The 72,089-nt window shown below is 35.5% G+C and overlaps 2 protein-coding genes across 4 annotated transcripts in view; one reads left to right on the top strand and one right to left on the bottom strand.

Annotated features, from left to right (window-relative positions):
• LOC133797986 (glutamate receptor 2.7-like) overlaps window positions 1-12,206 on the bottom strand; it is a 25,423-nt gene extending 13,217 nt beyond the window's left edge. For both annotated transcript variants that reach the window (XM_062236140.1, XM_062236139.1), the window contains exon 1: window positions 11,818-12,206. In XM_062236140.1, coding sequence (XP_062092124.1) covers window positions 11,818-12,136 — 319 coding nt within the window. In that variant the 5' untranslated portion in view covers window positions 12,137-12,206. The remainder of the gene's footprint in view (window positions 1-11,817) is intronic.
• A 37,552-nt stretch (window positions 12,207-49,758) lies between these two features.
• LOC133797985 (glutamate receptor 2.7-like) lies at window positions 49,759-54,646 on the top strand. Of its 2 annotated transcripts, none has more exons than XM_062236138.1 (5): window positions 49,759-50,242; window positions 51,025-52,364; window positions 52,478-52,790; window positions 53,409-53,714; window positions 53,928-54,246. In XM_062236138.1, the coding sequence occupies exons 1-5, from the start codon at window positions 49,918-49,920 to the stop codon at window positions 54,002-54,004; spliced, it is 2,361 nt and encodes a 786-aa protein (XP_062092122.1). In that variant the 5' UTR covers window positions 49,759-49,917; the 3' UTR covers window positions 54,005-54,246. The 2 variants fall into 2 exon arrangements, with proteins under 2 accessions (XP_062092122.1, XP_062092121.1); XM_062236137.1 differs by having other exon boundaries at window positions 49,778-50,242; window positions 53,409-53,824; window positions 53,928-54,646.
• The last annotated feature ends 17,443 nt before the right edge of the window (window positions 54,647-72,089 follow it).

Below are 72,089 nucleotides of genomic sequence, written 5' to 3'. Positions count from 1 at the left end.
TTTCCACCAAATTTTGGAGAAGTCTAAATAATTTACGGTGCCTAAATCGAGTTTAAACAGTTTTCCATGCATATAAAAAAATCAGGCACGCGTACGACTGACTATTTGAACTCTAATTTTTGCACGGTAAATTAATCATAATCTTTCAAAAATTGGCAAGATGTCTCTTATAACTATAATGTACGTCATCATAAAAAAAATAAGTTATAATTTCTCTAAATGTCGAAAATAGATTATGCTCCTACAATAGGGGCAAAAGTGAAACTCCTATCTCAAAAAATTCATGTATATATGGGTGAGTACTCAATTGTTAGGTCTAATATTTACCCATAATTGATAGTTACATTAATTTTAGTCATTAGATCATTATTAAATGGTTGTGATTAATTTAGTATAATTAACTTAAAATATTGAATGAATATCCTATAACTTGATAATAATTTAATTATATATTATTTATTTAAAATATATTGTTTCCTTACAAAACATTAATTAAGATTTGTTTTATTTTAAAAATAAATTTAATTATAATCACTAATTAGTAAAAAAAATTAATCAAAATATTGTTAGTGCACACAATATATAATCACTCTATCCCCATAGTCAGTGCAACACTATTTTTATTTATTTTTTGGTTTTATCTCTATTAATTAGCAAGTATTTTGAGGACCCAGCTGTTTTGTAGAGCTTCTTTCTGGTTTCATTTAATGAAATTATAACATATAATGTCATACGTATACAAAGAATGAAGAAAAACTATATATCAAATATATTAGAAATATAACATTTAAAAAAAAAAGGTAAATAAATATGGGGCTGGACGTTCTTGTGTGATGTAGAAATGAAAAAAAAAAAAATCAATTGCTACCATGTGCTATGCATGTATATATTTGGAAGAGTATGTAAAGATGAATTTTATAAAATTCATCCATTTGTGATTGCTGAACATCTAGGTCAGGCGCGACTCAACGTTTCTGACGGCTTAAGCGATAAAAATAAAATGAGGCTTTTTTAAAAAAAAAAATTTTAAATAATAAATTACAATACAAACTTGAATAATTTTTTTTACATGAATATCCAAATGCTTGAAGAAAGATGCAATGTAAGAGAATTTGATCCTTAAAAAATAAAAGTGAAAAAAATATAATGTAAGATATGAAAATTATAATAGATATATATATATTTATGCAAATATTGAGAATATATTAATAATATAGTAAATTTAAGTTTATAAATTAAACAATGATATAATTTTAAAGTGTTAATATGACATAACTATTATTAGTTTATATTAACAAAAAATTTTAACAATTGAGTATGATTTGTTTTGAAGAAAATATCTAATCACTAGTTTGCATTGGAAATGAAAAAATTAACTTTTTTTTTTTATAAAAAAGATAATCATTATCTAACTCTTTTTTTTAAATGTACACTCTCCCCATTAATATTAAAAAAATAGTATATTTTTTAACTAACAAAATTTTAAAATATATTAATATAAATATAGGAAAAAAAAGAGTCCTTAAATATTAATTGGGGGCCTAAGGCAATGACCTCATGAGGCCGACCCATCTAGGTGGCTGGATGATAGGCACATGAGATGTTTATGTCGTTTTGGGCTTTGGCCATATATATTTTTTAGGGAAATCTAAAAAAATGCACTAAAAGTTAAAAAAAATCTGAAAAATACGGTACATTACAAAAATACGGAATTTTTAGATAAAAACACAGAATGGCAAAATTGTAAATACGGAGTGGCAAAATCATAAATAAAAGCTCTAAAATACATTTTTTTGTGAACAACGTTTACAAACTAGTAAATACCTATTACAAACTTATAAATATCTGTTACGTGTTTGTAAATAATATTTACAAAATCCGTTATATAATTGTAGATTTTTTTTTGTTTTTTTGTAGATAAAACTTATAAACAAATTTGTAACTAAATTTTTTATTTTTGTAACAATAGTTTACAAATCTAGTTTTACAACTAAGAAAGATATTTTTGTAACTAATATTTACGAAAATATTTTATAGTTAAGAAATCATAAACAAAATATATATAAAAATATTATATTTTTCTATATTATTACAATATTGTACCAAAAAAATTACATGAATCATCATATTTATGCTATACAACTTAAAAATACAAATTTAAGATATTCATTATTTATAAAACACTTTATTGAATGTAGTGGTGAAATACAATATTTTTTTTAAACAAGTTTTACATTTTTGTAACAACAATTTACAAAACTAATTTCACAACTAAAAAGTTTATTTTTGTAACTCACATTTACATAATTATTTATAAATTTATTTAACATGATTATTACAAAGATTTACAAAACTAATTTTTTAACTTTAAATATATTTTTGTAACAAAACTTGAAGCTTGAATTATATTATGATTTTGGTTTTACATTGAGTGTTGAGACTTGACTAGCTATGATTTAAAAAATATATATAATATTTTTATAAAAAATAATAATATTGTGATTATTTTTAACTGTATATTGTAACATATAGTTATTAATATTAATTTTAATTAACAACATATTGTAACTTGTATAAATATTTATTTTAATATTAATAAATATATTCTTTTTAAATAAAAATAAATTAATCTACTTTATTGAATATAGTAGCTATCACTTTTATTATTATATTATTTGTTAAGTTTGAATTTTAATTAAAAATGGACACAAAAAGACAAAATAAAAATTAAGAATATTATATATTTATATATACATATATACTAATATTCAAATATTGAAAATCAATAAAAATCCTTTATATTCAATTATTATATTTAATATAAATAATTTAATTCTATCACAATATAAAAATATATATAATAAAAAATTTATAGTTGATTGAAAAACGTAGCACTGTTTACATATAAACCAACCGTATTTTAGTAATTATTTTAGATTACTGTATAGATCAAACTTTTTTTTAAATTACCGTACTATTTGTAATTTTCCCTATTTTTTAAAACATTACATTTACAAACAGATACAAACATGTTATGTTTTGTTCAGGTGATCATCAATGACAACACAATTTTTACATTTTTAGGAACGTAGCATTGGACAACTCTAAATCGATCGGAGAGACTAGTATACAACCACAAGAGAACAACAAGTACAACCCAAACATAAAACATATAAGACATATTATAATATTTACAAATCAATGGAAAGTAGCATTTAAAAATGCATTTATATTTGATATCTTTTCATATTTATGCCTTTTTATTAGGTAGTTTTACAAAAGTGTAGGCATTTAATTTTTCCACATTTTTATGATTTTTTTCACTTAGAAATTGATGTTTACTAGATTTTCTTTCCTATATATAGATTTTTTTTTAAAGAAATTATGCTATATTTCTAATGATAGAACTTTTTTTTGTTTTTTTTTTATTTTGAGGGTAATTTTTTGTTCATTTTTTCATAATTTTTCTTGCTTTTTTTTTTTCATACAGTTTTCTTTTTTATTTTTCTTTCTGTTTTTTCTGCCATCTTCTATCTACTTATTATTTTCTCCTTCAAAATTTTTACATATATTTTAATATTACATGATTATTTTATTATTTCTTTTTTGTTATTATACCTTTTTGTGAAAATAACACCTAATACCCAATTTAAGTTAACCTCTTTAATTTTTACCCACATTTTAAAACTCTTAGATTAATACCCAAAATATTATCGACTCTACCCATTATACCCCTTCTATTTCACAATTTCTTCTCCTCACACACATATCGTCTTCTCTCCACTACAGTTTATTTAAATGGGGAAGTAAATGACACGACAGAGGCAAAGATTTAGATTTTTACATTGGACTTCTAGTAGTATTTTAAGGGTAATATGATAAATGTGCTTAAAAAAGTGGGTAATATTCAACTAAATATTATTAGTAGCTATTTTTAGTTAACTAATCATAAAACTGGGTATTTTTCAAGTTATCCCTACTTTTTTTTTTATAGTTTTTTCTATTATATGTAAAAAAAATTCAAATCAATTTCTTTTGTTTTTGTTTTACATTGTTTCCTTCTTTTTTTTTCTTTCTTTCAGATTATGTTTTTTTTTAAAATTTTTTTTATGTTAGGTTAAGTAACTAGTTATTCTAAAAATTACCTTTCACATTTTGATATCTAATTTTCTTCTTTCTTTCTAAATCTGGAAGTTCTCATTAGAGTAACTTGTTATTATCTAAGGGCGAACTAGTTACCAATATTATAAGTAACCAGTTACCTAAGGATAATTTGTTACTATTTTATGGGGTAATCAGTTACCTATATTATAAGTAATTAGTTACGATTAGAATAACGTGTTACCATCTTAGGGGTAACAATTACTTATATTATGGTAACTGGTTGCCACATACAAATTTAGCCTTATATATCCTAACCAAATAGCTAGATTACATCTCACTAACTTATGCAATTGGTTAGACTCAACTAACCTATCGATGCACCAAATAGCATATTCAACTCGGTTGTTTCTACTCCTACGCATTAAAACAAGAAAAGAAAAGATGAAGGAATAAAAGAAAAAGAAAAAAAAGGAGAAAAGAAAATAATAAAAAAATAAGATACATAACCTAGACCTTGAAAAAAAATGTCCAGTACAAAATAGTAAAAAAATGTTCTAAAAAAATTAAGTAAACTAAAAATTTAGAGAAAAAATAAGTACGATAAAAAAAAGAAAGAGGAAGAAAGAAAAATGAAAAAAAAAATGATTCTTAAAAAATTATGAAAAAAGAATACTTATATATAAAATTTTGTCAATATGACCAAACTGTCAGCAGTTATATATAATTTGTAGCTCGTATGATTGAGAGTAATTTGATTAAATTAGTTAAATTTTATTAATTAAATTTGAGTTTAGGGTACCAAATATGTACAATTTTAAAATACAGGGTACTAAATGTGTACGATTTTAAAATGCAGGTACCAAATATGTACGATTTCAAAATACAGAGTACCAAATAAACATTATTTGTAAACACATGGTACCAAGATAATACTTTGCAAAAACACAGGGTACCAAATGTTTTCTTACCCTTACTATATCACTTATTTATAATATAGAGCACAATTTTGAAATGGCTGCTGATCAAGAAAATATTAACTTTTCATTGTAATTTGGTTTTGAGTTTTCTTCATGAACATAAAAATTATTCATGCAGTAACGAAAAAAAATTAAATTTGTATTTTTCCTCTACATTCAAAGGATAAAAGATTTCTCTGTTTCACTTTGTTTAATTTAAAAATAAATAATTAACACAATATATCAATTATTGTTATACAGGACAAACATCCCTATAGACCAGTGTCTTTTGCAAAGAGTTGTCATATGCCCTCTATTTTTTACATTTTGTCCACTTACCCCATTATTTGCAAAAGTGAATATGATTTACCCCATTTCTCATTTTTACCCATGGCCGAACAAAGTTTTCATTTACCCCATTTCTCATTTTTTCCAATGGCCAAACAAAGTTTTCCTACTTCATTTTTTAAATAATAATTAGAAAGATAACTTTATATATATATATATATATATATATTACTCTTTATTTATACCATACTTAAAAAACTACCATTCCAACTTTCTATTTTACCTATTTTTAATTAGCTATATATAAGCATATATTTTATAAATTGATATATCATAGGCATATATTAAATTTTTGTAATAACCGAGTTATTATTCTATTTTCTAGAATTATTTATGTTTAGCTACTTTTGATATGGATATGAGATGATTGCTTAAGTATAGTATTTTTCTAAGTTATGATTTATTAAGGTATTAATTTAAGGCCCTGAATAAGTTTGGACTTTATTAGTGAAAATAAAAGTCTATTATGTAAGACAATAAAAGTATAGTAAACATGTCACACATGTTAGAATAAATTAAATAGGATTTAAATTGGTGATCAAAATAGACAAAACCCTAGCTATGCACGTGTACAATGATTTGAGAGGCAAAATTGGATTTTTTAAATAAACCCTAAGCTAGCCATGAGTCATAGAGAGTAAATGGGAGAGATTTAAGCTAAGTTGGAACAATTTAGGTGTAACGTCCCAAATTTGTTAATAAGGTTTAGTGCCTTCATTAGGGTGCTGGGAGGACATTATTGGAATCTATGTGATACTATGTGATGTTATTGAATAATTATGTGACTATGTGAATTATATGAGTTATATTATAATATGTCTGACTACGCATTTTAAGTATATTAAATGTGCTTAAATGCCTGCTTTTGTTAAAAATTGGCATATTTGTAATTTTGACCCGCTAATGGTATATCTGTAATTATATGTGCTTTGTGAGTGAGACCACATTATTATGTGGATATATTTGTGTGGCACGAGATGATCCTAGTATGAAATTTTGCGAAAAATTCATGCCGGAGATTAACACTCGGCTCGGGATGAGCTTAGGGGTATTTTAGTAATTTGGTGAATTATCGGGGGTCTTGGAGTATAAGTTATAACTAAGGGAAAATATTGGTGTTTGGAAGATTAGTGAGATTAATTGAGAATCTTAAGTGAAATTTGAGGTTTAGAGGCAAAGTGGTGTCAAATTACCTTTTCCCCCTTGGGAGCCTAAAGGAAAGATTTTTAAGGTAGGGGCATTATGGTCTTTTGCCAAGGGAAAAACTCAAACTTAGCCAAAGTCTGAGGCAAGTCTCTCACTCACGTTCTCTCCCCCTTGCTCTGTCTCTCTCTCTCTTTCACTCTTCCTTTGCTCCAAGAGATAACCTTGAAAACTTGTGGGGGTTTCTAAGTTTAGAGGTGGCTTTTGAGGAAATTGGAGGCTTGCTATTGCAGAGTAGAAGCTGCTAAGCTAGAGAATTCAGTTGGGGGATTCGTTTCCCTGAGAGATAAAAATTCTAAACCTGAAGTTTTTGGGTTATTTTTGATGTCCTTGATCAATTCTAGTTATTTGAGGTTTCTAGGGGATTATGGGTGGTGTTGTGGTGTGTTTAAGTTGTTAGAGGTGATGTTATGGTTGAAAACTGCTTGGATTATGTTTTGGGATCGTTTTTTTAGTTTTGGGTCGATTTGTGATTTCTAGAATCGCTGAAATTTTTGGGTTCGCGGGGTTGTACCGTGACGCTGTTCTTGGAGCGCCGCAACCCGCATGAACTCAGAGGCACTGGGGTTCCTTTGAACCGCCTTGGCGCCGCGACGCTTGGTAGGTTATGCCGCGACGCGTGTCCCGTGCCTTTGTGGTTTGGGGCTCTCTGACTAGAGGTGCGTCGTGGCCTTTCAGGGGCAGGCAACGACTCTAATTGGGGAAAGTGGCCAAATGATGTTTTGAGTTGCGGGGACTCAAACCTAAGGGCTCGAGAAGGATTCTACTACCTGTTTTAGTAGAATTCGAGGTCTTGGAGGCTAGGACTCAATCTTGAAGCTCTTAATTGGTTTAATTCTTGATAGATATTCTTTAATAGGTTTTAACTAGGGGTACTGCAAGGGTCAAGAGGAAATGATCGTGCTCGTTGTCGTTTTACCCTATCACTCAGGACTTTAGGTAAGAAAACTGACACTTGCACCGAGTGTAGGGTGTGCACCCCCATTATAGGGCATGGGAATGACCGTGTCATGAATATGTTTATGGTTAAATGTCTGCTTTGTTTAAATTCATGCTGTTATAACTGTTTGTACTGAACACTCGACCAGGAGGCTGTTATCAGTATCACATGCGTAATGTAAGCCGCAGTAGCGGGGTCATAACGCTAATGTGATATCCTCCATAGTAGCGGGGCCATTGTGACGATGTGACATCCATCTACTCGGCATGAGTCATATATGTTTTGGAAAATCTACGTGAACCAATTGTGATTATAGAGTATGCAATACATGTTAATGTTTATCTGAATATCTTTATGATTTGTTTGAGTTTTCTTGTTGAGCCTTGGCTCACGGGTGCTTCGTGGTGCAGGTAAGGGCAAAGGAAAGCTGGACCAGCCATGAGTTGGAGAGCTATAGGGGCGGCATGTACATACTTAGCCTGCTAGGCCGCCATGGTCGAGATATTTTAAGGAGCAGGAGTCATTAGTTTAAAATTTGCTGCTTAGGTCTGCTAAATCTATAATTTTGCTAACTTGTATTTTATTTAGAAACTTTTGGGAACCTTTGTAACTATTCAACCCTTTTTTAATGAAAAGTTGAACTTATCGACCAAAAACTTTTAATACCTAAACTATCGTTAAACCTTAACTACACCTTTAAGTCAAAATGACTCGCTTAACGGGTTAAGCACTATTTTTAACACACGATGTAATGGTCTTGACTATTCAAAGCGTTACATTAGGTTTGAATTCCTAGACTTTAGTATGTAGGCTCTATGGAGAGAAATTTGAATGGATTTAAACACTTGAACTTATGATAAATAATAGGCTAGGTGGCGTGTAAGGAAGGAGTAAACAATACTAAGTGGACTTGACTTGGTCTTGAACACTAAAGATGGGTGTGTGGCATCATGGGAGGAAATGAAGAATTTGGTTACACAAAGCAAGGGGTGGTCGACGCATAGGGTAAGGAAAAGGCTTTGAAAAGTCTTCAAAATTTGAATAAAGGTTAAGAAAAATGGGGAGAGCATCAAGGTGGAGAGGTTGAGCTTGGAGCCTATAAATAGAGCCTTACCTCAATTCTCTCATCAACTCTTCTTGCCCGAGACACACACTACGCTAAGCCTTCACCATATTTTCAAACCCTAGCTCTTGTCCCATTCTCTTCCAAATCTGAAACACACATCTTTGCAAACACATTTCAACATTGAAACCCTAGTTTCACAAAATTTGAAACCCTAAGGCTCCTTGTGGCTGAAACTCTAGTGTATTCAAGACATTCGAGAGATAGCATTATTCTTTGAGGTTGCGTGATTCATTCATAGTCCGGGCTAGGTTAAGGTATGATTTATTAAGGTGTAGAGTTTGATTTAAGATATATATGCTAGTTTAGACCCTAATGCTAGTTTATGAATTTTATGATTTAAGGGACACTTTGAGTGTGTTGTTCTAAAGATTTTAAGGATCTTAGCGCAATCATTATCATCTCTTATCTTCACTTTCAAGGTAAGAAAATTAGGAAGGTATTTACGTTAGAATATATAAGTATGATATGTATGGCATGGTATATGTATGGCGTGATATATGTATGGCTAATGTTGCAGGAACATAAGGGTAATGTAAGTAAGGTAATGTGACTCTGGTTTGCCTATTACAGTTATCTCTACCATCATAAACTGTTTATTTCGTTATTATATATGTGAGGATATCCTTAGCTTTTTGGGGTCACTTTTTGGATTAAGTTTTGATACAGGTTTATGTATGTTTTTGCATGGTTATGTTTAAAATGTATTTGTATGTTATATAAGACTTATTAAGTAACTTTTGTATGTATTTCTTTATTAGGCCTAGAAGCTCACTCCTTATGTTTTTATCTGCATAGATCAAATCAGGTAGAGCCTTATACTGATGAGTTACAAGTTGATTCCATCCAGCGATGTGTGTATCAGTGAGGATCATATAGCCAATGGTGGTGTAAGGGCAAACACAATTTTAGTTTGTTTATTTTAATAAAGAGACTAATAAATTTTGTTGTATTTTTCATTACTTTACGCATTAAAGATTTTAAAGTGCGTTTTATTTTGACTAGGTACTCTATTGCATTGTTTTAAATAAAATGAGCAACATTTATTGTTATTTATCAACACTTGAATTTATTATGTGAATTTTATTGAGTAAATGGGGGCGTAACAATTCTTCTAAATTAATGTATATAAGTATATATATATTAGTTAAAAAATTACGTACATGTGAGTAATGTTTTTTAATTAATATAAGTTTATTACTGTAACATGTGTATAACTAATAAACATTATACATTATAAATTAGTTTAGAAGAAAAATTAATATTTATTAATTTATATATTTCTTCTATAAGTATATATTATATTTTTATTCTAAATTAATACATTCGCTCCATATAAAAATCATGTATTTAACGATTTTTCTTGGTTTTAACGATTTCTTGTTAATTTTAATAAAAAATTCTAAATATTTAACGGAATGTACTTTTAAAGATAATTAAACATAAATATTTATTAGTTATATTAATATAAATTCAACTATTATAAAATATCATTATTATAATAATATTTAATACACACTAGATATCTAATAATTATATTAATATAAATTTAAATGTTATAAAATATTATTATTATAATAATAATATACAATACAACTAGATATTTAATAATTATATTAATATAAATTCAAATGTTATAAAATATTATTATTATAATAATATAATATATAATCCTAATTTTTATAAAATTTTGGTATAATAAATATTTAGTAATTATATTAATAAAATTTAAATATAATAAAGTATCATTATTATTATAATATTTAATACAAAACTAGATATTTAAATTTAAATGTTATAAAATATCGTTATTATAATAATATATAATACATAATCTTAATTTTTATTAAGTTTTTTATCATTTATATTTAAAAAAACATGTTCTTTTTTTGTTACTTAATCTAACTTATATAAATATATATTCATATTAAATAGCAACAAATATTATAAATATGTTATATATAAGTATCATATGTGTACAAATAGTATGACTGTTTAACTCCTTAATGAATTAGAATAATAACATTTCTCTTATTTCAAGAATAACAAGTTTATTATCTAATTATTGATGTGTGATTTGAATAATATCATGAATGTTTTGTACTTTAAATATGGTAGTTTGTGATCTAAAATATTATCATATTATTTTTTTCTTATAAAAAACCATAAACAATGATTTGGTTTAGTTTTTATTTTAATATGTTTTTATCATTCTTGTATATACAATATTATTTAATTATTTAAAATTTATATGACAATTATAAAAACTTAATAAAAAATTATTAAATATTTTAAATAAAATTAGACAAATATACATTTTAAGTTGCTTGCACCTAGTATATATAATAGCACATATTTATATTAGTGAGTTTATCATTTTAACATGTGTGAATAATTTTTTTTTTATAAATGGGTGAGTAAATTTTTTACTTAATATAAGTTTATTATTTGAGGATGTGTGAGAATTTTTTTTTTAATATATATATATACAAACTCACATATATATATTAATTAGAAGAAAAAATATAATATAGGATTATAATAAGGAAATTTGCAGCAAAATCTCTTATTTTTTTTAGGGTTGGTGACACTTACGCCCCAATAAATTTTTTTGATAGCAACATACTCTTTCATCAATGTTTTGTTGGAGTCGGTAGATTTGGCCGTTAAGTACTAGCAAAGACATACATTATTTGCGGTAAATTTCCTTATTCTTTAAAATTTTGGTAGCGAAACTTCCTCACTTAAAATTTAATTAACTAAAAAAAATAAAAAAAATTATAATTAAAATCTTATTGATTAATTTTATAATTAAATTTAAAAATTGATTTAAAAATAAATTAAATATCTTAACAATTACTTTTATAATGATTAAAATTTTAACTAGATTGATAATTATACAAATAAGAGTAATATTAATATAAATAGATGTCTTTTTAATTATTAAGAAAAATAAAGTGAGAACTTTGATTGGCCATAAACAAAAAAATAAGAAATGGGATAAATGATATTTACTTTTAGGGAAGAAGATAAAATGCAAAACAAAAGAGACACATGACAACTCTGCAAAAGGCAAGGGCTATCATAGAGAAAATTAAGAAACAAACAATTAGAAGTGATTACATATACATAAGGAAAGGTACCTGTAGCCGCAGCTCCAATCTCATCATTGTTGGAGTCTCTCGTATGAATAAGGAGCCTTGTTCTGTAATCAGCATGAGAAGCATAGAACTCCGAAACAGCCATATCGATGCTTCTCAATCCCATTTTCCCAAGCCAGCTCTCATAGTCAACAACCACGCCCACTTTTACACCTAATTTTCTTCCATTATTTTCCTCTGCAATCGTCGACTTTATGACCAAACAGACCACCAAGAGTATTACTATTAGCAGAGACTGATCAGATGACATAAACACCTTACTATTATTCATCACACCTTTCTTCATAAAATTAATAAACATTTCTCTTATAACTAATGGCTATTATATATATATATATATATATATATCTAAATGTATGTAGAACGAGATCAATCGGGGTATATTATACAGGAAGAAATTTCAGTAGAACTAAATGACCCAAGTGGCTGAGACTATTGACTAAATAATATAATACAAGGTGTACTGTGTCGAATCTCTTGCAGTTCTCTCTGTTCCTGGTTTCAAGTGGTCGTCAAACTTACACGTGGCAGCTATATATGTTTTCCTGGTTAAGTGGGTATGTATGTATGTATAAACGTAGAGAAGGGGGTTGAAAGAATAATTATTGGACAGGTCACAATGACCAAAAGTAGATGGTACGTAGTCTCCAGATTGACTATTGACTATTGACTGCATAATAAAGCAGTGTACCGTAACATATTTCTAGTCTCTTTGAAATGTTTTTTGCACACAAACTAATTATGTTGTAAACTGTTCTCTACCATGCAAGACTGAATCAACATCTATGTTCAATTTCAGGAAACCACTTATAACTATGGTAATTAACATAGTACAGGTATTTAGGTTGCTGAATTGGCACTGAAAAATCACCGATCGAGTAACTCAAACTAATTGTTTAGGTATTTAAATTTGCCCTAGTTTGTTTGGTTTTTATATTTTTATTTTTGGGGAAATACTATATATTTTGGTCATTGTATTTTTCAGAATACGAGATCGTGTTTTGTTAAAAGATAATTTGAACATTGTATTTTACAAAATGAATCACTGAATTGCATAGACAAAATCGGGTTTAGAGTTCTATTTTAACCATTTTACAAAACATAAAGTCCAAAAAGTAATTTGTCAAAGCACAGTGTCCAAACAAGTAATGAAAAAAATACAAGGTCCAAAAAAGTATAAACTCATTTAAAAATAATTTGTTTTCTAATTTCAGACTATAGTTTCTAATGTCAGTGTTGCTGAAGAAACATATTAAATTTTATCGAACCGTAGGCTAAGTTTTTTAAGCTTTTTTTGTTTTTAGGATTAAAAAAGTCATTTTGGAGGTACTTAGGTAAAAAATAAAAAATCATTTTTCAATTGAAAATATATTTTCAGAGAAGATAATGTCATAACTTCTTATAAAAACATTTTTGAGTAGCGATTTTTAAATTAGAATAATTTTTCATTACTCCTACTTTACTCATAATTTTTTTTATTGATATTAATACTCTGAAAAAAAATCAGTGAAAAAAAAATTATATAATTATTATCTAAACAAAATAAATAAGCCAAAATTTTTAATTATCTTACATTTTTATAAGCAAAAAGTAGAAGATTTGTCAAATGGGCCCTAATAACTTTGTGGATTGATATAATTGTCAATAGGTATAGTACACTTTTTTTTTTTTTAAACAAGTATATTATAAATTGCAAATACATAAGAATACAAAGTGAAAACAACAATTTTCATATATTAAAAGAGTCTATAAGTTATAATATTAAGCCAAAGGTGCATTTAATTTGTTTTTCTTATTCTCATCTCTCTTTCACCATCCAATCTTCCTAATACCATACCAACCAAAACCTTATTTCCTTCCTCATTCCCTCAATGAGTCATTTATCATCCAAAGTTCTTACGCTTCTAAATTCTTGATCTTGAATATATCGAAGTCGCATTTAATCAGTCCCATCGACAGGGCAAGAGAAAAGAAAGAAAAAGTTGAAAGTCATAGAAAATATACAAGGAATTTGAAAAGTCTTCCTTAATAAAAATCAAACAGTCTCTCAATTAGGATTACTTACGGGCAAAGTTTTCTTTTGTCAAAATATAATAGGACAGGAGGAAAGAAGACAGGAAATCTAACTAGAGTATCCAGAATATTCATTCCCACTGTGTAATTTGGCCTTTTCTTGGAGATTTTTTTTTTTTTTTTTTTAAATGTACTAAAACATTTTTTTTTTCTTTCATTTGGCACCAATTGTTCAAGTCCGACTTTTGACCAGTTATCCATCATATATGTTGATCATATTTTGATACTTTCACTACTAAAGAACAAATTTTGGATATTTTAGCCACACATTTCTTTTATATATTTTTTTGAAGACAAAAATAAGTTTTATGATTTAATAATTATTTTTAATACATTTTTATTTTTTTTCTTTGAATCAAAATAGATTTCTAATATATTTTTTCATTTTAAAAATATTTTTAATTATTTGTTATGTTTTAAATATGCTACGAAAAATAAACAAACAATAAATATAATCATGTTTTGAACCCCAAATTTATATTGCAACCACCCTTATTGAATGTCACGTTTTGAGCGTAATCAAACATCATTTATTTTTATTTTGGCTTCTCCATTTTTCAAATCCTATAGTAATTTTAAAATCAAAATATAAAAAACTATATGTTAATTTATTTTAAAAATGAAAAAAATATATTAGAAATCTATTTTAATTAAAATAAAAATAACTATGTATTAAAAGTAAAAATTAAATCCTAAAACTTATTTTTGTCTTCTAAAAAATAAATAAGAGAATTTTGCACCTAATGTTATATTATTTTATATAATATAATGTATAGATTAAATAATGTGACAAATGTGTTTGTCTCATATTGTAACATAATATTGAGAGTTACAAATAAAATAGACAAGTGTGTATCTAACTTTGTAAGATGCTTTTGAGGGTTACATATCTTACAAAATAAGTAACTATTTTGTAACTCCCAAAAGATCACCAAAATAATATGTAGATTTAGACTTATTACGCATTTCTAAAATTGGATTTCATAAGCCATAATGTGATATGACTATTGAAGATATGATTTTAATTTCCATTAGGTGTATGAATGTTATAAAATCAATTGGGAAAGGTTTGGGACGTTTTTGTGAAAATGTGCAAAATTGGGAGGTTACAAAACACTCCAGGCAGTGGCCTAGAGTATCCCAGGCTGCGACCTGGGGTGTCTCATTTTGCTCTTTGCTCTTTGCTCAAATTAAATTTTTTGAACAGCTAAAGTAACTCCAAAATCTTTATTTTAATTCCATAAATACCTAATTAAATATTGTAACAACCAATGGGGTTGATGGAATTTGAAATTCAAAGTGTCTCAAAACTCTATAAATAGGAGTCTAATGCTCACTTGTAAGATATTATTTCTATCCACTAGTGCACTTGGCTAGAAATAAACCAAATGCTTGATAATTCCATAGAGTTATTTCCAAATTGTGAGATTTCCCTTAGTGCTTAGGGGAAATAATCTTTTGGGCAAATGCTTTGAACCTTATTCAAGTTGGTGATCCCCACTACTCTAAACTTTGGTTGTGTGAGAGTTTATTCTATTTTCTTTGTCTTATTTTGTTCTTCTATTTCTATTCTTTTACTTTTTGCTACTTCTTTATATATTTATTTGTATTATTATGCTTTGAGTTGTATTTTCTATTTATCTATTTTCATTTACATCTTTCTATTTATTTGTACTTTTTGCAATAGAGTTGTAACACTTATTTTGTCTATCACATTGTCCATTGTAATTTTTTTGTCTAAAGTTGTATTTGGTTTCATTATTTCACTACACCAAAATACTCTTTTTGTGTCAGTCAACATCAGTCAACGTTGTTGACCAAGAATTAACATTTGTGGCAGTTGGACACTACCACAAATGAAATGGCATTTACGTCAGTTGTAACACTGACGCTATTAGTGGATAGTATTTGTGTCAGTTTGTAATTGACACAAACCTTAAGATTTGGGTCAGTTTCGCACTATCACAAATGAACTCGTTTGCGTCAGTTAAAAAATGTCACAAATGTTGTTTTTTAATTTTGTATAGGCCCAAACCTATCAGCCCAAAGCCATCATTTTACCCTAACCCTTACCCTCCCAGTCTCTCTATCAACTGCCACCCTCTCCATCTCTCAGCCCCAATCTTTCTCTCTTCTCCTGCTCTGTCTTTCTCTCTCTCTCTCTCTCTCTCTCTCTCTCTCTCTCTCAACTTCTCTCACTCTCTCTCACATTCTCCTATCTCAACTTCTCTTGAATTCTGTAACGTCCCAATTTCCCTAATAAAGCTTAGTGCCCTGATTAGGGGGCCAAGAGGGCAATAATTGATTTAATTATATTATTATGTAATGATATGCATGATTATATGAGTTATGTGAGTTATATTATAATATGATTGTATTTGCATGCTTAGGTGTATTAAGCATACTTGTGGGTTCATTTCTTATTAGAAGGACATTTTTGTAATTTTGGCTCATTGATGACATATTTGAATATATATATATATATATGTGTGTGTGTGTTATATAATTGAGACCACATTATTATGTGGATATATTTGGTGTTATATTATTTTATAATATAATGTAATATTATATTATATTATAATGTAATGTTTTAGATTAAATAAATGTGACAAAGAGTGTCACATTATAACATATAATAGAGAGTTACAATATTTAGATATATGAGATATATCCAAATAATGTAACATATTTGGTGTTACGAATTTGTAACTTCCAAATATTACCCTTTCTTGTGTAAATTTGTTGTTACACAATATTGAGATGAATTTCATAAATCCATATGTGATATGGCTGTTAGAGATATGATTTTAACCCCAGTAATGTGTTTTGAGAGTTACAAAATCATTTGGGAGGGTTTGGAACCGTTTGGAATAACAACACATTTTTTGTGCTGAAATTGGTCGGTGGCCGCGACCACACCAAAAACTGACCAATTTTTCAGTTTTTTCAATCTTTGTTGAACAGCTCAAAAAACTCAAATAACTCCCAAATCTCTTTTTTAATTCCATATTAATCAAATTAAACATTGGTAACAACCATGGGGGTTGGTGGAATTTGAAATTCAAAGGGTGTCTCTAAACTCTATAAATAGGAGCCTATAGCTCACTTGTAAGACACAACTTTTCTATCCATTAGAGCACTTGGCTAGAAACACCTTGAGGCTTGATAATTCCAGAAAGCTTTTCCAATATCTGTGAGAGATCCCTTAGTGTTTGAGTTAGGGGGGAAATAAGATTTTGGACAAAGGTTTCAAACCTTGTTCAAGTTGGTAATCCCCAACACTCTTCACTTTGGTTGTGTGAGTGAGAGTTCTTAGTTCATTGTTCTTATTCTTGTTCTTTTATTCTATTGCTTTTCATTTCTTATATTATTCTATATTTACTCTTTTATATGTATCTTTTGTTTTAGAGTTGTAATCTCATCTATATCTTTCATTCTACTACTTCTAGTTTATTTGTATCTTTTTGTCTTAGAGTTGTATCTTCTATTTCTATCATCTTCTACCTCTTTCTCCATATTTACATGTAATTTTTGTCATAGAGTTGTAACACTTTTTAATCAATAATATTTCATTTGTAATATTTAGTTTAGAGTGGTAATTATCTTACCTATTTCCATTGAGGCAATCTATTTTTTCCTAACATTCAAAAGCTTATTCCTTGTTTGTTTCAATGGAAGGTGAGACCATCAAGATCATGAACCAAGACCTAGTGAGGTTGGATAGGTTTGATGGATCCAATTTCACTAGGTGGCAAGACAATGTGAAATTCCTTTTGACAACACTCAAGACAGCCTACATCCTTGAGTCATCCTTGGCACCTCTAGCCGAGCCATCTGACAAAGACACTCCCGAGGAGGTGGAGAAAAGAAGGAAGAGGGAGGATGACAATCTCCTTTGTAGGGGTCATATCCTCAACGCCCTATCCGATAGACTCTATGACCTCTACACCGAGACCAAATCGGCCAAGGAGATATGGGATGCATTTGAGAAAAAGTTTAAGGCGGAAGAGGAAGGTACCAAAAAGTTTTTAATATCTCAATACTTCGATTTCAAATTTTTTTGGTGATAAAACTTTTCTTCCTCAAATACATGAATTGCAAATAATTGTTAAAAAATTGAAAGTGTTAAAGATTGAGCTTCCCGAGGCATTTCAAGTTGGTGCTATAGTGGCTAAATTACCACCAACTTGGAAGAGCTATAGGAAAAGAATCCTTCCTAAAATGAGGATTATTCTTTAGAGGAAATCCAAAAACATATTCGAATCGAAGAGGAATCGTTATGTAGAGATAAACTTGTGGAGGGGTCTAATGGAGAGACTTCCAAAGCAAATGCGGTGTCACAACCAAAACATCCCAAAAACAAAGGGAAAAAGGATAATGAGAAACCTTTGGGTCCAAAAACCAACCCAAACAAGTTTAAGGGCGAGAAAGGCCCTTGCTTTGTGTGTGGGAAAAAGGGTCACTATGCTAGAGAGTGTAGGCATAGAAAAGACCAACAAGGACCTAAGGTGAACGCAACTCAAGAGGAAAACATAGTTGCTACCCTTAGTGAGGTGAATGCGGTCCAAGGCAAGGTGAAAGGGTGGTGGTATGATACATGTGCCACCGTCCATGTCACCTATGACAAATCATTGTTCAAGACCTTTGAAGAATCAAAGGGCAACCATGAGATACAAATGGGCAATGAGGGCAAATCCAAGGTACTTGACAAAGGTACTATTGAAGTCTACTTCACCTCTGACAAGAAAGTTACATTAGTGAATGTACTTTATGTTCCCGAAATGAGTAGAAACTTGGTAAGTGGTGATTTGCTTGACAAGCCCGGCATTAAAGCCGTTTTTGAGTCTGGTAAACTTATACTTACCAAATCAAATGTATTCTTGGGAAAATGGTACTCTTGTGAGGGAATGGTTAAATTGTGCACCAATGATGTAACTTTCAATGTTATCAATAAAAATGCTAATTTCGCCTATATTATTAAGTATGATTCTTTATTTTTGTGGCATCTTAGACTATCGCATATAGGTTTTTCTACCATGAAAAGAGTAGTTAAATGTGGTATGATTGCATGCAATATTAAAAACTATGGTAAATGTGAAACATGTGTTAAGGCAAAAATGATTAAGAAACCATTTCCTAGTGTAGAAAGATCATCTAATTTACTAGATTTAATCCATAGTGATCCTTGTGAATTAAATGGTGTTTTAACTAGAGGCGATAAAAGGTATTATCTTACTTTTATAGATGATTTTAGTAGATATACCTATGTGTTTCTTTTAAAGCATAAAGATGAAACTTTTGATGCTTTTAAATTGTATAAATTCGAAGTTGAAAATCAACTAAATAATAATATTAAGGTGCTAAGAAGTGATAGAGGAGGAGAGTACTTCTCTAATGAATTCAATACATTTTGTGAAGAAAATTGTATAATTCATGAGTGCACTGCACCTTATACACCACAACACAATAGTGTTGCCGAAAGGAAAAATAGAACTTATCTAGAGATGATAAATTCTATGTTGGTGTTTTCTAAGTTGAACTTCAACTTATGGGGTGAAGCGCTTTTAACTGCTTGTCACATTCTTAATCGAATACCGATGAAGTAAAATGAGATATCTCCATATGAGTTATGGAAAGGAAGAAAACCCAACATAGGGGACTTCAAAGTGTGGGGGTGTCTTGCATATTGCAAGAAAAATGAACCTGATAGAACAAAGTCAGGTTCAAGAGCCATAAAGTGTGCTTTTGTTGGTTATGCCAACAATAGTAAAGCTTATAGGCTATTAGACTTAGAGTCTAATATTGTGATTGAATCTAGAGAAGTTGAATTTTTTGAGAATATGTTATGTGACAACAATTCTCAAGCTTCAACATCTCTAAAGGAGAATTTGTTATATGAGAACAATTCTCAAGCTTCTACATCCAAAGTTGATTCTCAAGAGGAGAATTCTCAAAAGGATATAAAACAACCCTTTGAACCTAGAAGAGTCAAAGGCTTAAAATCATAAAAGTCTAGTAGTGGATGAGATATATTCTCAACGAATTTCATTTTACATGGTAGAAGGAAATAGAGAGGAAGTCATTAGGAAAATTCCTATTGTACTTCTCGTTGAGGATGATCCTAAGACTTATAGAGAAGCTATGCAATCGAGAGATAGTGCATTTTGGAAAGAAGCCATCAATGATGAGATGGTTCCATTCTTTCCAATAACACTTTGGAATTGGTAGACCTCCCACCGGGGTCTAAGACAATTGGGTGTAAGTGGGTATTTAGGAGAAAATATCACACTGACGGCACTATCCAAACCTTTAAAGTTAGATTAGTAGCTAAAGGGTTTAGGCAAAAAGAGGGATCGGATAAATTTTGTTTCTTTTCTTGCAACTCCCCGGCAACGGCGCCAAAAACTTGATGGACCCAAAATGGGTATGTTTTAAATATTTATATCGCAAGCGCACGAATCGTTCACATAGAATAGTGATCACGTAAGCAAGGATGTCGAACCCAAAGGAGTTGTCTAAAATCGAAAAAGAAAACTATTTTAAACCAAAATTAACAAATTCTAACCTAGCTCCAAAGATTGATGAGATTTTTGTATAATGAAAATAAAATAAAAGACAATAATAAAGAAATTAAAGATAGTGTATAAACATAAATTAATAGTAAAAAATCAAGATGGTAAAAGAAGATTATTAAAGTATTAGAATCCACAAAATATAAGTTCAATAATATTTATAAGTACATTTATTTCCAAGTTTTAGCAATAGTTAAAATAAATCAAACTATCATTTTCCAAAAACATTTATAATTTTAAGCACAAATTACTTTTAAAAAGATAGGATTTTTCTTCACTTTTCAAATTATAATTTCAAAGCATTTAGTGTAAATCAATCTAATGAAATAACAAATAAATCAATAAACATTATTTATAAGGCAAAACATAATATTTTTGTTCTAAGCATTGGATGTGTACAATTAAATGACACATCTTACACGAAGAATGTTATGTTTTTGCACTAATGAAGAACAAAGTGTAAATATGTTCTAACAATCTAAAATACAAGATACTTAAGATGAAAGAAAATATTTGAAGAAGAAAATCCATAAACTTTATTGCACAAAATGGGAAATCAACATACAAAATAAACACTATCTAGTTACATATTGTTTCATCATCACCTTAATAATCTTAAAAACATTAGAAATTCATAACTAGAATAGAAAATACAAACAAAAAAAATATTACAAACATAAATTAGGAAAATTTGGAGGAAAATCCCTCTAAAAATACATAGAAAAATAACCAAAAAGAAGAAGAAGATGAAGATAATAGAGAGGTTTTGAAATGTGGTAAGTGTGTAGTGTAACCTCTCCCAAAATAATCACATCACAAATGGTCTTGAAACTTCTCTATTTATAGCCAAAATGAGAGTATTAAAATAATCAATTTAAATTAATTAAATTAATAATAATATGGCAAATATAGGTAAATTATAGGGTGTAATTATGATTTTGGGGTAAAATGTGTAGAAAAGTTTGGGTAAAAAATTGGCATTTTTGGCAAAGGGGACAAGGGAACATAGGGCAATTTATGGGCTCAAGAAGGTTGGAGGCATGCATGGGTGGCTGGTGTGTTGGGCTGGAGACAAGGGAGGCGTGGTGTACGGCTGGGCAGGGGCGTGGGAGCAGCTGCTGGGATTGTTGGGCTCGTGGGTGCAGTTGGCCCGTGTGGCTGGTGAAGTGCCAGGAGTGCAGGGGTGGCTGGGATAATTGCATGGAGGAGCTTGTGAGCCAAGTGGCCCTAGTGGGATGATGAAGGCCCAAGCAGCTAGGGGAAAATGCATGTGGGCTTGATGTGTTGGGCTGGAGAAGTGGTGGTGACTGAACGTTTGGAAAAATGCCATTTTTTCTTCTTTTCTTTTCTTTGAAAATGCCACATTTTCCTTGCTTTTCAAGAGAAAATAAAATACAACAAATTCCTAATCCTAATCCTTCATTTTCCTTGCTCGTGCTTAAATAACCAGCAGCATCCTAATCGTACACTAACTTCAACGTGGGTAGTTTAAAAGACAAGGAAATAAAACTGTTTTCTGAAAAGAACTTTTTTCGACTCCTGAAGGGCGGGAAATTTTTTTGGTTTTTTCACCTGGCTTAAAGGTTAAATCTTTCGTCAACCTAACGTCCCAAATCAGAGATTCTATCTATCAAAGTATCGACCTAACCTATACAAGGCATAAAGACGCACTTTTACCAAACAGTAGGCGGTTTATACCAAAAAACCCTAAAAACCCTATTCAGGAACGCAGAAATAGCAGAGCATAAAGACGACATGCATGGCGTAATAGAGAGCTTAAAAGATGGAGTCCTTACCTGAGAGAAGATGGAGATTCGGAAGAAAATGAAGACTTGAACTGAAAGACCTTTTGGCTAAGCGTCGGACTGGTAGTCGAAGCTCTGAACTCTGGTGCAAGTTCTTGAGAATATCGGCAAAGATGATGAGTAAAAATTTCTTAATGGGAAAGGAAAGTTTACTTATAGGGATTGAGGGTATGGCAAAAAGGAAGTAATCATCACTTCCCACTTTCGAAACGTGGGGAATTGTATAAGCCATCAAAAGTGTCTTTTTGGAAACTAAAAAGGCTTGATTAGACATAATTGTGTCACGGACTTCGAAAATGCACGGGGGTTCTGACAGACATCATGGGGATATGAACGGTTGTTCCTTTAAGTTTCTTTATTGCTGGTCGCATTAAACAAACTTGTGGGCAAATGTTATCCCAAATATCAGAAGTGAATGACATGGCAAGCATTAATTACACATGGCTGACACCTGGCAGGATCTATGTTCGACTATCGACCAGGAAAACACCCGGTGTCATGCGATCGGTTTCTTCATACGACTAGCCTGGTCGTACGCACATTATACATGGAGAAGATCTTAGGCAGTTATGATGGAATCTGAAATTATCTCCCATGATTTCTTGAGTATCCGACTATTTAGGAAATAATATCTATAACAAATCAATGTAAATCTTCCCTGAGCTTATAAATAGAGGAAGAAGGCTCAGGGAAGAGGATCCGATCCTTTTTCTTTTGAGCTTTGAGATTAGAGAGAAATTACACGAGAGTAATTGTATTTTTCTTCAGAGGTTGGTGAAACTCATTGAACCCTAGTTCTTTGATCACTCCTTTGAATCTCATTTTAATAACAATTCAAGTGGACGTAGGTTATTACCAGATCTTGGGGCCGAACCACTATAAAATCTTGTGTTCTTATTATTTTTGTCATCACACTCATTTCAACATATTCATTCACCTCAAGCGTATTTCTGACTCTGTGTCAGTTGGCCAAAATCTGGGTCAACATTCTGGTGCTTTCATTGAGAGCTTGATAGATTATCGTTGAAATATCAATGGCGAAAACTACCAAGAAAACTGGACAAGCAGCTTGGGCTGCGTCATCTCACCCTCCTCCTCCTCCTCCTCCTCTTCCTGCAAACGTGGCTGAGGATGAGCCACATTTGGATTTTGATGAGGAAGAAATGGACGATGTGACGCTAAAGAATACCCTAGGGGCGTTGCATGAGAAACTAACCAACCTAAGGGCAAGCCAGGAAAGTGCTGCCGAAATCATGGCACGGCAGCAACAGGAAATTGAGCGACAACGCCTGAAGTTGAGTGAGAGACAGGCGGAAATGGATCGCCGTCAAAGGGAAGCCATGTCAGCCCTCGAAGCAGCTTTATAGTTGGCTAGGAATCAGGCAGCACCTGTCTCGCAGCCTGATCAACCCGCGGATGGACCACCCTAAAGGGGTCCCAATCCTAGCCCGCCTATTCAACCCTCGAGCCCACAAAGGCCCGAGCAGCCCACTGTACCTCAGGAAGATCTCCCACCAAGGGATACTGAAGCACAACCTGTTTCACAGACTGGTCATGGCAATCCCCCGCAGATAAGGCAGAATAGGGCCGGGCAGCAGCCCCGTAGTCCTAGACGCCATAGGAGCGATGAACCAAATCCCCCGACCAGAGGACAGCGTCCTTCTGGTAACAGAAGGAACTCAGAGTCTGGCTCTGCTGTCCGAGGCCCCCCACGGCATGATAATGCACGGGGACCTACCGACCAGTGCAGGCCACCCTCTCACGCTCAGGAGGTACTAGCTCGGGAGGGCAATCGAGGGAACGGTCGATCCCGTCGTGACCACTCAAGGTTTAGGGATGATCCTGATTATAATGAAGCCGATTCAGGCAAGGATAATGCCAATCGGAGAAACGAACGAAGAGGAGGGGGCAAAAGCCCACCACTTAGGGATGACTACCCTGAAAGACGCGATGCTGGGGGGCAGCACCAGCATAACAATGTCTTTGATAGGCTCGTACCTAACGAACAGAGAAGAAGAGACGAAGATCTGCGGGATGTCCTCAACGATCGTCGGGAGCGACACGATGAGTACATCCCCCCAGCAACAGCAGAGGCCCCGGCGATTCCTAGTGCCGTACAGGCCCAGATAGATGCCCTCAACCAGGCAGTGCAACAACTGGTCGGGGGAAGAACATCTTATATTGACTATGATAGGAGAAAAGGCACTCCCCCTGATAGGTTGCAAATGGCCATTGATACACAAGCCCAATCTGGTGAAGGAGTCACCAAATAAGGTGTTGCCCAAAGTGAGGATAGAGATTTAGATCCTCGCTTTGGGGATGTTGAAGCTACTGTTGGACCCGTTGAGGACCTGGAAGAGGTCCAACTCAACGAAAAAGACCCGACCAGAGTAATAAAGGTCGAGGAAAATTTGGAAGCAATCACGAAACATACACTGGTGGAATTTTTGCGGCGGAACCAGGAAGTCTTCGCCTGGTCACACAAAGACATGGTTGGAATAGATCCTGCAGTTATCAGCCATGTCCTGAACATAGACAAAAGTTTTCCACCAGTACAACAAAAGAGAAGGCTACTCGATAAGGATTGATCGAAAGCCTTAAAGGAGGAAGTCGAAAGACTGAAGGAGAATGGATTCATCCGGGTTGCGTTCTATCCGTTGTGGGTCTCTAATCCAGTGCTGGTTCCCAAGCCTAACGGCAAATGGCGAACATGCGTGGATTTTACAGACCTCAATAAAGCCTGCCCGAAGGATTGCTTCCCACTCCCAAGAATCGACCAGCTGGTCGATGCTACTGCAGGACACGAGATCCTCTCTTTCATGGATGCATACTCGGGCTACAATCAAATCAGCATGCATCCCCTTGACGAGGATCGCACCAGCTTTCAGACTGATACGGGGTTATACTGTTATAAAGTAATGCCCTTCGGACTGAAAAACGCAAGTGCGACTTACCAGCGACTAGTTAACCACATGTTCAAACAGTTAATCGGCGTAAACATGGAAGTATACGTGGACGACATGCTGGTAAATTCTAAAAAAGCAGAAGGACATGTGAAGGATTTACAAGAATGTTTCGACGTATTGAACAAGTACCAGATGAAATTAAATCCTCTCAAATGTTCCTTCGGAGTTGGATCAGGGAAGTTTTTGGGGTTTATCGTTAATTCAAGAGGAATCGAGGCCAACCCTGACAAGATAAAAGCCCTGATCGATATGAAATCGCCGGAAAAGATCAAGGATGTACAAAGTTTGACTGGGAGAATTGCGGCCCTAAGTAGATTTATTTCCAAATCAACAGATAAATGCGTCCCTTTCTTCAATCTACTTAGGGGCAATACAAAATTTGAATGGACAGGAGACTGCGAGCAAGCCTTTCAGGCTTTAAAAGCCCATATGGCACAAACTCCCATTCTATCAAAGCCAATTGAAGGAGAAACTTTGTTCATTTATCTGGCGATCACTGAAGTCGTTGCTAGTGCGGTACTAGTACGAGAGGAAGAAGGCAGAACAGAGGTATCCACCCATCGAAAGGTTAGCATATTGCTTAATCTTGGCCTCTAGGAAATTACGTCCTTACTTCCAACCCATCCTATCACAGTTTTGACCGACCAGCCCCTTCGGCAAGTCCTCCTGAAACCAAAAGCGGCTGGGCGTCTATTAAAATGGGCAGTCAAACTGGGGCAATTCGATATCACATTTTCACCGCGAGCAGCAGTAAAGGGACAAGTCTTGCCCGATCTTATTGCAGAGTTTACCGAACTCCCAGACGGCGAGCAATGCGAAAAACCTAATGCACCTGAGCCTCATGATGAAGCTCCCTCGTGGAAGTTGTTTATGGATGGGTCGTCAAACGAATCTCACGCGGGAGCAGGAGTGATATTGATAACGCCAGAAGGGCATCGATTTCACTGTGCCATTTGGTTTGACTTCGTAGCCTCGAACAATGAAGTAGAATACGAGGCCCTCCTCGCTGGATTACGATTGGCAAAAGACATGAATATAAAGGTGCTCGATATTTACAGTGATTCACAACTGGTGGTGAATCAAGTTCTAGGGGAATATCAAGCACGGGGTCTCAAAATGGGAGCCTACCTGAATAAAACTAAAGATCTGTTGGCACAGTTCCAGAAGTATACCCTCCAGCAGATACCTCGAGACCAGAATTCAAATGCAGATGCCGTAGCCAAATTCGCAAGCGCGAAAGATGCTGACACTCTGAACATCGTGCCAGTAGAAAGATTGAGCGAGCCGAGCATACGAACAGATGTGGCTAGCATGGAAATCCGGATGGAAGATACATGGATGACGCCATACTTCGATTATCTTACCAGCGGTGCACTACCGAAAGATAGGAACAAAGCCAGAACTCTTCAAAGGCAGGCCGCGAGATATATACTGGTCGATGGTGTTTTATACCGAAGGGGATATTCCATGCCACTACTCAGATGTATCACGCCCGAGAAAGCTAAGGAAATGATGAAGGAGGTACATGAAGGCTTTTGCGGAGATCATGCTGGGGGGTAGGGCAAAGAAGAATATAAGGTAGGGCTATTTCTGGCCGACTATGAATGAAGACTCTGCGGAGTACGTGCGGAAGTGCGATAAGTGTCAAAGATTTTCCAAAATTCCACGTGCAGCTCCAAACAACTTAAAGCAGATGCAGAGTCCATGGCCTTTCACAGTATGGGGCATAGACCTGATTGGCTCACTGCCAACTGGAAAAGGTGGAGTGAAGTACGCGATTGTAGCAGTCGACTACTTCACCAAATGGGCTTAAGCTGAACCACTCGCTACCATAACGACCAAGAAAGTTCTTGACTTTGTCATCAAAAACATTATTTGTCGATATGGTCTGCCTCGGAAGATTGTCTCAGACAACGAAACCCAGTTTGACAGTGACTTATTTGCAGACTTCTGCGAAAGACACGGAATTATTAAGAGCCTTTCTTCAGTCGCGCATCCGCAAGAAAATGGGCAAGTAGAAGCCGTGAATAAAACGCTCAAATCCACGTTGAAGAAAAGACTAGAAGACGCAAAAGGAGCATGGCCAGAACAACTGCCTGAAGTCATCTGGTCGTATAGAACTTCTCATCGAACGGCGACAGGTCATACTCCGTTTTCTTTAACATACGGGTATGAGGCCATGTTGCCCGTCGAGTTAGATCCGCCCGCGCATCGGCGAATTACATACGACCAGGACCAGAACAGCCAATTGATGATGGAGTCCCTAGACTCAATGGAAAAAAAATGAGAAAAAGCCCAACTCCGAGTAGCTGCGTACCAGCAAAAGGTCGCCCGGTACTTTAATTCAAAAGTAAAAGAAAGAAAATTCAACGTCGGAGATCTAGTGCTACGATGAATTTTCTTGAATACCCACGACCCCACTGCTGGAGTACTCGGACCAAACTGGGAAGGACCGTACCAGATCGAAGAAGTCCTTCACCCAAGCACCTACAAACTTGCACGCTTAAATGGAGATCTTGTTCCACGCTACTGGAATGGAGAACACATGCGCAAGTACTACCAATGAACAGTCCTTCTTAAAGGACTGGCTTGTATCAATTCTTACTTTTTACAAGTTTCAGAAAAGGGTTAGCCACGTTGTATGGCTAATCGCTTATAACTGTAAGATCTTTTTTTTAAAGATCACTCGTACAGACATGTTTAGTCCATTTTAATACGAGATTATAAGGGACTGTGCGCAGCCAGTCATTCTTGCCAACCTTTGTAAATTTATTTTTACAAGTATTTGTTCATTACGTGTGTTGTTTTGGTGTATTACAAGTGTTGAAATTCATAACGAGCAGAGTTCGAACAGGTCGTGGTCAAGGCAAGTGACCAAGGACCTAAAGCTCCTCGATCACTTGGGGGGCATATAAGGTACATCGATAGCAAAGCATAACATGTGGTATGTAAACACATGAACAAAATAAGTGAAAGCATGCTATGGTACTTAGAGTATTTTTCAAAATTTATGTTTTGTTAAATCAAACCAAAGTATTATGCTGAGTTCGGGCATGCAAACAAGTATTATAATAAAAGAAACATTATAATATCAATGAGGCAATCGTTTACACCGCGAGCATTAGTGCTCGAATGTAAATATGAAATTAAAAGGAAAAAGCCTTTACACCGCGAGCAGTACTGATCGGATGTAATTGTTCAAGTGCAAGTAAAAAAGCTGCCCTCGCAGGAATAAAAGATAAATTGTCTTTACAAGTAGGCCCGTGGGCCATAAAAATTGTGAAAGATAAAAATAAAGAAAAAAGAATTACTGGGGAGCAGGAGGGTCTTTTGGAGCAGGAGCACTCTTATCAGCTGGAGGATCAGCCTTAGCACCAGCAGCAGGGGTCTTGGCCTTAGCTCTCTCTTCTGCCTACAACCGAGTAGTGCACTGTGCCATCAGCGTCCTTTGCAGCTTCTCAGAGAGGTAGTCGATTTTGGCCCCTCGGTTGTGTTTCCAGAAATCATAGAAACTTAGGAAGATGGCTTCCTTATACTTCTTCAGATTTCTGGCCCCATCCTCCTCAAGCTCCTGATTGCGCTCTTCAAGCTCCTGAACGCGCCCCTCGAGTTCCTGTACCCATCCCTCGAGCCTCTTTGACTCCTCCCTATTGCCAGCTAGGTCAAGTTAGGCCTGCTTACACTCCTGGGTAACAAGTACAGCGCTCTCCCTCCAGGTCTTACGCTCTTCGTGGGCCTGCCTCAATGTCTCTTGGGATTCCTGAAGCTCCAGGGTGAGAGTGCACTGGTCCTCGCACAATTGCTCGTTCAGCTTGGCCAGCTCCTTGTTCTCCACAAACAGCTTGTTGTTATCCTCGAGCAACTTGGCATTAGCAGCCTCAAGCGCTTCCTTGGCCTGTGCCAGCTTGGAGTCGTAATTCTTTTCTCGAGAGACAACGCCCCAGCACGACGCCAGCCAACAGTCAAAGACAGCATCGCCTGAAGAAACAATGAGAAAAGTCAGGAAAAGAAGTATAATATAAACCAAGAAATAGAAAAAGATGACTTACGCTAGCTAGCTCATTCAGCCCCTTGTTGACGACCTGGTCGGCGTCCATAGTGACGGTGTCATTGATGGCGACCTAGGTGCGTTTGTGCTTCGAGAGCCGATATATTCTCTCCCTGGCCATGCCAACTATGTTGCTGGGCAGGGAGCCTTCAAACAAATGGTCCAAGGTCTCTTTGTCTGCAGCCTTTGAGGAAGGCCGGGGATTGACAGGCGCGGGAGTCTGCTGCTCGGAGGCAAGTGGATGTGGTAGGTCCTCCTTGGAAGGAGCGTCGGCAGGAGCATCATCTGTTCGGGCCTTCTTCGAAGGGGTCTTGCTACTTTCTCCTTGAGCCCTTTTACTGTCCTTCTTCAGGACAGAAGAGTCAGCAACAGCTTGATAATGCTCGAAGAAGTCCTCGGAGTCCATGCCTGTACAAAGAGTAACAGTTCAAACAATGAGATTAAAGGGTCGTGGAAAAATAGAGATTAGAGTAGAAGGATAACAAAAGTAAGGTACCCGAGCTACACCTACTGGTCGTAACATTATCTACTGAACTACCTAATTCCTGGAAGAAATCTGAATTTAAAGAAGGGGTGTTCCTAAAATTGCCATCCCCATCAAATAGGTGGAGGGGAATTGGCAAGCTATTTAAAAATGAGAATGGTGTACCGTTTACATCCGATGAGTCGTTAGACTGTCAATCAGCTCCTGGAAAAATTTCTCAGCTGATTTCAAGAGGGCATTCCGAGCCTCCCAGGCTGCCCGCGTCCAGGCCGACTCTCTGGCTAACGTGAGGCAACAGCCCGGCGAAACTCTGAAGGCATACCTGAGCAGATTTGTGAACGTCGCTGCTCGGGCCAGAGACGCGGATGATAGCTCCAAGCTCATGGCCATGAGAACTGGAATCCTCGTCGGAGGGGATCTCTGGAAAGATATATAGAGAAAGGGAGTCAACCCGGTTAACGAATTCCTCAACAGGGCCCAGGAATGGATCAACTTGGAGGAAGCCGAAGCCTCAGCTGTAGGAACCAGCCAGGTCCCTGATCAGCCCGCTGGAGTGGGGACGGAGGTCGTGGCAGCGACCCAAAACGTCACACAGAACAACTAGCTCGGTGGAGGCAAAAGAAAGGGGAATGGTGAAGGTAGCCAGCACGGCCAAAAGAAGAATAAGTCCATAGACAAGTTCAAGCCCATCTACGCGACTTATACAGAGCTCACCCAGTCTAGGGAAAACATCTTCCTAGCTAACTCTACTCGCCTCCCCTGGAAGAGGCCGAAGCCGTTGAAGCACCAAAAGGGGAAGAGAGACGCCTCCAAGTTTTGCCGTTTTCACAACGATGTTGGCCACAATACTGATGATTGTAGGCATCTGAAAGATGAGATCGAGACTCTCATCCAAGCCAGCCCCTTGGCTCAGTATGCGCGGAACAGGGTTCCAGCAAGTCGACCTGCTCCAGAAGTCCCGGTCGGTCAGCCCGGGTCTCGGGTAGATCAGGACATCCCTCCTCCCGTGATAGGAGGGGAGATATCCACCATCTCTGGAGGTCCGCATGTGGCTGGCACGAGCAGGGGTGCCCAGAAGAGGTACGTGAACGAACTTAAGGCGCACAATGGAGAAGAGTTCATCCCGGAGCAGCGCCTACCAAAGCAATAGCTGTTGGAGAAGCAACCGATCATTTTTACAGAAGATGATGTGGGCCATGTCCAGTTCCCGCACAATGACCCTCTGGTCGTAGCAGTTCAGCTCGCTAATCGGAGGGTTAGGAGGGTGCTGATCGACAATGGGAGCTCGGTGAACCTCCTATTCCGGTCCACTTTAGAAAAGATGGGTTTGACTGTTGCCGAGCTGAAGGCGACCTCCATGATGTTGTATGGTTTTTCGGGAGAAGGATCGGCGGCCATAGGGACGATCGAGCTGGTGATCACCCTGGGAGAAGGACCTCGAACAGTCTCAAATCTCCTCGAGTTCGTGGTCATCGACTGCTCCGCTGCATACAACGCAATTTTGGGACGACCTATGCTCATAGCTTTTGAGGCCGTCACTTCCATCTGCCACCTCGCGATGAAATTCCCTACTTCCACAGGAATATGCACTGTCCGTGGTGATCAGCTCGCTGCCAGGGAATGCTACAGCATTTCCATGAAGGGAAAATCGAAACCCGGGCAGCTGGCAATGGCCATCCAAAGTGGTGAAGAGGAATCTCGGGACCTCTTGGCTGGTCCTGAGATTGAAAAACCTCAAAGCGCCGAAGGGGAAAATGTCATCTTAAGTGAGGATATTGACCCCCGAATTGGCGAGGACAGATCCGAGCTCCAAGCTATTGAGGAACTCGAGGAAGTAAACATTGATCCGCAGAACCCATCACGGATGGTCAAGCTCGGAAAAAACCTCTGCAGCGAGAGGAAGGTGGAGCTGATCAGATTTCTACGGGATAACCTAGATGTGTTTGCGTGGTCACACGAGGACATGGTGGGAATCAGCCCGAGTGTCATCCTGCACACACTTCATCTGGATAAAAGCGTTCCTGCGAAGTCCCAGAAGCAGAGACACCTAGGAACAACCCGGGCTGAAGCCTTGGAGGAAGAGGTAGCCCGGCTCAAAAAATGCGGCTTTATCCGTGAGGCCAGGTTTCCAATCTGGGTCGCCAACTCCGTGCTGGTCCCGAAGCCCAACGGGAAATGGCGGACTTGCATCGACTTCTCCAACCTGAATAAAGCATACCCCAAGGATTGTTTTCCATTGCCAAGGATTGACCAGTTGGTGGATGCCACGGCGGAGCACGAGCTCATGTCCTTTATTGACGCGTGCTCAGGCTACAATTAGATCGCCATGAATCCGACGAACCAGGAGCACACCAGTTTCATGACCCCGACTAACGTTTATTGTTACAAGGTCATGCCCTTCGGGTTGAAGAACGTCGGAGCTACGTATCAAAGGTTGGTGAATAGAATGTTCGCAGACCAGATCGGAAAAAACATGGAAGTGTACGTTGATGACATGCTAGTCAAGTCAAAGACTGCCAATAACCATGTTTCTGACCTAGAGGAATGCTTCAAGATACTACGGGAGTATGGCATGAGGCTAAATCCACAGAAGTGCACTTTTGGAGTCGCATCGGGAAAATTCCTGGGTTTCATCGTCAATACCCGAGGAATCGAGGCAAACCCCGACAAGATCAGATCACTGCTTGAGCTTCCCTCACCCAGGTCGCGCAAAGATGTCCAAGGCCTAACAGGAAGAGTGACAGCCCTCAATCGATTTATTTCCAAGTCCACCGATAAGTGTTTGCCGTTCTACAACAAATAAGAAGTTCGAGTGGACAGAAGAGTGCGAAAGCGCTTTCCTCGACCTGAAAGCACATCTGGGCGAGCCACCCGTACTATCTAAACCAAAAGCAGGAGAGCCTCTTTTTCTCTACCTGGCTGTCACGGAGGATGCAGCCAGTGCCGTATTGGTCCGGGAAGAAGACCGGATTCAGAGGCCAGTCTACTACATCAGCAAAAGACTTCTCGGAGCTGAATCCCGATACCCATTGATGGAGAAATTGGCGTTCTGCCTAATCACGGCCTCGCGAAAGCTCAGGCCGTACTTCCAGTCCCATTCAGTACACGTCATGACTGATCAGCCTTTAAGGCAGGTTTTGCAAAAACCTGAAGCATCGGGACATTTGTTAAAGTGGGCAATCGAACTCAGCCAGTTCGAGATTCTGTACACTCCGCGAACTGCTATAAAGAGTCAGGCCCTGGCCGATTTTGTAGCCGAATGCACAGGATTCCTGGAGGATCCTGCAGAAGACTCACCCCAGGTCGCCTCGACCCAGGCATCGTGGAGGATATTTGTGGATGGTTCATCCAACGAGAACGGCTCCGGAGCTGGAATCATTTCGATATCCCCTGAAGGGCATAGATTCCACTCGGCCGAATACGAAGCTTTGCTGGCCGGGCTGAGGATAGCCCAGGAGCTGAGGGCGACCTCCGTCCAGGGCTTCAGTGACTCCCAGCTCGTGGTAAACCAGGTTCTGGGCGAATATCAAGCACGGGGACCCAAGATGGCTGCCTATCTGGCAAAGGTAAAGGTTGAGCTGTCCGCGTTCGAGCGAGGCTCGATCGAGCATATACCTCTGGAGCAGAACGCTAACGCAGACGCTCTCGCCAAGCTCGCCATCTCTGGGGAGACGGAGACCTTGGGGTTAGTGCCGGTAGAATTCTTGGAGAAACCAAGTATAGAGGAATCCAAGGCGGAGGTCGAGATGATCGACGCCACGCCGACCTGGATGACTCCCATCCTTGAGTATCTCGCCGAGGGAAAGCTACCTGAAGGGCGTAATGACGTGCGGCGAGTTCTGTATCAAGCTCCTAGGTACACTATAGTAGATGGGGTGTTATACCGACGTGGGCACTCCCTACCTCTCCTGCGATGTGTTCTTCCAGGCGAAGCAAAGACCATCATGCAAGAGGTGCATGAGGGTTTTTGCGGAGATCACACTAGGGGGAAAAGCTTGGCCTTAAAGGTCCTGAGGCAAGGCTATTACTGGCCAACTCTGTCCAAGGACTCAATCTCATACGTGAAGAAGTGTGACAAGTGCCAGTGATTCACCACAGTTGCCCGAGCTCCCCCAGTCGAGCTGAAGATGATCTCTTCCCCATGGCCGTTTGCAGTTTGGGGCATCGACTTGGTTGGTGCCCTCCCTACTGGAAAAGGCGGGGTCCGTTATGCCGTGGTGGCCATCGAATACTTTACGAAGTGGGCTGAGGCAGAACCTTTGGCAACGATTACTTCCAAAAAAGTCCTTGACTTCGTGGTTAAGAACATTATCTGTTGATTCGGGCTGCCCAAGAAGATTGTTTCCGACAATGGAACTCAGCTCGACAGCGACCTGTTCACCAAGTTTTGTGAGAGGTACGGAATTGTGAAAAGTTTTTCCTCCGTGGCCTATCCTCAGGCGAATGGCCAGGTCAAGGCTGTCAACAAGACTCTCAAGGCGAGCCTCAAGAAGAGACTAGATGAAGCGAAGGGGGTCTGGCCGGAACAGCTCCCCCAGGTCCTATGGGCATACCGGACCTCGCATCGGACTCCCACGGATCGTACTCCTTTTTGCTTGGCCTTTAGGAGTGAGGCAGTCCTCCCCGTGGAAATTAAGGTGCTTTCGCATAGGGTCCAGTCATACGACCAGGATCGCAACCACGAGCTTCTTTGCACTTCCTTAGACTTGATTGATGAAAGACGAGAAGATTCACAACTCCAGCTCGCCCATTATCAGCAGAAGATTACTCGCTATTTCAACTCAAAAGTCAAAAATCGCGCCTTTAACGTTGGCGACCTGGTCCTCAGGAGAGTTTTCTTGGCCAGTAGAGACCCCAAAGATGGAGTCTTGGGACCGAACTGGGAAGGACCATATCAAGTCATCGAGGTTATTAAGGAGGGAACTTAAAAGTTAGCTCGCCTTGATGGAGGGGTAGTCCCACGGACTTGGAATGCCATCCATTTGAAGAGATATTATCAATGATTCACTTGTAAGGCCTAAAAGGCCATTTTTTATGTATTAAGCAATGAGAATCAACTTTTTGTTTATATTTGTACATGTTTTCAAGTGTAATATAAAAGTAACCACGAAAGACCCTTTCCCAGTTACTTGGAGGGCATATGGTACCTGGATATAACCAGGTCTCCTTAATGACTTAGAAGTTGATTCATACCGATTGATCGTTGTTTTTCTTAAAAAACGCGAGATATTGGTAAGGATTAACGCGAACTAAGTCCTATCCTGGATATAACCAGGTCAGAAAACTTAGAAGTTGATTTAAGTCTATTGATCGTTGTTCTTCTTAAAGAGCTCGAGATATAGATAAAAATTGACACGAACTAAGTTTTCAAATTAAGTTCCTGGATATAACCAGGTCATAAAACTTAGAAGTTGATTTAAATCTATTGATCGTTGTTCTTCTTAAAGAGCTCGAGATATTGATAAAAATTGACACGAACTAAGTTTTCAAATTAAGTTCCTGGATATAACCAGGTCACAAAACTTAGAAGTTGATTTAAATCTATTGATCGTTGTTCTTCTTAAAGAACTCGAGATATTGATAAAAATTGACACGAACTAAGTTTTCAAATTAAGTTCCTGAATATAACCAGGTCATAAAACTTAGAAGTTGATTTAAGTCTATTGATCGTTATTCTTCCTAAAGAGCTCGAGATATTGATAAAAATTGACACGAACTAAGTTTTCAAATTAAGTTCCTGGATATAACTAGGTCACAAAACTTAGAAGTAGATTTAAATCTATTGATCGTTGTTCTTCTTAAAGAGCTCGAGATATTGATAAAAATTGACACAAACTAAGTTTCCAAATTAAGTTCCTCGATATAACCAGGTCATAAAACTTAGATGTTGATTTAAATCTATTGATCGTTGTTCTTCTTAAAGAGCTCGAGATATTGATAAAGATTAACGCGAACTAAGTTTTTCAAAATAGTAACTAAAATGCGTAGAGGCAAAGGGCAGTAAATCAATTAAAAATAAAATTGATAGTTAAATTGTCTCGAGGTGTAAGCACCTCATGCAGAAGTTACACAGAAAAATTTAAAAATATTCAAGAAAAGGGCACAAAGAGGAAGACCCTAAGCTCCGCCAGTTGGCCCCTTGGCGGTCGCCGTCTCGCCCTGCTCAGCTGCGCCGGAGCCTTCCCCAGCCTCGGAGGGCGCTTCTTTATCGAGGCGAGCTTTGAACTTCTCCAGCAAGGGCTCCCAGACGGCCGCTGCCAGGAAGGAGAAGTTGGCGTCCTGGTTATAGGCCCAGCAATGGTAGAACATGTCTTCCATGGCGGCGTTTGAAGTTGCCCGCTCGGCCGCCAGGGCGGCCTTGGCCTCCGCCTTCGCGGTATCTAGGTCTGCCTGCGTGGTGGCGAGGGAGGTCTCGAGCTCTTGAAGCTTAGGGCGAGTCTCTTTCAGCTCGGCCTACGCGACCGCTAGAGCGTCCGTGGGCGCCTGCAAGGAGGTCTGGTGGCTAGCCACCACCGCCTGGTGCTCGCTCCTCATCTCCTCCAGCTAAGCCTTGGTTCTGGCGATGCTCCGGTGAAGGGCAACGGCGCCCTGCGAAAATGGAGAGACACATGCCTTAGAAGAAAAAGAAAGATAAGGGAAAAACAGGGAAGGTATGATAGTCAAAAACCATAACAGGTTGAGTTTAGCTTACCGTTAGGGCCATTCCCAGTGAAGACTCCATCACGCCTACCGGGCTCCTGGTCTCGATGGCCCTGAGCTCCTTCTCGTTGAACTTGTATATGTGGCTGACGGCATAGTTCGCCGACTCATACACCGTTCCCCGAAAGGCCTCGGGAATCTTCTCCAGGTCCTGGGGGTCGACTGGGATTCGCACCTCGGAGGTTGAAACTGCCAAGGTCCCAGGCTCCGCCCCTGTGTCCCGGACGAGGGCCGGAGCTCGCGGAGGGGGTGGGGGCATGTTGCTCCCCCCAGCAGTAGGAGGATCAGTTCCCACGACCTAAACGGCGGGGGGCTGCTCTTTCTCCTTTGCAGGAGACTTGGTCGGGGTCCCGGCGGTTTTCTTGAAAGTCCGGGGCTTCTTCATTCTGGGCCCAGAGGCCCCGGCTGAGGGATTTCCCCCGGCGAACGCAGCTCGCAAACTCCCGTCGAGCTGAGACATCTCTTTTGTCAAAACAAAGACATGGTTAGTACCAGAGTTAACAGCCATTCAAAAACAAAAGCAAGGAGAAATTCAAGTATATATATATACTAAAAGGGATCCTACCCTCCGAGCTAGAAGAAGAACCTATGGTTACGACCATCGGCCCCGGATCTCCTGCGAGAGAATCTAAGTCGATTATTTCCCTAGCTGGCGCAAGTTCTGGATCCGACTCTGGTTCCGGGCTAGATTCCTCTACATATTACCTAAGCCCCGGAGCTACAGCACCCCTCCGGAGTGTTGGCCATGACCGAAGGTTGGTCCCATGCTCCTCAAATAAGATCGACCTAAAGGCTAGGGTGTTATCTACGACTACGGTACCCCTAGGTCGGCTATCTTGGTAATCCAACACGAGCTGGTCGACACAGTGGAGCAGGGTTTTATCCAGGTCCGGATCACTTCGGTGACGTTGGGCGAGCTGTATGGGATTGAATCTAGCTAGCCGGGGGTCGGTAATGGCCCTATCTAAATTCCTAAACCTGTAAGGGTTACCTTGGCCAGAAGGACCCGCGGCTGCTCCGGACTGGATCCTCTCCACGTCTGTTCTTTGGGCGACCTCCAGCGCCCGTTTCCTGTTCCTCACGAGGGGAACCTCGTCCTCCTCATCTTCATTCCCCGCGACCTCCTCCACGATGATAGGTCTAGTATCGTGAGCTGGGGGAATCGCCCGGGACCTTCTTAGGTTCAGAGTCTGATTTGGGAAGATCAGCTTGCAGGCCACCATCGTCTCGTCTGTCACGAGCACGCGGTAATCCTTTTCACTGGGGGGCAAGCCCGCCAGTCTTTCGTATTGGGCCCCGAGGGTCACAGATTTCTTTGTCCTCGCGAAGATAGCTGCAGAATTAACCTTAGTCAGAAAAGGATACAGGAGGAGCTAAACGATACTTAACTTACGAGCTAAGGTTGAAAAGCACTTACGAGGACGATTGAAGTAGTGGAGCTCGTAGTTTCGGAACCCCGTCGACATAAAGAATTGATCTTTCAAGTCGTTGGGGTGGCTGGGCAGCTCGATGACCGCTGCCGTATTAGGGAACTGGGTTAGGTAATAAAACCCGTCGCCTCGCCCCCGCTGGTCCGGGCTGGCCTTGAGGCAGAAAAAGTACAAAATATCTGCAGGAGTGGGGACCTCCCACTTCTGTTTCAAGAATAAATAGCTCAACCCCGCCAACAGCCAATAAGAGTTGGGGGGGGAGCTGGAATGGGGCCAACTTCACGTAATTGAGGAAGTCAGCAAAATACTGATCCAATGGGAGGAAGGCCCCCGCCTTAAAATGCTCGTCGCTCCAAGCCGAGAATGCCTCGTCAAGCGGCGCGCAGCTCCGCTCGCCCTCTGCGGGAGGTCGGGCAATCACTTATGCTCTCCCCAGCCCAATGTTATGGGAGAGGAATATTTTGTTGACCTTCGCCTGGTCGATAATCTTTGAGACGATCCTCTCTGCCTCAAAGAACGCGTCAGGAGCCACCTCGAGCTCCTATTCCACCGCTGGCCCAAAGTTGGGGATTGGAGATTCGGCCATCACCGCCTTTCCTTTGTCTTGCTGGGAGGCCGAGCTGCCCGCGGTCCTTTTTGGGGCATTCTTCTTCGGTGCCATCTGGTCGCCTAGCGAACAAAAGAAAAGATTTCAGAAAAGGCGACCTAAGCAAGAGGAAGAATCAAGTGTTCTTTGCACGAGCTGAGGTAAGCCCAGCCCGTGGAGAGTGAGACCACGCGGTTCTATGAACACTCGCCTGTGCTCCCAACAGATCCCCGATTACTCAGAATTCGTGTGTCAGGAGGGTCAAGTTAAAATTTTGCCTTGGAGGGAAAGTTCCAATAGGCAGAAAAGGCAAAACCGCCTGTGAAGCGTGTCCCCTAAGCTACCCGGTTTTGCACCCAAAATACTGGATATGTTGAACTAATATCCGAAAAATCCTACCCAGAAATTTTCCCCGGAAAATACATCTTGTAAACCATGCTCCTAAATGGCTTCCTACTACAAACAATACCCTAACCTAAAAGGCTTTCACCCTTCATTCCCACAAAACCCAGCAAACCTTTACATGCGGCTACAGTAAATATTTACCTAAGCTACAGTGAAAATAATTTCAAAACATGCATAGTCAGGAGACTAACAGAATGTTTGGCTGGGAAGTGGATGAAGGAATCGCCTGGGTTGGAACGTCGTCGGAGTAGTTGGCTTCAAGGCTTCAAAGGAGTCCTTGCACCTGAGTTTCTGGAATGCCGAAGGTAGTAACTGGAAAGAGGAAAATGGGGGATTTTTGGGAGCAAGAAGAAGATAAGATTTTGGAAAATTTCGACTGAACGGATGGCCCATGCGTAAGGTGGCCACCCCTTTTTATATGCGTGAAGGGTCACGTGAAGAGGGCCGTTGGATTGCCCTGATGTGGGATCCAAGGCCCTCCACTCGAAAGATGAAACGACGGCTGGGCATAGGCTAGGCCATTTAATGCGGTTCTCGGAAGACGTACCGTCACCAACCACGATGTTCCATGTATTCGGCGCCTGCGTAGAATGTGGAATATGAAGATTTCTTGGGGAAGCCTAAAAGACCCTACTGTGGCCCTACACGACATCGTGTACCACGAGCAGAGGCTTGGGGGCAGATGTACGCCCTGATTTTCCCACGGGCTGATTAGCAAGCTGAGATACGGCCTAATCATGACTACCACGTGGACATCCCCAAGGCCGGAGCTACCATCGTAAGGTCCTACCTCCTTAGCTCGAGGTAACCTAAGGGTTTGCCAAGATTGCTCAAGGACTGGGTCTGGACTCCGAAGGCAGCAGGTCGAGGTAAGCATCCAGCTCGGGGTATGAGCTGGAGTTGGAGGCTGAGACCTTTTATAAAGTCAATCACGCAAGATAAACGTACATATATCAAACATCTCGTGTCTGATATACCCCTGACTTCTCGGACACGCAGCAGGAACGTGCGTATTCAGACACCCACGATTGGGTTGGGCTGTGCGGCCCATTATCCCCTTACCTATTGATTTGACCACACTTATGTGTCAGGTTTAGGAATTAATCATGAATGTCACAGGGTTGACATGATAGGTAAGAAGGTCACGGGATGACTTTCTTACCAACTCCCAGGTGCCTTCTCCTATAAATATGGAAACCTTGGGAGTTAATGGGGGTTGGATTCTATATTGTAAGAAATACCCTGTAATCAAACATCCAGGATATAGCAATAATACTGACTAGTGGAGTAGAAGGATTTTAACCTTTGAACCACTTAAAAAATGTATTTTGAGTCACCATTTCACTTTCTAAGATCATTTATCTGTTTCGGTTCAACCTGAGCACTAATCCCTTTCTCTTCTTTTTTTTAATTACCTGTTGGCGAAGAACCGCGTCGACAAGATTAAATAAAATTAACATTAACATTAACATTATGCAACTAAACTTTAATAAAAATAAACATTAATTAAATAATTTAAGTAATAATTAAATCCTAAAGTAATTAAATAAATTTTAAACAAATCTTAGAAATTTTGTGTAAATTAATAAAACTATTCAATAAAGCATAAGTAAAATATGTAATTTAATAAATACTGAATTAATATGTAAAAAATAATATTTGTTAGTTCTGATTAAATAAAATTAATAAATATATTATTAGAAAACCAATTTTAAACATAATTTTAATCATTATTAAAATTAAAATTAATATTTGAAGTTAGAAAAAAATATGTCAAATTTAAATAATTTTAATAATATTTACACTCAAATATATTATAGTTAGATATCATAAAACAACATAATTAACTTCAAAGAGTATAAGACATTATAAAAACAATATTTAATTTTATTTGTTTTTTCTTTGGTAATAAGAAATTATTACCAAAGATATGATAGTGTGTTATTATCGCCTAGTGATTTTTTATTTTTTTAGTGTTCATCACAAGAAGCCTTAGACCCGTTCAGAGAGGGTGAGTCATTGAAGACTCTTAAATTTTCCTCTCTCTGAATTAGGACACACACACAACTTGATTGTAAGTTTGATGATTAGTGTTCCGTGCAGTGCTACATTCATACAATGTCGATCGACAAGAGCTGGATTAATTTGACAGATCGATTATCCGATGAGTATGAGGCTGGTGTGATGGATTTTCTCCAAAGAGCTCGGCAATGCGTTGACTCAAGGGGATTGGTGAAATGTCCGTGTAGGAGGTGTGTCAATGTTGAATTTCAGACGATTGATGTATTAGAAAATCATCTCTCTGTAAATGGTTTTCTACGAAAATATACCAATTGGCATTGGCATGGAGAGGATGAAATAATACCAATGAGGAAAGTGATAGATCAAAATGATGAAGATGAAATGATGGATATTCTCAATGATGTTATGCAAAATGACAATGACGAATATGAAGAGAATGAGCGCGATCAAGAGATACCTACAACAAACTACAGGGGTGGGTAACATTATAACGATTTGTTTGCTGAGATCGAAGCTCCATTATTCCCCGGGTGTCAAAATTACACATCATTGAATTTCCTAGTGAAGTTAATGCATTTCAAAGTGTTGGGCAAAATTCCCAACAAAATATTTGATGGAATGCTAGAGTTGTTACATGATGCATTTCCAGCCCCAAATAAGCTTCCAAAATCGCATTATGCAGCGAAAGGTTGTTGCGGAAACTTAGATTGGGCTACGAGTCAATCCATGTCTGCAAGCATGATTGCGCACTGTTTTGGAAAGAACATGCTGGAAAAAGCAAATGTCCTATTTGTGGGGAGGATCGATGGGTGGACAAGAACACCAAGGGCAAGAAAGTGCCTCATAAAGTGATGCGTTATTTTCCTTTAACCCCTAGGTTAATGCGAAAATATGCATCGATAAATTTAATTTTATAGTGATTATTAAGTGGTAATTTTATAATATGTTGAAGTAATTATTTTTAACAATAATTAATTTTATATAGTTATTTTTAACCGATAAATGTAATTTTAATATCGATTAATTTGACAGATATGGCTGATGTTATTGCTCGATCTCACGGGGGTGATGGTGGAGGATGCGATCCTCCACGTGGACCGTCAGATATCCCAGCGGATTGTGAACGAGGTAATACTTTACACATTGATATACTCCTTAAATTTTAACAATTAATCCATATTAATTTTAAAATATTGAATTTGCATACAATAGCGCCTCCAACACAAACGTGGACGCCATAAAGGATTGAACACGCGGGAAAAAAAGAAACAGTTGGGGCGTCCTCTCCCTCTCGAGTGGGATGTGCGGGGGAGAACATATAAAGAGATTGGAGATTACAGCTCAAATTTCTCAAGAGAGCTCGGATTACTTGTTCGATAGTACACAAATCCGGACTGTCCTCAATGGTCAAAAGTACCAAATGCCTCGAAACAAAGAATACTTGCACATCTGGAGGTAAATTGTTTATGTATTTTTATGTTAATTCTCATTTTATGTTATATATCATATTTACTAATAAATGTTTGTAAATTAGGATGATTTGTTTGATATTGGGCGTACTAGATATGGACAAGGGCACATGCCTGGGATCTTGAGAGGCATTGATACTTCGTGTGCTAAAAAGTATTCTGACTGGAAGTACGATATTAAAGAGCATTTAACGATTAATGGGCCACAAAATCGTTATGGTGGTTGCACGGATACGCAGTGGCAAAAAGCCATTGAATTTTTCCAATGCCTAGAAATTACGGTATTAATTTCTTGCTAAACTTAACTATCTTAATTAAATATATTACTAACGATAACTTTTTGCAGAAACGTTCTATGGTCAACAAGGAAAATAGGAAGAAACTGAAAGAGCTTAGCTATGGAGGTTCTCAGTCAATCCCAGCACTGCACTATAAAAAAGTTAGTTAATTAATTATTTTTTAGTTTGTTTTCCTTATTTACGTTTAATTATTAATTTTATAAAAATATATGTACGTGATAGCGCAATTTAGAGACTGGGCAACTTGAGCCCATCCCGAATAGCTGGATGGATACTCACCATAAATCAGGCACAGGGTGGGTGACAGAGACAGCCAAAAATACTTGGGTACATTAAGTTTTTTTAAACATTTTTCAAAATTTTAATTGTTTGTTTACAATACATAATTACATTATACATTGTATCATAGGAGGAATTGCGTGCATATCGTGACACACAGCAGACACAACTGATACTGAGAGTTTCACACCAGTTTCGAGTGCGCTTGAAGATGAAGACATATCTTTGGTACAAACTGTCTTCGAAAAACGACGGGGCCACCAGAAAGGATATGGACGTATCCTTAACATAAGGGACCGAACTCCATTTACTATTGATCCTCCACAAACTAGAGATGAAGAGATGTCTGAGATGAGAGAGCGTATTCGGCAATTAGAGGAGCACATTCGGTCTCAATGTATCACCCTGGGATCTCAATGTGCCCCACCACCACCTGATGATCCCGATGTTGGAGCACCGAGTCAGTAGGACTTATGTGTGAATTTTATTACTATGGATTATTACATTTTCATGTTTAGGACAAGTCTTTATTTTGATTCAGTAAATGTACTCTTATGTTTTGATTTATATGTTAAATATAAGTGTTTTAATTTGATTCTATTGTTTTATATTTAATTCAATTTAAATAAATAAGTGAATAAACATTACAAATATATAAAAAAAATTATTGGTTAATTCTATACCGAGGACATTGTCCTCGGTATAGCCCATCAATATGAAAAATTTGGGTTGGGTGTCCCGAGGACATTGGTCAATCTCTGCCGACAACATGTTCTCGGTACAACTTATACTGACCACATCTTGTATGTCGTCAGTAGAAGTTTACCTCTACCGACGCGGCTGTACCGAGGACGTATCCCCGAGAACAAGTTCTCGATGGAAGCTATACCGAGAACATTCAGGCTTATGCCGACGACATTTGTTCTCGGTATAAGCCTTATTTTTTGTAGTGATATATCCCTCTGTTCTTCTCCGTGAAGAATATGGAAAACAAAGAACTTCTAACCAAGAAACCAGCAACAAAACTGTTAGAGAGAAAAATAACAAAAACAAAGAAACTCTTTGTAACAATGGAATGGTTAGCTCTACCCTCAAAGCCCAAAACTAAGCAGTATAAAGGCAGGCAAAGATCCTAACATAAAAGACCATTAACAAACTAAACATAATTAGTTAAGACCTAACTAAACAAACTGGTCCAACGTGGCAAGTGAAACCACGAATATCTCAAGATGCAACCAAAGCACAACCCAAATGCATCAGGGATCATAATTTGCCAAATAAAAATGCATGCATTAAAACATAGTTATAACATATATGAACTTACTTAACCTTGATTCAACCACGTACGTAGTGTTTACGTCCAAGTGTGTAGTGTTAGTGTCAAGCTCTCTTCGAGACAGAGCAAATCTCCAAGGCAATCAAATTGCTATTTCATTCAACATAACCCAGTATTTTCAACAACCAAATAATATATACTCTCTAGCCAAATACAAATTAACTGAAATTAGTTACATGACCTCACATACTCTCAACTTCCCAGCCTCATCACGTACTCCCTCATCCAGCGAGGCTTTGCACGCTCCCTTTTGGCACACGCTCGGTTCTCCCATGCTCTGCTGCTACTCGGGTCTCCTGCCTCTGCGTTGTGCGCCTCTTCAGCGGACACAACTTCTTCAGCATCCTGGGCCGAACCATTTTCCCAGCTTCTCATATGTTCTTGCACTCCTTTGGGCTCTAACGTGATTGGGCCAACCTCTTGGGCTTCACTAACACTACTTCCCTCCCCGAAACAAACCTTGTCCGCAAGGTTGGGCAGCTTGTACATCTGAACGAACGTGTCGAAATCTTCCCAAGTGGCATATTCAGGCGAGCTTATAGACCACTGAACCAGTACTTGCCGAGTAGGCTTGTTATTCCTCAGGTGAATCCGAGTAGCGATAATGGCCAATGGAACCATAACAGGTTTGTTGGCAATGTTAAATTCTGGCAGCGGGTAACAAGTTAGTGGCTGGCTGCCATGGTATGGTTTCAGTAAAGAAACATGGAAAGTGGGATGAATGCGACTCCCTTGAGGAAGCTTCAGTGTGTAAGCGACTGGACCCGCACGAGCTAGGACCTCAAAGGGGCCAAAGTAACGACGACATAACTTGGAATTGAGACGGTGGGCCACAGTAGTTTTCCTGTAAGGCTGGAGTTTGACCAGCACCAACTCGCCGACCCGGAATTCAATATCGCAGCGCTTTTTATTGGCCTGTTGTTGCATCCTCTGTTGTGCCTGCTGTAAGTTGTGCTTCAAATGGTGAAGAATCTCATCCCACGTCAGTAAATCAGCTTCCACGGTCTGAATAGTAGTAGCACCACGAGTGTACGCTGGTATGGACGGAGGAGTACGACCATAAACTGCCTGGAAAGGGGTCATGCCAATAGCGGAGTGATGGCTGGTGTTGTAATGGTATTCCGCCCATGATAAGAATTTGCTCCACTGTTTAGGATGCTCGGCTATAAAGGCACGCAAATATTGCTCAAGATAACGATTGGTGACCTCGGTTTGACCATCCGTTTGCGGGTGGTAAGAAGAGCTCATCTTCAATGTCGTGCCCATCAATTCAAACAATTTCTTCCAAAAAGCACTAGTGAATATTGGGTCTCTGTCTGAGACAATAGTTCGAGGCATACCATGAAGGCGAATCACCATGTTGGAAAAAAGATCAGCTACTTTAGTCGCGAAATAATGGTTCGGGAGCGCTCCAAAATGGGCATACTTTGTGAACCTATCCACAACCACCAAGATATTGGTCACTCCATGTGAATTAGGCAATCCCACAATAAAGTCCATAGCCAAGTCTTCCCACACTCGCTCGGGAATCTCTAATGGTTGAAGCAACTCGTAAGGTGCGATTGGCGAATATTTGATCGTTTGATAGACCAAACATGCCAATACAAACTGGCGCACATCCTTGCGCATACCCTACCAAAAAAAATTAGAACTCAGCCTGAGATAAGTGCGGTGTGCCCCTGCGTGTCCCGCCGAAGGAGAAGCATGAAAATCTTGCAGCAATGGTTGCTTTAAGTTGAAGTGTGGCTGATGTACAATTTCTGGTGGTAATATAACAGCCCCTCTCTAACCGTGTATTGAGTAGCATCTAATTGCCCTTGCTGTAATTGCTCATGGAATTGGCGAAGATCCCGACAAGTGATGTTCTCTTGGTGCAATTCTTATAGAAAATCAAATCGCCCAACACTAATGGCTAAGTGCAAGGATGAGAGTGACCCTTCATGCTGCCTGGAAAGAGCATCAGCCACACAATTATATTTTCCTGCCTTGTATTCTATAGAAAATTGGAAACCCAACAACTTTCGGATGAATTGTTATTGCTCCGGCGTTTGTATAACCTGTGTAAGCAGCTCACGGAGGCTTTTATGGTCCGTTCGGATGATGAAATGTCACCCCAACAAGTATTGATGCCACTTCGAAACTGCTTCGACAATGGCCCTCATTTCACGGATATAGGCTGAAGCACCCGCAAAGCGAGGGCCCAATTTCTTGCTGAAATAGGCTAAGGGATGCCCGTCCTACATAAGTACCCCGCCTATGCCGACATTGGATGCATCCGTTTCCAAAATAAATACTTTGGAAAAATCTGGCAGCTTAAGAACGACGGTGTCAGTCATAGCCTACTTGAACTGGGTGAATGTCATGGCTGCTAGTGTAGTCCAAACAAAGTTGTCTCGCTTTAGTAACTCAGTAAGTGGCGCTGAAATAGTGGCATAGTGAGCCACAAAACGACGATAATACCCCGTAAGGCCGAGAAAACCCCTCAACTGTTTAAGAGTGCGTGGAATCGACCAATTGACCATGGCTGCTACCTTCGAAGGATCAGCCTGTACTCCGTTGGAGGAAACTAAATGGCCCAAATACTCAATAGTCTACTGAAAAAATTGGCACTTGCTGAGTTTAGCAAAGAAGGTGTGTTCCCTAAGCAACTGCACTACTTGTTTTAAATGAGTAACATGCTCCTCCTCATTGTTGCTGTATATGAGAATGTCATCGAAGAAAACGATGACGAAATGACGCAAAAATGGGCGAAAAACCTGGTTCATAGCCGCCTGAAATGTGGATGTGGCGTTAGTGAGTCCGAATGGCATGACCACAAATTCATAGTGGCCCTCGTGAGTACGGAAAGCTGTCTTGTGAACATCGCGTCTATCCATACGAATTTGATGATAGCCAGCCCTCAAATCCAACTTAGAAAACACCTCAGCGCTGACCAATTCGTCTAGCAACTCATCAATAGTCGGAATAGGAAAACGATCTTTGACTGTAATTCCGTTAAGAGCTCTATAATCCACGCAAAATCGCCACGTGCCATCCTTCTTCTTAACAAGCAAAACTGGAGATGAGTATGGGCTGGTACTTTGTCGGATAAATCCCATTTCCATCATTTCTTGCACCAACTTCTCAATGACGTCCTTCTGAAAATGCGGGTACCGATAAGGCCTTACGTTCACAGGAGGGGAACCCGGTTGTAAGAAGATGCGATGGTCCACACTTCGGTAAGGAGGCAGCTCCTTGGGTTCAGTAAAAATGTCGGCATATTGAGTGAGAATACCCTTGCCCGGTGCTGGAAAATGTGCCTCTAAATCAGGTAAGGCAGCCACGGCCGTGCCTTGGTCTTCCAAAACAGCAGACAAACAGTACAACATCTTCACGTCCCCTTCTTGCAATATGCATTAAATTGAGCGTAAGAGAGCTGATGTGTCGAAACATCAGTCGATCCTTTTAACTTCACCACACTACCTTTCCATGAAAACTCCATAGTGAGTTCTTTATGATCATGAATACATGGACCTAAAGTCTGCAACCATTGCATTCCGAGAACCACCTCTAGACCAGAAATCGGTAACACATAAAGATCCACAACAAACTTGTGTCCCTGCAAAACTAGTTTGACTCCTTTACAAATCTTCGAACACAAAAGGAAATGCCCATTACCCATATAGACTTTGAATCGCTTGGTCTCCTCCGAAAACAGTTGTAGTTGATGAACCAAGGCCTCTTGGATAAAATTGTTGTTGCTGCCCGTATCTACTAGCACCTCCAAGGACTCTTTGCCGTGTTTGGCAATAATACGAAAAATTCTGGGGTTCATCGAATTCGAAAGTGAATTGAGACTCACTTCCTCTTCTGCGGTGTCGAAGTCTTGTCCGTCTAATTCAGTTCCTATCGCAAGCTCATCCTCTTGAACACACATAATTAGCATCCTATTCTTGCACTTATGACCATAACTGAATTTCTCATCACAAGTATAACAGAGGCCTTTCTCGCGACAGTCTTTCATTTCAGCGGGAGTCAATTTTTTTATAGGAAGAGGGGCGATACCTGCCTGAGTTATTGGTGGCTGATTTGTAACGGTGGGAGCAGTGTAACCATGTTTAGAAGCAGTAAAGGCAGCTGGCGGAGTGAATGGGGTAGCCGTCACGGCCCTTATCGACCAACCCGAGCGGTGGCCCTCCGATTTCTGTCGACTTACTAAATCCTCATTCCGATCCTCAAATAACTGAGCCTTTGCCATAGCGTTCGCCAAATCGATCGGTTTGGCCAGCAACAATTCCCATCGAATGTCCGACTTGAGTCCCCATATAAAAAAATTCAAGAACATAGAATCGACCACACCCGAAATGCACGGCATGAGGGATTCGAATTCCGCCCGGAACTGAGAAACACGACCCGTCTGAGTGAGCTTCGAAATCCTGCCCAGAGGATCATCATAGATTGAGGCCCCAAATCGTAGTTGCAATGTCGAAATGAATGAGTCCCAGTCTGTAATGGAGCCTCCCTTTTCCATCCATTGGAACCAAGTTGACGGAGCTCCATCCAAGTGAAAGGCGACTACAGCAAGTCGCGTAACTGGGGCAACTCTATGCAGATCAAAAAATTTGTTGATATTGTAAATCCAATCATCAACATTCTGACCATCAAAACGTGGAACCTTAACCCGCAAAGTTTTGATAATCGAATTCAATTCACAGGAGTCGGAATCAGCATCAAATTGCCTTCCCTTCTCACGCGACACCTGCTCACGAATGGCACTTGCCTCCCCACCCATGCTCGGCGACGATGGTGATGACAGTTGAGCCAAACGCTCATCCAGCAAAGACTTGAGATGCTCCAGTTGGGACTCAGAACGTTGTTCCCATTTGAGGTCCAAAGCCTGCAAAAGTGCTGCAATCTCTTCGTTCTTCATAATGAAGGAGGAAGAAAGCAATGAAAGCACTAGTGTTAGTGTCAAGCTCTCTTCGAGACAGAGCAAATCTCCAAGGCAATCAAATTGCTATTTCATTCAACATAACCCAGTATTTTCAACAGCCAAATAATATATACTCTCTAGCCAAATACAAATTAACTGAAATTAGTTACATGACCTCACATACTCTCAACTTCCCAGCCTCATCACGTACTCCCTCATCCAGCGAGGCTTCGCACGCTCCCTTTTGGCACACGCTCGGTTCTCCCATGCTCTGCTGCTACTCGGGTCTCCTGCCTCTGTGTTGTGCGCCTCTTCAGCGGACACAGCTTCTTCAGCATCCTGGGCCGAACCATTTTCCCAGCTTCTCAATGTTCTTGCACTCCTTTGGGCTCTAACGTGATTGGGCCAACCTCTTGGGCTTCACTAACATGTAGCCCCTACAATATATAAACCATTAATATGTAGACCCCGGCCGGACAAATGGTAGTTGAACTTGAACTTGAACAAATGACATGTGAGTCGAAGTCAATATGTTTATATATATGCCAAATTAATCTTTTAATGTTGATATTTAGGTATAGCATGAAATTTCTCAGAAGCTGCCTTCTGCTATTCATATACATTAGACGTTTATGTATATGTGGACACACACAAAAGCAAAATAACTCGTGAGGGTTTCTGAAAACAATTAAGCATGAAGAAATCTATAAATGTTTTGTTCTGTCATCTTGGGATTATTGTCTCCCTTGTTTGTGTATTCTTGTCAAATTTAGCGATGGCAAAAAACTCAAACAACGCTGTAGTGAAAGTAAAGGTGGGTATGGTTGTGGACTATGATCAATTGGTGGGAAGGATGGGGCTGAAGTGCATCAAAATGGCTCTCTCTGACTTGTACCCCGCTCACGCTCATGCCCATGCTCATCATGCTCATGCTCATGCTCACGCTCGTAATTACACCACCAAACTGGTGCTTCATACCAGAAACTCCAACTCTGATGTCGTTGGTGCTGCTGCTGCAGGTATTTATATATATATATACATTCTCAACTCCCAATTTATTTATTTTATATATGTTTCCAATAGTTGTCATTAATTAGTTATCTACTTAGAAATTTGAGCTTTAATGGTCAAAATATTTAATACAGAGATTTTCACATTATAACACAAGCTTAACTATTAGGGTGTCCCTATACATGTTAATTATATCTAATAACGCAATTAAAGTAGCATTAAATTAGAATATTTCCATTCTCTCATCGTTAAAAGAATAGTTAGCTTATCTTATTCCAGAAAATAATACTAATTAAGCATATTACAAAAATGAAATCTTTGTCTATAGCGGAAGAATAGTTGATAAAAAATATTTGCTGCATAATTTAATTAATTTGCTATCCAGTGGTGTAGAAAGGTTGCCCCTGTCGTTACTCTTTAATTTGTGGTCCAGTAGTACTAGTCCCTAGTCTACCATAGACTTGCAAATAAGGACAAACATTAATATATATAGATGAGCTAGTTGTTGTTATATTACAAAAATGAAGGTCCACTTACTGTCAAGATCAAAATACAGTATTATGTAGAATAAATAATAGACCTTTAATAGTTGTCATTTTGTGACACTTGTCAATTATTTTGTCAGATGACGAATTTTTAAAAAAGCTATAGGTAGAAATGTACAATGACATCATATTTTCTAGTCAAGCTCTACAATTTCCATCCTTGTCTATAAATATAGCTACCTAATTCATATCGAAGGCAAATATAATTGATATTATGGTATCATATTTTTTCGGTTGAAACAAAGCCCTGGACCTGATAAAAAACGAACAAGTCGTAGCCATTATGGGCCCGGTAACATCGAGCGAGGCCAACTTTGTGGTTGAACTTGGAGAACAAGCTCAAGTCCCCATAATATCATATTCAGCTACCAGCCCAACTCTGAGCCGAAGCTCCTATTTTTTTCGAGCCAACGAAAACCAAGTGTCCCAAGTAAAAGCCATAAGTGCTCTAGTTCAAGCCTTTGGATGGAAACAAGTCGTGCCAATTTACTCATACGGCGAATATGGAGAAGGGCTGATACCCGTTTTGACCGATGCCTTGCTAGAAGTCAACGCTCGTGTCCCTTACAGAAGTGTTATTCCTCTCTCAGTGACCGTTGACCAAATTGGTGAAGAGCTCCGCAAGTTGATGAATATGGAAACTAGAGTGTTTATTGTTCATACAAACGACACGTTGTTTGGCACCAAGATTTTTGCTAAAGCAAGGGAGATTGGAATGTTCAAAGAAGGTTATGTTTGGATTGTGACAAATGTGATGACTAATTTATTTAGTAGCATGGAGTCTTCGGCGGTTCGTTCTATGAATGGAGTATTGGGAATAAAGACTTATGTTCCAGAGTCAAAAGGGCTTAAAGAATTCAGAGCAAGGTGGAAAAGGGAATTCAAAAACGAAGAATTGAATGTTTTTGGATTATGGGCTTATGATGCTACTAAGGCTCTAACCATGGCAGCAGAAAAGGTTATTAGGAATGATAATGGAAGATTTGGCTTTCACAAGACTAAGAATAATAACAATGTTTCAGTCAACTCAACGGACCTTGACACATTTGGGGTATCTTTGAGTGGTCCTAAACTTCGTGAAGCCTTATTAAATGTAAGATTTGAAGGGCTAGCAGGGAATTTTAGCCTTGCTAATAGGCAATTACAGCCCTCAACTTATCAAATCATCAATGTTGTCAATGGTAGTGGAGAAAATGTGATTGGATTTTGGACCCCAAAACATGGCCTATTAAGGAATTTGACATTTAAATCAACAAGCACAGAATACAATACTTCCAAGGATAATTTAGATCTGATTATGTGGCCTGGAGGATCAAAATCCATTCCCAAAGGATGGGATATTCCAATAAATAAGACGAAATTAAAAGTGGGTGTTCCAATGAGAGGTGGTTTCAAAGAGTTCGTTGATGTCTCACTTAATAGAAGCAGTAACACCACGAATGTCACTGGATTTTGCATCGAGATATTTGAAGCCGTAATGAAAAGGTTACCCTACAATATTGAGTATGAGCTCATTCCATTTGTGAATTCTTCTTGGAAGAGTAATGGAACTTATGATGATTTGGTTTATCAAGTTTATCTTGGAGTACGTATATAATTAACTTTCTTGATACTACAATTTATTTTCCTGAATTGATTCAAACTATTAGGTTTGATGAGTTTCATAACTAGCTTTGATTTTTTTTTTTAATATGAAAGAATTTCGATGTTGCGGTGGGAGACATAACGATTAGAGCCAACAGGTCATTGTACGTTGATTTTACGTTGCCATATACAGAATCTGGTGTGCAAATGATAGTGCCAGTCAAAGACCAAAGGAGCAAGAATGCTTGGGTTTTTTTGAAGCCTTTGACTTGGGATCTTTGGGCAACAAGCGCTAGTTTTTTCGTATTCATTGGCTTCGTGGTTTGGGTTCTTGAACACCGAATAAACGAGGACTTCAGAGGTCCCCCATTGCACCAAATTGGCACCACCTTCTCGTTCTCCTTCTCAATCATGGTCTTTGCATACAGTAAGTTCTTTTATTCTTTACATTAACATTAATTATTAAACAGCGGTAGCCGAACACAAAAGAGGTGCATAGCCCTAGCAAAGAAAAATCTTAACATTATGTATATTATATATATAAATTAAGACCATGTTACAGTACATTACAGAACATATTATCATGAACTCTAAATTTTTAAAAAAAATAGTAATATCCAAACGGAATTTAGCTTCACAATAGTAGTCTCCAAACCGAATACCCACTAATAAATATATTTCAAATGACTGCAAAGTTCCTTTGAAGATTTTTTATATCAGTTTCCAATACTAAGAGTATATCTTTTGGTACATCTCTAGAGTAAGGAGTATCAAACAACTCACAATAAAAGGATCAAAAACACCAACAAAGAGGAACATCGCATAATACATAATATAATGTAGTATAATAATGTATACAAAGAGTAATTCCCAACCTTAGCTAAAAGTCACAATGCCCCACCACCTTAGGGCCAACATTATATACTATTAGTCATACACCGCTTTGTATCATATTATGATCATATAATAATTTTAATGCACAGTAACATATTATCAAGTATATATATATATTATATATATATGACCAACTATATATTATTAACAGGGGAAAAAGTGATTAGCAACATGGCAAGGTTCGTAACAATCATATGGGTGTTTGTGGTACTGATTCTGACTCAAAGCTACACTGCCAGTCTAACATCACTTCTAACAGTCCAACAACTCCAACCTACTGTTACCAGCGTTACCCAACTACTACAGAACAAAGACAACGTTGGTTACGTAGAAGGCTCTTTTGTTCATGGAATGTTAATAGACATAGGATTTCATGATTCTCAGCTTAAGGTTTATAAGTCTCCAGAAGAACTAGACGAGGCATTTTCAAATCACACAACCTCATCACGTGACCAAGGTATTGCAGCTGCATTCGATGAAATCCCTTACATGAAGCTCTTTCTACAAAAATATTGCTCCAAATACACCATGATTGATCCAACATTCAAAACTGATGGTTTTGGCTTTGTAAGCTAGCTTTTCTATCTCTCTCTAATATCTACTTCATTATGATCAAAAGAAATCGATACAAGCAAACTCTTATGTGTATATATGACAAAACAATTTACAGGTCTTTCCAAGAGGGTCTCCTCTAGTCCCAGATGTTTCAAGGGCAATATTGAATGTAACAGAAGGAGAGATTCTTAAGAACATTGAGAAAAAATGGTTTCACACACGAACTGATTGTCCAGACCCATACAACGTACAGGTCCTTTCTTCAAACACAAGGAGTCTTGGGCTAGAAAGCTTTTGGGGACTATTCCTTATAGCTGGAGTTTCGTCATTGTTGGCTCTTGCAATACATGGTGCTATGTTTTTCTATGGTCAAAGGCACGTTATCTTGAGCTCTAATCCAAGTACAACCCAACCTCACGATGTCTCGTCTTCAATTTGGAAAAGAATTCGTCTAATGTTTGAAATATTTGACCAAAAGGACTTGACTTCGCATACCTTTCAAAAGAGCTCACGTGAAGAGCCTACTATTACTTGTAGAAGAACCAGTCGTAGTAGTACTGTTCATGTTGAAGTCCCTCTTGATCAGGATCCCATTGCTAACACCACTTCTCACCCGAGCCCCTCAACTAATTCAAATCACACACAATAATTTCTACTCTCTTTTCCCTCTTGTTCTTATGTAAATCGACCACCACTAATTTTTCTCAACTTCACTTGTACCAATGGATCTTGGTTCTCAAAACTTTTTGGAACTTTTTTTTTTTAATTTTGTTACCTTTTAAGTTATTTTAGTAACATATTTGTTACAAATTAAAATGTGGTTGTTTAATTTTAGTTACTCTTCTATTTTTTTTTTCTTACATTTATTGCGTTGATTATTTTTTAAAATATAACTTACTATTTTTGTTACATTATAGAACTTATTACTTTATTTGCTTTTAGTAACTTTTTTTTGTTACTAATTAAATTGTGATTTATTAATTTTAGTCTTTTTTGACATTTAATCCTTTGGTTATTTTTTATTATACAACTTACTAGTTTTGTTACACTGTAGAACTTATTATTTTAGTTGGTTTATGGTAACATATTATTTTGACTATTTTTTGGTAACATCTAACTTTTGCTATGATTTAAACAGTGACTTATTATTTTGATAGCTTTCTAGTGACTTTAGGTTACTCTTTACTAACATATTGTATTAGTTACTTTTTAAAACATGTCTTGTTTTGAATTTTTTTTTTTTTTACTTTTAGATTGAAAATAAATTGTCAAATCAGAATTTTATGTAGAAACAACATGACAAAAGAATACATATAGTTTTGGCAACTTAGTATTTTAATTACTCTTTAATAACAATTTATCTCACATGCAGAAAAGCAGCATTATTAGCAATAGTAGCAGCCACATGAATAAGAATAAAAACAAGCATAAAATTTAGATATAATATATATAGAAAAAATTCTAAAGAAACTCATACCATATCGCATGGACGCCGAAGAAAATGAAAGAATAAGAGATTAATAAATTAGACAGAGAAAACAAGGAGAGAGATTGGAACTGAGAAAGAAAGAATAAAAAAAAGATAGACATAAGAGAGTAAGAGAAAGTAGTTTGAAGTTACCAAAAAAAATTAGTTGAAACACATTTGAAAAACCTGTATAGGAGACTATTCTTGTTAAATTCGGTTTATACATATACATATTTATGTGAATTGTTAATTTTGGTATTGAAAAATGATACTTTTTGTAAATTAAATATGGGGTTAGTTTTGTAAATAAAATTGGAATCAAGTTTCTTGGAATAGCTTTTTCATTAAATAAATGGAATTTTTTCAAAAATATAGCTTTTATACTATCAATGTGGAAAAATATGGAAATTATACTTTTCTTAATTTGTATGGGAAATTTTATTAAATAAAAAATTAAAATATGGGAAACGCAATTAGTAGCTAACTAAAATATGGAAGTTAAATTTAAACCAAAACACATAAGCCAACACAGGGGTAATTAGTTACCTATGTTACTGAAATAATAGTTAATTCTTTTTCCTTTTTTAATGAAATGTTATTCCTCATTTTCCTTCAAATTTGATGTTTTTTTTTTCATATTTAATATGAGTAACTAGTCACCCCTCTTATGGTAATTGGTTACCCCTCTTATGGCAGAAGGTTACTTCTTTCAGAATAACTGGTTACCTCTCTTGGTACATGTTATTTAACCTAGCTCTAAGATTTTATTTTTACATAACTGTCAAAGATCAATCAAGTAACTAGTTACCCTACCTGGAATTTGAAAAAATAAACTTACAATCTAAAGAAAAAAAGAAAATAATGTTTATAATAAATAAATAAAATAATAAACACAATTCTTATTACAAAAAAAAAATTACAAAACAACCTAAGAAAATTTTAATATAAAATTAGTAATATAAAAAAACAAATAAGCTAAAAAAATAATAATCAAATTACAAACATACCATTCCAAATTAATAAAACTTGAATAAGAGTAAAACTATGGCATTAACCAACTTTTATACAAAAATATAGGAAAATAAACTCATAAAAGTAAAAATTCTTTAAAAAAAAAATCATAGATTAACTTTTTTTTAAAAAAGCCATATTTTTTAACTCTATTAAAAATTTCATAAAAGTAAAAAAATCAAAAGAATGAAAGTCATAGAACCTAGCCCAAATTCTAAATTTAATAAGGCCCAAAACATAGAATAGTACCTTTTAAGATTTGCTTACTTTTGTGATAGCTTCCCATCTGCGTTTTTTAAAAGTCACTAAGGCCAACTTCATCGGGTCACATTAGTTTCTCATTATAATTTGTGAAAATTACACCAAATATGGTAAAATTTTCAAGAGTTTGTGCATTTTATATTGCATTTTTTGTTACTTTTTTATGCGAATTTTTTTACCATAATTTAGTTGTAACACCATATTTTAATTTGATGAACTTTTAGTAACCAGTTTTAATATTTTGTGAAAGTATTTTTGTCATTCACATTATAATTATTTTTTTAAAAAAAATTACATTTTAAAAGGTTTTTTTTTCTTGTATTTTTTAATATTATTTTTTAATTAATTAAAAAAAATCAAATCAAGTCTTTCCATCTTCCATGCAAGTACTTGATTGATTCTTAGTTTAGCTTCTCCATCACGTAATTTCGTTTCTTTATCATCTTCATTGTACGAGTAGTAGGTTTCATTTGATTACGGTTTGGTGTAACCAGTTATCTCTATGATTTTATTTTTTGATATGGTAGTAATCAGTTATCACTTTTCTTTGGTGATGTAATAGTAATTGATTACCACTATGAAATTAGTTTTTATAGTTTTAGTAATATGGTGGTAACCGATTACCAATATCAAAAGAACTTGTTATGCTAATAACAATCAAATATAAAACCTAAATAAAAAAAAAATAAGTAGATTAACCTAAACCAATCATGATGGTAACAAGTTACTTAGCAAAATCTGGGGGAAAAAATGCTCGTAAAGGTCACTAGTTACTTAGCCAGATCTAAAAAATCATATTCGGGAAGAAAAAAAAAACAATCATGATGGTAACTAATTACTTAGCCAAATCTAGAAAAAAAATCAGATCTGAAAAAAGAAAAAAAACCAAATCTAAAAAACAAAATCATATAGATCTAAAAATAACCATGAAGAAGAAGAAAGAATAAAGGAAAAGGATGAGGGATAGAAGAAGACGGAGGTAGAACGTCCGTTTTGGTCACCGACGTGAGAGGGCTCCCATTGCCATGAGAGAAAAGGCATAGAGAAGGCCTAGGGGAGGTGTGAGGGAGAAAGGGTAGTGAGAGTAAGAGTGGATATTTTGTTTATGATATTTTTTTTTTATAATTTTATGGATATTTTATATGTTGAACTTTATTTTTGTCAACTACCCACATTTTGTGGCATTATTTTTTTTTGTCCATATATATATATATATATATATGTAAAAACTAAGTTTAATCTTACTATATTTTTGTAAAATTCTCTTTTAATTTGAGTCTTGAAATTCAATGATTAATATATTAGATAAGCATTGCAACTATATCAACTATCAGTAAAAAATAGGGTTTATACTTTTTTGGACTTGTGTTTTTTCCCATTACTTGTTTGGACCCTGTGTTTTGACAAATTACTTTTTGGACCATATATTTTGTAAAATAGTTAAAATAGAATCATAAACCCGATTTTAGTCAATATTTTATCAACTAAAATCACAAATAATTTACCAAACTAACAATTCAGAACAAAAATAAAATCATTATGCTTAAAAACTATGTTGTTATATTTAATTTTTCTCTTCATCAAAATTGAATTTATGGTTCTATTTTAACCATTTTACAAAACATAGGGTCCAAAAAGTAATTTGTCAAAACACAAGGTCCAAATAAGTAATGAGAAAAAAAACAGGGTCCAAAAAAATATAAATCCAAAATATCACAAAAAAAAAACTAATAAAAAGTTAGTAATAATATGTTGAGATAAAATATACACTAACATAAAATGTTGTATACTTATCATGTTATTATGTATGATATTTAATATATATTTTGTGTGTAGATCACAATAGAAATCTAGTGGCAAGCTCCGATTCTCTACCACACATTTGGCAAAATTTTAAAACAGGTACTTTTCTAATTGGATTTTTTTGGACTCAAGTTACTCAAACTGCTTTATTGGGCAAATTCTGTCTTATACAAGTCACTTATTTTTTATCAACTCATTTTTGTCTTTGTATACCATTTGGCTAAACAATTGACATTTAAGATGTATTTAAATCCCTCCACTTCTATCTATATTTTTTCGATCTTAAAGGACCCATGCGATAAAATTTTTGTTTTTGAATTTCTTAAACACAAAAATATAAATATTATTTTATTTTTGTTTCTTTATTTTTAAAAAATAAAAATATATTTGGTAACTATTTTTGTTTTTAAAAATAAAAAATAATAAACGCGTTTGATAACTTTTATTTTTATTTTTTGTTTAACAATATTAGGTGTTGATTTGAAGAAGATAAGAAAAAAAAATTGAAAACTATTTAAAAAAAATTTAAAAGTGAAAAAATTCTATTTTCAAAATTTAATAAATTTTAATTAAAATTTAAAAAAATAATAAATAAAAATAGAGTTACCAAACACATTTTATGTTTAATTGTCAAATTTTTAAGTAATTAAATAAAAAAATTTTTTAAGTATTATCAAACAACACCAAGTGTTTCAATTATTTAGAATAGAAAAAAAAAACTAAATAATAATCAAGTAGCTTACATTTTGACTTACATTAAGCATCATATTCTTTGCCAATTTTAATTTATTAAAGTTAAATGGGCTGTGGGCATATCAAAATCCAAAACCAATGCCTAATACTCGGTTAAAACATGTAAACTCAACATATTATAGTTAATTATCTTGATATTGGAACAAATTAAATTCTCTTAATCGTTCTTCTTCTTCTTCATAAACCATATAATCAATCCTCTCTCCAATTAAAGCTTAAATAAATGTGAGCATTTTTGTCCAATCATATTCTCCCTTATTTTTGTTTCTTCTTAATAATTTTTCCATACTTAAATTGGGAAAGGACCAGTCAAGGCCATCACAACTCCATTGCAAAAGTCCCATTAACAGAATGAAGATACATCATTACATAAAATGGACAGAGAAAAAATGATGCAACCAATTTATTCCGGGCACCAATCATTTTCACCAACTACAGCTGTGTCCTCCTCACAAAGTACCTAAATCTGGCTAGTCAGGGACTCTGAAGGACTGTATATAAATATTCACCACTGGTTTGGAGGGACCATAATTCTATAGCCAACTTATTGAGGGCTCTAACTTTAAAGCTTCATAATTACTCACTTTGAAAGAGACTACAATACAGTGAACTTTCTTATGAAACAAATTCAAATAAAATTGTGGGTTTTGAGCAAAGAAACAAATCCACCAAGTTGAGCTAGATTTTGAATTCAATTTTTCCCAGGAGAAAACATGCCAGATTTACTCAAAACTACCATTTATAGCATCATTTATCAGCATAAGAAGCACACTATTTATGGTTTTATAGCCCATTTTGTGGCTTGACATCTAGAATGTCGTTTGGTTAATTATTTTGTGGAGAGAAGCTGTACTGTTGGACTGTAGTTTAAAATAAATTGTAATAGATTACTGGGACAATGTGTCTTTCACTTGGAATTAATTTTTAACTCCAAAAATTACAGTTGGTTTTTCTTCCTTAGCTAGCAAACTAGCAATGAAGATGGACCTAATAATAATATTATCTTGAATGTTGCCAACTCAGAGCACTAAACTCTGTTTTTTTTCCTACTTAAGAGAGTCAAACTAGTTGAAAACATGATAATTAGCATTAAAAAAAAATCAAGCACCATAGGAAGGCCATGATGTCATGAAATCTTAATGTGACATAGTAATGAGATAAAAAAAAGAAAATCCTTACTTGAATAGGGAATTTCTAGCAAAGAAGATACAAAAGGCATTTTCAGAAAGCACTAGACAAAGCTAGGCCAAGGTCCAATTATGCTCAAACAGTATAAAGTCACCCACACTTAACTCTTTACCAGAAAAAAAAAATAGCTAACATGATATTAAATATTCATAAATATAATCGGGCCATCACAATAAAAAAATAAATATTAAAGGAGTCCTTGTCATGATTGAGCTTTTTACATGATTATTTTCTGAAATAGTATACAAAAGAAGAGAGAATGTCATTTTTTGTGCTTGCTTCTGGGGAAGTAAATAATGAACGTCACCATTTGATTAGCTTGAAACTCATTGACCATCATTATAACGTACCAAAAGTTGGTATTTTTTTTTAAAAAAAAATCCAGTTGGAAAAAGAAGCTTTCTTTAATATTTTTGTGCAAAGAAAAGAAGAAGAGAAAAAAAAAAAGTGTCCTTTAAATTTAATTTTGTGAAAGTGTGGGCACAAGCACAACCTTCTCTTATTCACAATGGGGCCCATTTAGTGTCATCCATAACTTTATATTCTCCACACAAAGACCTTTTTGCAAGTCTCACATATTTTACCCTGGAAGTATGCATGGGCACATACCTACTTTATATACTTTCTATTATTCATCTCCATATGAGAAAGAGATGCTCTTCATTTTGATGTTGACCCAGTCTACTTTGAGAGCCTCTCTTCTTGCACAAACATTCTCAAAGATGGAGAGGAAAACCAAATGAAAAAGAAAATGGCTCTATTGATAAAGAAATAATGGTCCGGATTCTTCATGCACAGATATTTTTTTCCATTTTTATTATATGCTCAATGTTAATCTTCTTAAAGGAAAAAAAAAAAAACCCATGTGGCGTTAACTTCATCTTCATCTCTTTCAACTAAATAATAATTTTGAGTACCAATGAAAATAGAGACTTTGCTGGATTCTCATTCTTTTACATCATTTAATACACCAATGACTCAATATATATTGGAACAGAGACTCTTAAATCCTTATAACAGATAATGATATTTAGGGACTCAAACTCTAAACTAAATAGTTTATAAAGAACGAAACAGGTATCTATCTTAACAACTACACCACCACCACCACTTAATATTAACTATTTATTCTTCATTTTTATAAAGTTCTCTTTAATAATCTTTTTATTAAAGAAAACGCTTACATCCTGATCCGGATAGAGCTGAGCACCATATATAAAGTTTTCTAAATGATTTATATAGATCACCAATCATTTTATTTATATATATACAACATGTGAGAGCAATGTTTTCTTTTTGGCTAACACAACATATGAGCAATGTACAATATATTTGTGAATCACGTGACAGTGCTCATAATATGCATACACACATTCATGAAGTGGAGGGAAAAAAACCAAATTTAATTAATGAATACAGAATGACAATACGGATCGGTGCACTAAAGAAGAGCCAAAAAAAAATGTTATGTACTTCTACTACTGTGCAGCCTTTTTCACTTCTTTTTGTGGCCCCATGTGACATGAAATCTAAAATAAGCATGCTATAAAAGAATAAGAATGAGCATTGAAAAGTCATCCATGGCATTGTCTTAAGTAGAAAAAAAAAAGATGCCTTCTTGTCTACCATCAAAGAATTTATAAAAGCTCCATAAAGATGAAACCCTTGAAGGAAAAAGAATCAATGAAGTCATCATAAAACTCCAAGCTATTTTCTAGCAAGTTTTTCTTTATGAAGATAAAGATAAATAATTGAATAACACAAGAATAATAAACACGTATTTCCACAGCCTCAACACCATGCCACTACTGGTCTAGATATAATAATAAGAATGGGCACCCAAATCTTTTTGGTGTGTAAAAAGCAGCAAAGTGTGATATAAATATTCTGTCACTGACCAGCTTAATTTATTATGTGCTGATCTTGGTATTGTAAGTGGTTACATTGCTCACTCATTCCATCGAGGAAGTGAAAAAAGTTAAAATATGGGCTTACCCTAGCATATATATCGTGGACTATATAACCAATTAGGTGCCTTGTGCAACCCTAGATATTCTAATATTGAAATGAGTGCTTGTCTTTGTGGAGGAATCTATCTAGGCTTTTAGTGTGTTTTTTAGATGAAAAACATGGGTTCCCAATGAACTGTTACATTTTTTAAGGACAGACATTTTTTATTTTTTATAACATACTCTAAATATAAATAAGTATGTACATGTTTATACAGTTGAGATTATTAAAACAATACAATTGTGGTCCTATTTTTCATTAAATGTAAGGCTATTTCTCGCACGGTTACAAGAAAAAGACAAGTTACATGGCCACCATTTGGTTTGTGCTATGTGAGATTATATTCAGACCTTATAGATTCAAAACAGGACCATGAATGATGAGTCTATTTATTGAAGGTACTCAAAAGAAGCCAAATGGAAAATTCCATAATTGCTCTTGTTTTTAGATTCCAACATAAAAATTAGACTGGAGAAAGAGAAAAAATTATATGTATATAAAAACCATGAACATGATGGAACTGTGGAACCTAGTAACAATTCATTCGTTTCAATTTGTTTTCTTCAAAGCACCACAAAAATCAAATTGGTCTACAATTTTGTCATTTTTAGTGGTACTTAATTGTAAAAGGACAAATCCCTGACTATTAACCTAGAATGTAATGATTATCCATTTGAATTCTTGGTGCTACGAATTACAAAAGTGTTTTGTTGTTCCAAATTCTTGGTAGTTTTGGCTGCACCATTTCAAAACACCACCAAGGAATGGTTCCTCAAGACTTAATCCAAGCCAAGTCATATATGACGTAAATAAAAACTCCCACATAGGACATGCACGGAAAAGACTATTAGTACTTAAAAAAAAATGGTAAATATTGGACCGTTTACTAAAATTTTTGTTTTTGAATTTTTTACACACAAAAATAGAAATATAATTTTACTTTTGTTCTTTATTTTTAAAAAATAAAAATATGCTTGGTAACTATTTTTGTTTTTTGTTTTTAAAAACAAAAAATAATAAACGCGTTTGATAACATTTATTTTTATTTTTTGTTTAACAATATAAGGTGTTGATTTGAAGAAGAGAAGAAGAAAAAATTGAAAACTGTTCAAAAAAATTTTGAAAATGAAAAAATTCTATTTTCAAAATTTAATAAATTTTAATTAAAATTAAAAAAATAATAATAAACAAAAATAGAGTTACCAAACACATTTTATGTTTAATTTTCAAATTTTTAATTAATTAATTAAAAAACTATTTTTTTAAGTGTTACCAAACAACACCATTATTTTCAACTCTGTGTTTTGTAAAAGTTATTGATCGAACTTTATGTTTTGATAAATAATAATTCAGAACCTGCGTTTTGCAAAACGGAACAAAATAATACAACTGACGAGATTTTGGTCAAATAATTTTTCAATATGACCAAAATGTCCTCACATTTTTTATTTAAAGAATTTTGAATTATATTAAATTAATTTTAAATAATAAAAAAATCATCTAAAATTTAGAATAAATAGCATTTTTGCCCCCTGAAATATGACCACTGTATGATCGTACCTCCTAAATGATTCATGATGTTAAAAATTCTCCCTAAACTATGTACGTTACTAAAATATGGGACAACTGTTAGATTTCGTCTTATGTGGCTAACAGAATGATGACGTAATATTTTGTCTGTAGATATGGCAATGTCATGTGTAGAATAATTATCAATTTTTCCCTCCAAACTTTGACCACTACCAAATTATATCCCTTTTATAAAAAAATATATATATGTTTTTTCTTAAAAATAATAATTAAATCTTTAATAAATAAAGATTTTAATTATCAACAAATAACTCTTTTTTACTTTTTCTCTTACAATATTAATTAAAACTATTTTAGAATGAACATTTCAAATAAATATTAAAACAAAGAAAAAACTTTTAATTAAAGAGGTGAACGAAAAACTTAAATAAATAAATAAAAATTTTAATTTAAGAGGAGGAGGACAAAGGGGAAAAAACTTTGTTTTAGGACTTATTTTTTAATTTTTATATTAGAAAATATTTATTTTATATTGTAAAAGAAAAGAAAAAGTAAAAAAAAAAAGTTATTTGCTATTAATTAGATTTTTAATTTTTTGGTATTTAAATTTTATTTAATTAATTTTAAATGTTTAGTACTTTTATTTTCTTAATCTTTGAAAATACTTTTTTTTTTTAATTTTTAAGGATTTAATTATCATTTTTAAAAAGAAAAAATTAAATTAGTCTTAATAAAAATTGCACAATTTGGTAGTAGTCAAAGTTCAGGGGAAAAAATGCTACATCATCATTTCGTTTTAGCCATCTAGGACGAAATTTAACAAAAGTCTCATATTTCAGTAACGTACATAGTTCGAGGGGAATTTTTAACATCGTGAATCATTTTAGGGGCACGATCATACAGTGGTCATAATTCGGGAGACAAAAATATTATTTATTCTTTATATAATGAAATATTATTAAATAAAAAAATTAATAAAATTTGATATAAACTAAAAAATTAGAAACCGGTAACATTATTAACTAAAAAACAATAACAATTCTATTAATTAAATAAAAATTAAAACAAATTCTCAACCTAAAATACATCAACCTAAATGTGAACTTTATCTCTAAACTTTATCTTCATCCTTCTCCTCCTCTTCTTCTTCTTCTAAACCTAGAAACAAATTTTAAGAAAAACAAATTTAAGATACAAAATCAAACCAAACTAACAATATGCATACACATTTTGTTATCACATTTCAAACTCAAAATTCACACTCAAAATTAGAGTTCAAAATCAAAATAAAAAATTCTCAACACATTTCAAAATCAAAATTAAGAATCAGTCACAAATTTCAACATTACATTTGAAAATCAACATAAAAACTCAACTTTGTTCTTCTTCCTCAAACATAAAACTTGTTATACTCAGTCAATACCCAAGAACCTCAGCCTCGAACTCAGACTCAACCCAGATCTTCCCAGCTCAGGCGTCACCTTATTGCACTAGGCGTTACCCCGTTGCACCAGATGGAGAACTGCCCTCCCCATTGCACCAGACATTGCCCCATTGCACCAGATCTACCCAATAAGAAGAAGAAGAAGAAGTGTTGAAGCGTAGCAACAAGAAGAAGAAGATCGAGATGGGAAGAAAACCGAAGTCGCTGCTTACCAGATCCACCTGAAGCAAAAGTCAAAGCATGAGATGAGGCTATGTCAAAGACATTTTCTTTCTACGACGGGCGGGGGTGGGCTGGGTGGTGCGGGGTCTGGGCTAGGGACAGGGCTAGTGGCTAGGGCTGGTGGGAGAGGCTGATCTGAAACTGAAAGGGAACGTGGAAGAGGGGAAGAGAAGAAAGATGAGAGAGAATTCAACTTTTAATTAATTTTTTATTTTGAAGTATTTAATTAATTTATTAATTAAGAAAATTTGAGAGTATTTTTGTCATATTTAAAAAATTTGACAAAAATTAAGTTCAGAGTATTATTTTGTTATATTTTATAAAATACATAATCTAAATTATTATTTAATAAAATATATAGTCCAAAATGATATGTAGAGAAAGAAAAATAATGCAAGTAATTTGTGATCCCATTTTTGGCAATTGTCAATTGTTTTATCACATAGCACAAAAATGAGGCTTCAAACCTGACAACGCGCTGGACAGATAATTTTGGCTTTTTTTTATTTAATAATAATAATAAAAAAAAAAAAGTGTAGGCTAATTTATTTTTTCAAGATTTATGCGTGAGGGCTAGTAGGCTTTGCGTGCTGTTTTCTTTGTTGTGTTGCTTTTGTATGTTTGTCTCCTATTGTTGTTTGTTTGTTGTTTTGTCTTAATGCTTGTTGTCTTTACGTCTCAATGAACATGTTTTTTTCCTCATTTTGATACAAACGCAAATTTAATTATGTGATAAGGAACAATACTTTCATTACCTTTTACCTTAATATTTATAGAATAAAGATAAATCCATGCATTAAATTTTTTAACCTTACTGTGCCTTGAAACACGGTAGAAATATAATGGAAAAGAATATAAAAGGAAGCAAATATGAAAGTTTTAAAATATGGAGAAAAAGCAAGGTAATATCAAAATTTCAGATTTTAGACTTTTTATTGAAGTTTCAAGATAAGGTATGTTCATTTACAACTCTAACCAATATTTTTCATTGGTTTAATGGCCAGTTTCAAAATATACTTGAGTAATTCATTTTTTTTCCTTTAATGGCTGGGTTAGTTGAATATCTATTTTTTTTTAACACTCCTAACTTTGATAACAAAAATGAGATCCGTAGACTAATAACTAGTTACTACTATATAACATAATTAAACAAAAATACGAATGCTTAAGTAGCCAATATTCTACAAACTACACTGCACCTCAACCTTAATCATCAATTTACTTTCTCTAATGCATCTCTCTATTTTCTGCATCATATCTCTATCTATTTTCCTTCTCATCACTATTTAATTTTCTGTTCTATATTCCATCTCTTAAGTTATTTAAGATTTTACAAATTTTCAAAACATTTTTTTTTGTATTTTTTCACTTTTTAAAACAAAACTTTATCATACATGTATGTGTTTTTTTATCTAAAAAGTGTAGTTATATTTATTAATAATTACACATCATCCTATATTAAATATTGAATTGAGCACTTATTTTACAAAAAAAAAAAACTATGTACCTTATTTATTAAAAATTAGAAAATAAAGTTTTAAAAGTGGCAATTTGATTTTTTAATAAAATAAATAATTAAATCAAACAAATAAATATTCGTTACAATCATCTCAAACAAAAATTTATGCAAAAGTAGTTGAAATGTACAATAAATTTACTTTTATATTATTTGATTTCATGATAAATTGTTTTATTATTGTATTATTCTAATGATGAATATAATTTTATAAAATTAGAAAGATTAAATGTTTTAAGTATTTTTATTTTATTAGAATTGAAATGAACTTACTACATCTAAAATTTTTGTAAATAAAATTGAAAATAGTATACTTTAGCATTTTTAATTAAGAATAAATATGTAGTGGAAAAATATATTTTTTAAAAAAGTGTCTTTACATTATTTTAGAATGTAAATATAATTTTTTTATTTAAACAAACGTCTATTAGAAAAAAAAATACTCAACACTTTGGATAACCAAATTAAATTAAAATAAAACTAACTTTTCATATAGTAAATTAATATAATTAAATAAAAAATGACAAATAAATAAAAATAAAATGGTTTTAATTTAATTTATTTAGTTTATTATAGTTATCTTTCTAGTTATGAATAATTTTTTGGGAGGACCTTCAAAAAGAGCTCTACCGTAGGACTCTTTTGTGTTTCTCAACCTTTGAACAGTTTCCGACGTGATTTTTTTTTATGACCGTGTATATTGTAGTTATTTAGAACATCCTGCAAATTTTCAGAAAATTCTGAATAATTTACAGTGTCGAAAACTAAGTTCAAACATGCTATTTTCCACGCGCATAAAAAAATTAGTCACGCATGCAATAATCTGTTTTCGGCACTGTAAATTATTCGGAATTTTCTGAAAATTTGCAGGATGCTCTAAATAACTACAATATATATAATCATAAAAAAAATCGCGCCGAAAACTACTCACAGGTTGAGAACACAACTCTTTTTGAAAGCCTTACTATAAAATTATCCGTTAGGGATAATTCTTTGGTAGGACCTTCAAAAAGAACCCTACGTAAAGCTCTTTTGTGTTTCTCAACTTTTGAACAATTTTATCCATTACTTAGGTTGAGTATTAGAAAATTTTACGTTTGACTTTTCAGAATAAATTATTGTTTTTTTTCTTTTTGATATAATTGCAAAATTATTTTTAAAATAGTGTATAATGCAATATAAAAGAAGACTAGCAGAGACCATGGGTAGGTTTAGGGTGGGGTAAGCGCCGGCTCACTCTACGCACGGCACAGTTACTGCCCCAGTAATTTATTTTTTGTCTTGTTCTATGCTCAATTTTGTATATTTTTACTTTATAATATTATTTTATTCCTCTCCAATTAAATAAATACAACAAATTTAGATAAAACAAAAGAGTATACATATATATAAATTCTAGAAAAAGTAATGCAGCAAACAATACTAATATTAAATTTAATAGTACAAATAACAACCATAATTTATCAAAAGACACAATATAGATAATGGATGAAAACATGTTTGTCTATAAAATATTGAAATTGCCATCTCGAATTTAAGATTAGATTTAAACTAAAAACAAAAACTCTATTCACAATATAGTGTTTATAATTTACTTTTGGAGAGATATTTTTTACAATTTGAGATCGGACCAAGGTGAAAGTAAACAATAATAGAACTAATCACGGGCACAAATGTACTGATTTGAGATGGGGCATAGAGAAAAAACTATTTTTTTAGACACGTTAAAAAAAAACTTTCATATAAACTAAAAAAATTCAAAATTTGATGGAGGACAATTGCCCACCCTAAGGACATGTAGGTCCGTTTCTGATAGTCTGCAGATGCTACAAAAAAAATTGTAAAATCAAATCAAATCAGGGAGTGTATTATTAAGGCCGAACATTTAGTTAACACCAAAAAAAGTACATAAAAAATCCATTTATACAGCACTTATGTACTACTGCTAATAATCACCTCGATTTCAATCTCTGCCTCATAAATTATAAAATATATGTTGGATTTTTATTTTATTTTTTGTAGTTACAATATATTTTCTGTAAATTTTGAAAATTTTTTGAACAAGTTTATGTGTCAAAATCAGAGTTTATGATAATTCAGTTCATCATCTATATTCGAAAAAATATAAATTTATTTTGATACTCTAAATTATTCCTAATTTTTACTAATAATGAAACATATCTTTTTGATGTAGATTAACCGTACCCATCCGAAAAAAAGAAAAGTCAAAGTTGAATAGTTGATAAGATGAAATAAAATAAGGAAGATAAATAAAATGTGGTGCCAAGAAAATATGAAGAGACTGGGGCAAAGACAGCCCAAATGGAGTCAGTATGTATGTGCTTAGTAAAGCCCTGACACAGCATAAACCGACTGAAACTGAAAAGTAACACTATTTGACACTGTACCACTCCACTAAGGCACTAATTTTTTTATTATTTTTTTAAAATTTTGAATTCCAACCAATTAAATGTGTTCGTTGACCAATATAGCCAATAATATGACGAAGCGACTAGGGTGTACTGTAAGTTCCACGCATCAGATTATCAGATTTTGAATTCAAATGAGCTCTCTCTCGAGAGAGAGAGAGATTGTACTGAAACTGCACATCTGTATGAAACCACGTGGCATATATAATGCTGAACTACTACTAGTACTGTCTACCATGGACCCTACTTCCTAGGACGACATAAATTTCGAACCACTCTTCGATGATTTTAATATTAAAAACCAACCAATTAAATAATAATAATCGTAATTAAACACTAATAATATCACGGGGATAGTTTTATTTATTTAATTACATGAATTCAAATCTCTCACCATGAATTTTGAATTTTAGTGTTGTGTTGTTTTGTATTGTGTTGTTATATTTATTAACGCTGGCGATTCTGAAAATAATTTTCCCTACCCTATTTAAGCCTATTGCTTTCGTCTCTAAGAATATCTCCAAGGACTAGTACCATATCTTACTCTCTCTTTCTTTAAAAACAAAAAACAAAAAAAAAACCATATCATCTTACTTTTTAATTAATTTTTTTATTTTATTTTAACAATTCGAATCACTAATGATTTTTTTTTTAAAAAAACTGTTTACTGAATTTTATTGTATCATTATTTTAGCAAAAAATAAATTTTATTGATTTTAAATAAAATATTATTATTTATTTCTTAATTTTTAAAAAAATTATTGAAATAATTTATATTTAGGTAAAATAAAAATTTTTAAAAAAAGTGATTAGACTGAGTCATTTGAAAATCACAAATTTTTTAATTTATTTTAACTACAATTTAGCTAAAAAAGACTTCTGTGAAATTTTAAAATAAAAGGACAAAGGAAAATAATAACAACTTAATTATGATGAAAAAAACGTGTAGTTGTTATTTGGTGGTGGAAGTGAAATCAAAAAGGATGTCCCAACAAAAAAAAAAGATTTAGATTAATATTTTTTTTTAAATCAAATGTAGATTAATATAATTCGACAAAAAAACTATAATTACCATTATTATATTACTCTATTTATATTATATGAGGGTTCTATTGTAGGGCTTCAAAAAGAGTCCCACTTGTGAGATTTTTTTGTATTTCCAACTTGTTAATAGTTTTTTTCACAATTTTTTTATGGTCGTGTATATTATAGTTATTTAAAGCATCCTGTAAATTTTTAAAGAATTCTGAATAATTACAGTGCCGAAAATTAGGTTCAAACATGCTGTTTTCCTCCCGCATAAAAAACATAGTTCATATGTAACAACTTATTTTTAAACTAATTTCCAACACTGTGAATTATTTGGAATTTTATGAAAATTTGTAGAATGCACAAAATAACTACAATATACACGGTCATAAAAAAATCACTCTAGAAATTGTTCACGAGTCGATAATACAAAAGAAACCCACTGATAAAGCTCTTTTTTAAATCCCCACCATAAACATTTCCTATATTATATATTTATTAATTTTTTATTAATCAATATGCCAATTAATACTTTTTATTTTAGCTTTATCTTTGTTTTTTTTTCTATAATAAAATATACAACGTTTGAATTTAGGGTTTTCTATACTATTTCTCATTTCTTGTTCACTTCCACTCATAAAATTATAGATTTATGATCTCTCTTCATTCTCCTCAAATTTATTTAAATTAATAAAATATATTATAAAAAAATTTAGCATGAATTTGTAAGAGTATGCTTGGCAAATTAGTAATGTCGACTAATTTTTTTGCTAACAACTAATTAAAATAAAGCGTAAAGAAAAAAAAATTGAACACATGATTTTGACGTGGTCCACATTGTGAATCAATCATAGTCCATAAATTTGTTTAAAGATGTGAAAAATTTGCAAGGTTCAAGTTCTCTTGGGGGTTTCAAGCAACGTATGTGCTTACTTTGAAATTAGAAATTTAGATCATTTATAGTGTGCCCTAACCCTATTTATAGGCAGCTAGAGCAATTAAGCTCATTAATTGGAGTTAATTACAAATATTCTCTCTTAATGGTGATTTGTTACATAATAAATTGATATTCTTGTAGTAAATGAGCTGGTGGGCTCCAGCATATCTCAGTGGGCTGGTTGTTGAGGAATGTCAGCCCACTATTTTGTTGAGAAAAATGTCTCTGACACTATGAGAGTGATAGTTGGACATTTTTCCATGTCAGTCTGCGTTGTAGTGTATCCATTTTGCCTCTTGTATGGAATCGACACCACGATCCATGTGATAGTGGGTGTCGCAAAGTTGTTTGTGGTTCAGGGTCACTGTGTTTGACACCTGGCTACCCTTCTCCTGGGCCGAAGGAAAGTCCTCGTAGACCTAGAGGACGTGAGTGGAGGAGATGGTCTTGTGAGACTTGGAATACCATCTCGGAGCATGGTCCTCGGGAGGTGACGCTTCTAGGAGGAAGTACTCCTTCGGTGTTGGTGAACTCTGGTTGAAGGATGGGCTTACCTCCTATGGAGCCTAGAGTAGGCTCCTGGAGACTTTATCTGCTAACGTAGAATCTTAATCTCTTTTAAAGTGTGTCACGTGTCACTTGATGAAAACACAGACAACCATTTTTTTTAATTTAA

The sequence above is a fragment of the Humulus lupulus genome, chromosome 8 (assembly GCF_963169125.1).
Source record: "Humulus lupulus chromosome 8, drHumLupu1.1, whole genome shotgun sequence".
Lineage (NCBI taxonomy): Eukaryota > Viridiplantae > Streptophyta > Magnoliopsida > Rosales > Cannabaceae > Humulus > Humulus lupulus.
This window is presented reverse-complemented; position numbering and strand designations above follow the sequence as displayed.

Bases quoted from the DNA above. Each gene is read 5' to 3' on its own strand.
- LOC133797985 (XM_062236137.1), top strand. From the start codon at position 49,918: ATGAAGAAATCTATAAATGTTTTGTTCTGTCATCTTGGGATTATTGTC. The intron at 52,365-52,477 runs GTACGTATATAA...TTAATATGAAAG, and splicing joins TTTATCAAGTTTATCTTGGA to AATTTCGATGTTGCGGTGGG. The intron at 53,825-53,927 runs GTAAGCTAGCTT...AACAATTTACAG, and splicing joins AAACTGATGGTTTTGGCTTT to GTCTTTCCAAGAGGGTCTCC.